Below are 66,081 nucleotides of genomic sequence, written 5' to 3' on the forward strand. Positions count from 1 at the left end.
CGAATTCACTTGAGGCACGCTTTCGGCGGTTCGGCCGAAATGTTTGGCGGTCTCTCAGTCTAGCTGCTATCCGAGTCGTTTTGTCCTGGCCACATGGACACAGATTTATTACTGGACTCCTCTGGTTGTTCAAGCTCGAAATTCTACCTGATATCGCCTGACATCTACTATTGCAAGATGGTGCTCACGGATCCGTGATAACACCAAGATCGAATAGTCATTCATTAATTGTAAGTAATAAAATACCACATGCTGCGCCTTGGAACTAAAGCCCGATGGAGCTAGAGTTGATTTGAACCGTGCTCAACACTGTTACTACGCAATCCAAGTCGGTTCAACTTGTATTTTAGCCTTCGGTTCGTATTTTCTCTCTTTCTCCCGCTCGTCTTCATATTCTGCTTGCCTTCGCAACTTCACACTTTGATGGACTTTGACTCCATGTGTGCTTTGCCTAGGTATGAAACGTGGCCGAGCGAAATTTGGTCTGTTGTGTCATTTACTTCAATAATTATGAGTACAGTATGATGGATCAGATGCTTACCGAAAGCGCGTCACCCGTTTGCCATCGCTTTGGTGGTACTTTAATTGTAGCGGAATAATCTCCAAAATCCACCAACGCTTCTTAAGCTTCAGCTGGTCATAGGTCGGTGATAGCACATCCTGCAGCTCCTCTGCCTCCTCTGAGCCTAGGAAAGGCGATGGATGGAAGGTAGGGTGAGCTTGTATCTCCGCTGGACGTTTCTTAGAAAAAGTTGCACGCGGCGGTCGTACACGAATGGGGACTTTGGGCGGGTTTCTAATTTTGTGCTCAGCTTTAATTTCATGATGTGCTGGACGGTCCAGAACGTCAGGATAGAGGGTAGCGGGATCTAATCCTATTTCTCGGAGACCCTCCGACTCGAACATGATACCGGTTTTGGCTTTGAAGCATTCGCGGACCATCCAACGAAGGGGTATACGAGCGAGAGCATGACGAGTCTTGTTGCTCACAGCCCCGCCACCCACGTCGCAGTGGCAACCCTATAATTGGTCAATGACGCGTAAAGATTATGAAGAAAGATCATATAACGTACTGCAAACCAAACTTCTTCAGCGTCGGTTGGAGCTTCCAACTCATTTCGCGATGGAGCCGAATGTGTTTCCTCCTTCGTATCTAGTTTACCATCGTGCTTTGAATCGCTGTTCCGAGTCCCAAATCTTCGAAGCTCATCATCTTTCGGTGGCGGCATGCCCCCCATGTTTCCATTGGCAGGTCTTTCCTCTGAAAACGATGGAGAAATAGGTGTAGACGGAGTTTTCTCATTGACAGGACTGGTCGGAGACATATAGGGCTGCGCCGGGTGCGACGGACTTGCCTGTATGCCAAGTCGCTCTTTATGATGCGTTGATCGGTCCCAAAAGCTAGCTTTGAACTTGGATCGACGTTCATCAAGCGCGACGGCATGTCTGAAGACGCGAACAATACTGTTCGACATCGTGTAAGGGAGCTTCCTGGGGAATATCCCAACAGAGTCAACTGTATCCCTGTATACAGATGTAGGTCAGCAGCGAACTTGAATACGAAGAGTTCATATACCAAACACCGAGAAAGTCAATGACGACATCACTACAAAATGCTTTCTTGAAACCATATGATTGCTCCCAGCCGAAATCATCGATGCGGGTATACATTTTGTATGCAAAGGGAATTTGTTGGAGGTTATCAGCAGGGAGGAGTCCGACTTTGTGTAACATGCCCGCGAGACTTCGAGCAGTATATGCACCCCGTGAAAACCCGAAAATGCATATCTTGTCTCCCTCAGAGTCTGCATAGGCCTGAATCAGCGAACTTCAATGAAGGATAGGTTAAAACCATACGGTTCTGCATAAGAAACTCATAGCCGCTCATAACGTGAGAATGCAAATTCCACGCAAACATTTCGTCCAAAGTCTTTGCACGCGTCAGTAGGTCAATAGACCAGGCAGCAAAAGTTAAGCACCTTTTGAAAGGCTGACCACAAGCCCGTCGCAGCTCTAGAAGGGGTGTAGGTTCCGATTCCAGACTTGTCGTATCGATCAGCGAGAACGGGTATTTCTCAAGCCCTCGACAAACCTACCTGGTAATAAACCATCTGTTTATTCTTGTCATTCTTCTTCATGAGAGAGACAAGCCGCACAACGTTGGAGTTATCAGCATCAAACTGATCTCCCGTTCCGTCGAAGCACAACACAAGTGTCTTGCGATCGTGTTCTGGCGGAATGACTCTGGGGACAGAGACAGAGACTTCCCTGGTAGGATGCGGCATATGAGGTGGTTCGGAACCCGCGGTCCGTGTTCGAGAAGAGGTCAGGGTGGGCACAGTCGCTTTATAGTCTTTAGCTCGCTCATTATTGACTGTGTCCTTCGTCGATGCCATCGCAGGTCGTCCAACGTTAAGGCTCAATATGTATGATACGGAGATAGTGGAAAGTGGGGAGAGTTTACTGGGCAGAAACCAATGGTAGCCTCAGGATGGGTTCAAATACCAAGTTCACGAGGGAATCAGAGGCTCCAAATTAACGAAAGAAAAGTCGCCAGCTGGGGCCAGATACGTCATGCAGGGGATTCCAGGGCGCGCCGATGGCATTGAGAATGTCCCATGTTCTCGAATGATATGATATGACACCGCCGATGATTCTGATAATGGAAGTGGCCCCGCCTTCCTGAGTATCCCATACTGTACCCGGAAAATTAAGCCGATTAGAGGCGTGGGTTCGAGTGGCTTAATGTCTTCTTCGCTTCAATCTAGCGGAGCTGACGACAAATTGACGACGACAGACGGTCCCACCACGTTGGCAGATGGAATGGTTAATGAATCCAGGTTTGTCACATGCGTGATGATGCAGGACGACTGACTAATAATAACGTAGCTAAAATTATCACGCTCCATATTACGACAGGAAACCCGACTAATTCGTCTGTCCAGAACACAGGTATTCAATTATAATACGACTATGTACCATACTGCTAGTAGCATAGTCACTCAAATTTTACTCTGCTTCAAAAAAAGCACAGGCTTCTATCATGCGCTCGGACACCCTTTTTATCTAGAAAAAATACATAAGCTTTTTACTATCTCAATACATAAATGTACCCACATTTGCTGGTTTGAATGGTATGAAATGATGCCCGGGGATATCCAAAACCTTTATAGGACCACATGCAAGATTCTCCCAACCAAAAGTTGCGGTCTTTGCGTCACTACGGTCTGCCAGCCATTGCGGTACGTCAGAGACACCAGGAGGGTCGAAACCTTCCGAAGAACGCAGAAGCACAAGGGGAGGACAAGTTCCCCCGGTTTGTCTGGGATCATACTGGCTGAGCATTTGAGCACTTAGGGTAAATTGGGCCTTCACGAGATTTCCAAGGTCAGATTTAGCGCTTCGAGCATCGAGGTTAACAATGGAATTAATGAGATCTTCCGAGAGAGGAACATGGTTGATTGGATTGGGTGAATCAACGAGGAGGACGCCGCGAGTTTTGATCCCTTTCTTGGCTAGCTGGAGCGATGTCTCGTATGCGACCACTCCTCCAAAAGACCAACCTGTATGGGTTGTTAATCAACGACCACTGACTGAATATTTAGGATCACTGACCTCCTATGATAATGGGACCAGTAGCAACTCTCGCGATATGGTTGGCGTAAAATGTGGACATATCGACAACACCCTGCCAAGGTTCCGACGAAATAAAGTGAGGATTATTGATACCCCACACCTGACGACCCAGAGAAGGGATTCCATTATAATAACTAATCAAACCACTACCATCATGTATAAGGAACAGCGGGAGGGACGCTGAAGTGGATCTTTGAAGAGGGAGTGGAATCTCATCAAGCTTGAGGGCTTTAGTGAGTCGAGCAGCAGTGATCGAGGAAAACGGGACCTTGGGTTTTGGTTCATCGTTCGAAACCAGACGCTTCACAGTAGTTTTGGGAGAAGCGACTTTGGCGGGAGGTTGAGGCCCTTGGAAGGAGCGATGGGACGCGGGATAGGATTGAACATTCTTTAATGTTGGACGATCTTTGAGAAATTGCTCGGGGACCTTGATGCCAAATTTGGTCCTCAATGCCGTAAGAATTTCAAGCGATGTTGGCATACGCAAACACAGCTTTTCGAGGTTGTCATCTTCCCCTATATCCTCAACGCAATCATTCAAGAAGGCAGCAAGGGTATTGGCTTGCACGTCCTCATTTGATACCGGTGATATCGATTCCTTTGCGCCCTCTTCTAAAGCGCAAATTCGAGCACAGCAAACATCACTCGCAGGCCGGCTATCGAGAGGAAAAGCCGGTGCAGGGAATCCAGTGTTTTGGAAATTTGTAGTAGCCTTGACAGACGAGAAAAACCGAATAGGGGTAGATGGCGGGAGTCCCGGGTCAGGTTGCACTTCAGGGTGAACGGAGTGCAGGCGCAGATGACTTGTAGGCCCCTCAACGGCGTGAACAAGGCCCCTCTGCAAGCTGTTGAGTCGCACCTTGCGGAAGTGGATACCCTTCAGCCGAGCAACCAGTATCTGAGGATCGCCGAGCTTCACAGCATATGCCTCGGCGAGCATGGTACCTTGATCACCAAACCAACATTGACTACAGTAGACACCATAAGTCGCGTCGTCCTCGATTTGGGCTGGAATCATTCTAATCGAATCTACTCGGCTGCATATGTACGCATCATTTGCTCCGCCTTGCAGATTTGCCAGAAAGCCTGGGACGTGTAGGAGTGTATCAATGAACACGTGATGAATCGCCGACTTTCGTCTTCGCTCATCTAAAGCAGGTAGTTTGACGCAAGCGTAGCCTTCCAATCCAGTCGGATCAACGGTAAGTGACTGTATCGTCTGGTATTCTTTGCTATACTGAACGACACGCGAAAATATAATTTCATAAACTGTACGAGTGGAGAACAGCTGTGACGTCTTCTCAATCGGCGGCTTCAAAATGGAAGAGATACGGCGGTTGATAATAGGGAGCGTGCGTTGGAATTTGGTGACGGTTCTGGAAATGCGATCTGTTCTGTACTCACCACGAACGTGAATAGACCTTCGATTGGTTCCACCACCCTCAGAAGCCACGAAAAAGGTTCCATGGCTATCGTCCTGGAGAGTATGTTGGGTGAGAACGATGCGAGAGTCTGGTTCACTATAAACCAGGGGTCGTAGGAATTCAACGGCGCGTAGTACCACAAGTTTATCTTCGGTTGGAATACAGAGATGCCTGCAAGCACTTTCAAGCCCTGCAAACACCTGTTCAAGGTAGATATACGCAGGACAAAGGGGAATTCCGCCTACACAATGACCACGAATTGCACTGGCCAAATGGCTAATTGGCGTCTCGAATACGGCAATATAAGCGTTGTCTTGAGTGGGGTACTGCGAAAAGACCGGAAACATCTGAGAATGGGTGTCAGGGGTAAGAGCCAAAAGTTTTGAGGTTGTCGAGTTTTGTAATGATCCTATTGATACTACATTCGCCTCAAAAGGGAGTCCAGAGGAGGCGGGGATGTAGGTGGAGTTGAGAGGTAGATGCAAGTTCAGGCATGCATTGGAAACTGTGGACCGATCGAACGCCGAAATGTCTTCGGATAGGACGATGCTTCCGCACTCATCTGAGGCGACAGGTGTAATGGGCTTGAAGAAAACGCTAGAATTCTCGGGGAACCGTTTGATCGGGGAACCAATGATGGTCCGAGAATTTAGCAGTCCTCGAACTTTGTCGAGATGACGAAGGCCGTCGAAAGTCTTTATATTAATTTTGCAAACTCCAGAGCCATTTATTGTCGTTCCAGACACCTCATCCTCAAGGTCCTGATGTTTCTGGTGGAAGGGGGAAGCGTCGAGCATGGCACCGAAATCCTCCAGCACGCCTGTGCCGAACTTCCCTACTTTGGGGGGAGCGCTAAATACCTGGATGGTGTCCATGGCAGTGTTCAAAAATCTAAGATCCAGAGCGTCGAGGTCCTTGTATGAGCGAGACGAACTGCCGCGTCGTAAAACAAGAAGTTTGGGTAGGCCAGTCACGTCAGAAACAGCTTTCGGATGGTTTCTTTTGGATCCCCCGGGCCGGACATAGGAGCGATCTATGTAGGCATCTTTCCGAGTGGAGATCTTCATGATACATTCTAGCCTGTTGAGCTCATGAGGTTCGACGAGACTAAAAGTGTGAGCCCCAATCTGTGACATCTCCGAATCGTACTGGAAAGCAGTGATTTGTACTGTAGTATGGAGGATAGCGAGCACATGGAACAGTTTCTTTGGATAAACTTTACCACCACGGATGATAATAATGAGCCACAGCATCGTGGAAATGTTTTAATCTGAACATACCAACATTTCCGAGCGAGAAAACCTCATTTGCTTTGTATAGGTTGGAAAGCGGCACACTGCTGAAGGCTACACATACCTAGATAGAGCATAGCTAATTAGAAAGATCAGGAAAATGATATCCCGATTCACGCACATTAGGGTTTCTATTGATGTTGACACAGTGCACGAAAACTTCATCATCGTCGACACGAGTGATCGCCCGAAAAGAGAAGCCAACGCTCTCAGCTGCGGTTAAAGATCCACGCGACAATATTGCCTCGGATATCCGACTATTCGGACGGGCTTTCTCAGTATCTGAAACAGGAAAATGTTAGATGATAATCAACTACGATTTGAACATGCGCACTTGTACCGATGTCACTTCGGTGATTCCGCATGTGATGATGAAGCGCGATCTGAACACAGCAATCAAGGGCCTTCGGACTCGATGCCGTGACAAAATCGGGGTTATCTTCTAGGGTCGCATTTAAGTGGTTACCTTGATGCAGTCGCATATTCTCCATTTCGATTTGATTGATGTTGAGAACTCTATTGATATTATTCAAACTGCCATTTGATGAGGTGAATCCTCACTTGTCAATATTGAATGGGCGATCCCCAATTGATCGAATGGAAAGATTTTGAAAACCTGGAAAAGCAACCTGGGGATGGTGGCCCAAACGTCAGACATTCAGCGCCCGTCAATCATGAGGCGGATACGCTCACCTCTAGGCCTCGCCCAAGGAATCTCCGAAATTCTTTAGCGCTTGAAGCACCCCACGCTTTAATGGCCAAATATTCAGCAATAATGGCATCGTGCATCGTAACATCTGCAGTCAATGCTGAGAAAGTGGGCACCTGTATGTTGGAAAGAACGTAAACGCCTATGTTTCGGGCGAGGGTATCGAGAATCGATGCTACACAGAGTCGTGCATGATATAGGATATCCGATTTGATTTGATGGACAACCAACAGCGCGTGGACATCGAGAGAGGTAGTTAACACACTATCCGGATTCACCAACTCGGTAATACGTGTGGCGTCGGCGATTACTGTAAATGGAGTAAAATGCCAAAATAGCTAGAAAGATATATTCCTTGTTAGTCTTGCCGAGCAGAAGTCTGAATGTGTCGGTCACATACGGTGATGAAGGGCCTCGTGACGATGACTTGAATCGAACCCATAGATACGAGACCCCAGGGGACCGAAGAGTCATGATTCGGAGTCGTGATGTCGAGCGGCCTTCGATGGCGAACTCGTATGGGGCTACCAAGCCAGATGATGATACAGAATGTTTTCACCAATTGCGCTCGCGATATAGATACAAAAAAGGTGAGAGAATCGGCATCCAATGCAGTAGGAATGATTGCGAATATGCCTGCACGGTTGGCGGCATCAGGCGCCAAAACGATACTGGGGAGTGTATAAGACGCGCTGATTTCAGAATCATCAATGATGGAAGCAAAGTAATGGAGAAGTTGGGAAACGAAGCGAGCTGGGCCACAGGTGACGGTGTGATGGTTGCAATGGGTGATGAGGGGCGCCGAGGAATCCGAAGAAGCAGCTATATCAGAACCAGCCACTGTAAGCTTGGTCGAGTTTATAATTGGAAGCTGAGTGATGAAAGGCTCGTGGCACGCGAACGAGAAGATGGAGGCTGAAGCTAAAACGCTAAGAAAAGGCTGTCTACGTGCTTTCCACGTGCTCGAGGATGATGTGCCCTCAATGGCATAATTGAGCACGCGCGAGTCGATCGTTATGACAGACGCCACCATTGAGAATGCGAAATGTTGTTGCAATTGGGAACATCCCACAAATACGCTCACGCTCCTATGAAAAGTAGAGTTCTCAGTGCCAAGTGGGAAACGTTAATACCCAGTTCGAGCGGAGCGATTGCATCTGAAAATGTAAAGACGGGTATAACTCGCGTTATCAGATTGAGCGAATTGTACCAATCGTTGTCTAGCAATACAACTTAGAAAAATCCATTATAAAACCTTCAATAGAACCTACTGATTTCAATATACGAAGTAGGGCCTAGGCGTTGCAAATTGAATCGCACCCGCCAAAATCTCCGCGGTCCTAAACTTGCTCATATGAGGGAATGAAGTGCGGTGATAGACCTAAACTCACCGAGAAATCCAGTCGTGAATCGATAGTCTGATGTTTTCCTTCCGAAGCCAGTAACCACGCGTTGTGTGGTCTTGTTAGGCTATCTCCCCACGGTCCCTCGGATCAGACATCATTGAGTTCCCGTACGAAGCTTTTGAGATTTTACCGGAACGAGACCTGTGGCTCACCATGGAGGAATGTTAGAGCTTGAGCTATTCGTGGATTTCCTACTGGAGAGTTAACGAGCATGATCATGCTTCTGCCGGGTTCACGCCGAGGGTCGTCACATCATCTTTCGTTGCCCCTTTATATTTACCTCCAGCTACGATGTCACAGAGGTCTGGAGAATGTATGTATTCATTAGAATTTTCATTGATTTTCGGAGTCAAGCAAGACTATGATCTGCTACTCAAGATGTGCGAATTTTCTGATTCCGGGAACGAACACCAGTATCTGACGGCGGTTCCTCTGAATATGAAAGGTCTCCGTAATGCCTGGCAGATGGAAGGTTCTTATCGCCAAGAATTACGATACGCGTCCGAGTCCTAGTGTTCATCTCAAGGTTCACCTTTGACATAACACATAATATAGGTGCTATGTGTAAGAACATAATCATTACAGGCCAACTGTTCTGTTGAAAGGTACGCATCATCCAGATGGGATTTTTGGGCAAATATTAGGGAGAGCTATTGCTGGTTATTGTGTCAAATTCCTTGGAGGAGGTCACGAAGTAGGGAAATGGAATGAATGTTCGTGTAGCGGCGTAGAAAAACATGAAAGGAAACTCTGACGCACTCCCATCTACATTTGGTCCCTCCCGGGGATTTGTAGGGCTGCCCAAGTTGCGGTTACTATACCAAAGATTCCTCCGTAGAAAATTCGCTGAGTAGTTGACTTGCGGGTATCCGTCCCTGGGTGGGATAGACATGTTGGCAATTTTATGCCATGCTTTATCGCAATTTTAAGGGAACTGCCTCGCTTCTGGATAAGGACGAGTTTATCGAGAGGCTTCCACTGCAAGACTTAGGTGATCAACTTTACGGTTCCATAAAATAATACAACTCCGGAAGAAGAGTTATTCTTTGGGTCATGAAATCCAGGAGGTGGGTCAATACATTGTTATCCGTCAAAGGTGTGGATCACCATAGAGTGAGAAAAACGTAGATGCGAGGTTGTCAATCAGTCGTGGGTGGAAAAGATACATGTTCAGGTGACAGCGTGGGTTCTAACAATGCAGTCCGCCTTCGTCCTTTGGTGACGTGAGTGCACGCTGCAAAGGTGCTGAATTACAAAAGATTACAAACTGCAGTACTGGTTCTCTATAATTTGGACAAAAGCCGTGCAATTGAAACGAATAGTAGTTGTTCCTGGTTTTGAAGTGCCCAACAAGTCGCTTACGCTCACGCACGGATTCACGAGGCGCACTGCCATGGGTAAAGGTGGACTACCTTCTTAATACTATCGAACCCCAGCCAAAGCAGTTCTGACTCTTCAACTCACCTCCGTGTGAATCTCATGGCAAAGTACTCTTTAACCATATTTCAGTCATTCGCAGTCCCAGTGTCAGACTCATGAGAGCTGTGGCGCTTCGCGATTTTTATATTTATCACTTGTGCCACTGCCTGTGGATCGGTCCATTGATAGCGATCAAACGCTTAAGCTGTACCTCTTTTTTTCTGATCATTGGAGCATCACCGAACAATACTATCGTCGGCTATCCAGATAATATAGTGTGAGACTTGAGTCGTAGATCAATAAAGGGAAGTACTCCGGTTGCATCGTATCAGCAATGCTGGGCATTCGGTGAAATCATGTGAGTTTTCCATTTAGGCTGCAACAGCGCAAACGCCGACCTTGACTGGGCGCTTCGCGACTTGGGCTGACCGAGACCATCATCAGCTTAAGACTTTATTGTACCTAGCCGATCGAAACGCGCCTACCTCAGGGTGTGGATGCCGATAATCTAAGGCCTTCCACCTTCGATATCAATAATGACATCGGCTGTTGTCGGGATGCCATTTTTTTGAGTGAATAATCGGTGATGGGCTGTTCCAGGCATCTTATCTTGGGTCATTAGTAAACGCATTATATAGATCCCGTGACTCCGGTAGAGGAACCAGGGGCAGTGGAAGGATCCGGCCGAGTGGAAACATACTTAATTAGCTGCGGTGCATCTTTCGCCTCGACGCCTCTAGCCGATTGACGAGTACTGATAACTAATTTAGTGGATGATACATTGGGAAGCCCGCCGCCAAGTTAACATCGATGTTCTTTCAACCGGATGATCGTCAGGGTCGTCACGATCAGAGAGCACACAAATGGAAAAAAAAAGATCGAAATTGATCAAGATAATAATCAGTTGCAATGCTGCTGTATGAATGTAGTCATTCGCGACAGGCCTTCCAGATATCCAAGATATACGACGGAGCCGGTTGGATAAGTGGGTCGGGCTTCGTCCGGTCATTATAACAATGGTAATCTTGGTACTCGCCAATGACGATGATAAGAAGTAGCTACCGAAATGATGGAGATGTGATCCGGCCAGGATGAGCAAGCGAATGTAGTATTGATGAAGTATTGATGTGCCTCCTCCCTCGTTTTGCTTATGGATGAGTGGTCCAAATTTGGCGACATTGCCTTACCAATTTCTGCCACGGAACGACTAGGGTTGTACCAGTATAGCTTGGTCTTATTTTGTCCAACTGAGTTGAGCAGAGCAGTGAGCAAGGAATCACCCGGCAGGCCGGCCGGGTCGCTCCATTTGTCCAAGCCTACCTCTACACCCAAGAAGGCGCAGTTGCTGTCGTGAAGCTTCCAGATGTGCCGCTTTCGAGCAATTGAGTCATCCGTAATCTAAAGGAGACCAAAAAACGAGCTGCACCATTGGCTTTCGCCGTTTGTCTTTGTAGTATTAGATAAACAAAATTATAGCTGCGGGTCTCAGTGACATTCTAGTACAGGAATCAGGTCACTCTTGCAGTAGTTGAATATCTGAAATGAATCAAAGTGACCCGCCCAGGGCCAGGAGCAATCTTGAGTTCGAGAATATCTAGATTCTGATCACAGAGTCACTGCTCGCTTGTGCTTACACGATAGTTTCCCATGATAGCCGAGCTCTTCTCAGTCAGCATCCAGTTCCTTGCTACATATTCGTTCTTCATGACTTCAGCCCGGAATCTGGAATGTCCGCACTGTGGCAGTTGTCCTGCGTCATCCTTGCATACTACCTAGGAAATTCGTTTCCCCCCGCTACCCCGAGACATGATGCTTCATAAGATTTCTCCATCGGAATGTAAACTCTACGAGTACTCAAGCTCCAGAGGATTAAGCTCGTACACCGCTTTGCAACCGGGGCTGCTTTGATCCAGGATCAGCCGTCACTTACGCTTATGGTATGAGCCCAAATTCAGCTCTCATCTCGAATATCTGCGCCGCTTAGCCACTTCTGCAGATTTATGCAGATAGATCTGCTGCTTACTCTCTCAAATGCTTTTCCTTGGCATGTAATATATAAGTCTCTCATGAAGTTCCATCCTCGAACTTCTTCTCCCTCTTCATGACTGAGCCCATACTCTCAACAATGCCCGCTGTAAGGCATTCGATAGACCTTAAAGCTAACGGAGAGGTTAGCCGTATGCGCCACCATAAGGGTAAGTTGTCCTCAACTGGCCATTGAAGTACGCTAAAAAATCACTCATAGGTAACATGCCCTCCCTGCCACAGACAAAATTTTGTTCTCTATGTCCTGCCAAATTCACTCGCACCACACATCTCAATCGCCACCTACGTTCACGTGTGTCTTCTTTTCCCACAAGAGTTGAACAGCCACTGATCAACTTCTTTTCCAGATACAAACGAACGGTTGCATCGATGTAACGTATGTTGTCCGACTTTGCGAGAACAATATTGGTATTGACGACCCTTGTAGACATGTAATGCAGAATTCACACGGAGCGATTTGCTTACACGACATAAGCGAACATGCGGCGACTCGTGAGCATCAACTATTCTAGTTCATCTGTTTGCGGCAGCAACTCATTGATCCAATTCTTAGCCGAAATGCTAACCGGTCGCGGCGCAAGTCCTGTCAGGTATGACTCCTTTGTCTCAAAGCTGTTCAACTAACTGATGTTGTCTTACCTGTAGGCGTGCGCAGAATCGAAGGTCAAATGCAATTTGCAATATCCCTGTTCCAAGTGCTCGTCGAGAGGAAGAGAATGCGTATTCATTAACGATCCGGAGGCGTCAAGGAACAAACGTAATGCAGCAAAGAGAGCAATGCAGCAAGCTGCTGCCGCCAAAGCTGCAGGTGATCCTACAATGTCGGAAACACCTTCGTCAATGTCATCGAAATCTTCACCTCCGTACACCTCGCTTTTGATGCATACCCCGTCGCCGACACTTTCGTTGGATAGTCAGCTATTATCCCTCGCTCCCTTCGAACTTCCGGGTCTCTCGACCTCTTCGAGCTCTTCCATTGCCTCAAGCGGGTCATCTCCTCGGTCAGATCTCCTTGAACCTCGCGGAGACTTTGCGCCATCCTTCCAGGTTTCGGCTTTTGATACTTTAAGCTTGGATAACCAGCTGAACAGACTTTTCCCCAACTCTACGTCGTGCTTTGACAATTTCGGCATACAATCATCATTCTCTCCACCTTCTGGACCGTTCCAAGAACTATCGACATGGCTGGATGGCGGTGAACAGCTACAGAAGTATGGAGATAACGATATGATCTCTTATGCCCATGCTTCCCATGAAATCAAGGTAGAGGGCCAGGATAACCTTCAAGAATATGGCCCACCGGGACTGCCTTTTTCCTTAAACACTATCATCAACCCAGTAGGAGGTCTCTCCGATCCCTCGGCTCTCTCCAGTGCTCCCGAACCCACGCCCGAGGAGTTAGAACACTATCGTGTGTTTAATTTTCTTGCACACAAAAGCATACATTGATTTGATCGTTTTCGTATAGTATACCTCTTTTTCTCTGCGTTTGGCACTCAAATACCTCTTGTCCACCCTTCTACGTGGAAGCCGGAAGGCAAACCTCCGGTCCTCATTCGTGCCATGCAAGCATGCGGAGCGCTATTTGTCAAAACGAAGACAGCAACAAATTTTGTCAATGATACTCTAGCAGAAACGCGGGATGTTCTAATCGCGGAATTCGTACGTGCTTTTGTGGTTCCCTTTCTTGGAACTTGAGATCTTACATATCGGTTTGACAGACCAACTCTGGCTCAGATTTGAGTCAGCAAGTGAACATTATCATCGCCGTCGTCCTTTTGCAAACAATCGCTCTTTACTACCAGCGACCAGAACAAAGGTCGTTTTCTAACACTTATCACGCGATCCTTGTTACGGTATGAGCACTTACTTTCGTACGATTATATCGGCTAATGAATGGCTATGATCCAGATGATTCGCCGTATCAGGCTCATTGATCGGGTCTCGGCATGGAGCCCTCCAGACCTTACCGATGTTAGTGGACTGGACAAAGCCTGGAAATCCTGGGCGCAGTATGAAACAATCAAACGGTCAGCCAAATACCTTGATTCTATTCATCTAGACTTTTACTTATACATCAACAGGGCACTCTTCGTTTCGTACCTGCACGACTGCTGTCACTGCTTATATTTCTCCTTGCCGCCGTCGTTTCAGCCAAGTGAATTGGATATCAACCTGCCATGTGATGACGGGATATGGGCAGCGGGTAGTGCAGCACAATGGCTACAAGCTATCAAGTCGCCCTCTCAATATGGAGTTGGAATGGCAAGGCTCTCTGGTTTCAGCATGCAACGTGCATTAGCGACATTAAGCGGAGCGCAGTCACCGGCAACTCTCCCTGCACTCAATCCCTTCGCCCATTTTATCCTCATTCACACCATTATTCGGGACCTATATGTCTCGAGTGCTCGAGATCGTCCCGATGGCTCACCTACGGACACGACGAGAGACAGCGGGATAACTACCTCTACACAACGTGCTCTCCAAACCTGGACTCAGATGTGGGTCAATAGTCCCGATGCGACGCGCTACGATAACAACCGGGAGGAAGCACCTTTTGTCTACAATGCCCTCCCTTTCTTTTGGCTGGCTCAAGTGTCGCTGATGGTCCTTCAGGAGGATTCTGGTGTGGACACTAAACTGATCGAACCTCAGAATGAGGCCGGATTTCGTTTCTTGAAGGAATGGCTTGCGAGACTCCGGTACCATCTCCGAAATGGAACACAGATCCCTCCTCAGCTTTGGGACGAGTTGATGAAAATTCGTACGCAACTTCAACTGCAGCAGGCAGACCGGAGTAATTGTGAGCAAGCCTGCGGCTTGGTCGACATCTATCAGAAGAGTTAAGGAGCTGGTCTTTTCGAATATGACGACTAAATTATTCTCTGCATTGCTCTGACGTATGACGTTATGACGTTTTTCTTCCTTCCATGTCGTGTACTTTACATTTCTTATTTTTTCACACTCTCCGCGCGCATAATTGCATTGTGTTGTTTTCATTGTAACCTTATACTCCGCTCGCAATTTGATAGACATATTTCATACATTTTACTTTTTTGGGTTTTTGGTTGATAGTTAAATTGGGCATATACATTTTTTTTTCTTAGCTATTTGGTTGACAATCGAGAGATATGGATCGAGAAGTACTATATTATATGTCATGTAAACGTGTGGTACGATGATGAATGGCACCTGCTCATAGATTAGCAAAATTTCATTCCAACGGAGCAGAAGAGTCTCAGCAAAAAGAGAGTCGTCACTCCCGCCGCAGCGAGTCGTACTCATTAAAATCAGTTTAATTTTTGGAATCATGGACCCTTGAAGCGAAAATACAAAATTGACAAAGAGCAGCTCACCAAGTACTCCACAGATCTATCACCATACTCCGCATCGGCAAATGTACCAGCTTAAATTCGACATACCACGATATCTAAGTTGAGTCGCGATATTTCCTAGTTCTGGGTTTGTCTTGAAGGAAGAAAGACTCATGGAGTCATGGCACTGTGCCGATGGTTGAATCCCCAAAACGGCCAGCGTGGCAAACCTTCGTGAGGTTGAAAATTTTTGAGTTTGAGTATATATAGATATATTTAATCGGAGTTCCGATATTCGGAAATAACCGTATTCAAAACCTTTTCTAACACGTTCGATTGCTCTCTCTGTCAATATTCTTAACGGGGTAGAATTCGAAGATGCACATCGTTGACAGAAAATCGTCGACTCACATAAGTGCCCTTTTCTCCTTGGCAAAGACGTAGAATGGACACGCCAAAGAGTTCTTCGGAGACTAACTGAGTTGCCACTGCGCCGTTAATCTCTTCACCAAATTAGAAAAGGAATAGCCGGCGCTTGATGGAGTGGCACTCCCTAGGTATTGACTGATTCATTACTAAATCTGAAACTTATGAACATAGATCCCTTAGTCGTCCGCCGATAGCCCATATTCCATTGAAGCTTTCACTAAAATAATTTATCCGTATACTACACAGAGTAAATGGGTTCGTAAATAGTGGCACTTGAATCGGCGGCGGTGACTTTGTCTCGAGCATGGCACATCAGGTCACCGGTTACTGTGACTCGGAGGCGTGTGGTGCTAATGAGTGTCCGCCTTAGTCGACTCGAAAGTCTGAGAGTTTGTGTAAACCATATCTTAGAACTGTTTATGCTGAAGATGTCAAGGTCGTCGAAGCTTAGCAATATCCAGATCGTTTGCATAAGACCTTTCGTCTGCTATTAGTTTATCTTTCAGCATGTTATATATAGTGATCAGCAATGTAGTTCGGTCGGTCCCTGAGGACCCCATTGCCTCGTCCGTCACTGGATAACAGGGAATATGACATAGATAGGCTTAAAGAACTGTATTTTGTTTGAAGAGGGAAGTGTGGTAGAAAGGAGAGATGCTCGGAGAACAGGCGTGAATTAAATCAAACTACCATCTACTGATCACTGGTAGTATCAGCAGACCCTTTTGATTATCGCGACCGCAAAATAATAAAGGCACCATCAACAAGAAAAGCGTCAAATATCGCGAAATTGAGGCTGGAAATTAATGAACTGAGTAGGCACGTTGGTGAGTTACATGGGGATATAGAACGTCATAATCGTCATAACTTACATATGTACATGGGAAAATGGCTACACAGCCACTTCATTTAATATCCGACCACGAGGCTTTCCCCATTTTCCTTTTGACGTCACTATGCCTGTTGAGCTGAAAGGAAGCTGCCATTGCGGCGCGGTCAAATACAATGTCCTCTCTAGTACGCCAGTTCCTTATCAAGTTTCGTATGCTCTTAGTCTATTCATAATATCAACTAATTACATCTTGGAAGCTTTGTTTTTGCTCTATATGCCGCAAGACGGGTGGTGTTGGTGGAAGTATCAATGTGGGAGCGCATTCCGAATCTCTTAAAATCGAAGGGAAAGAAAACCTCAGGTCAGCACGACATTTGAACTTTCTCTAATTTCCAAATTTATATCATTATACAGCGTGTATCATGCAGTCCTCAATAGGGGCACTCCGGAAGAAAAACGTGCTTCATCTGAGCGTAATTTTTGCAAGCTTTGTGGTAGCATGCTTTGGCTTTATGATAAACACTGGTATGTTACATTCCACCAAGAAGACTTCCAGTTCATGTATTATATTAGGCCCGAGCTTATCCATCCTTTCGCCTCCTCCGTTGATTCTCCCGACCTTGTTCCTCCTAAGCAAATGGTAAGCACAAGCAAGAACTGGCCGTATCATTTCTCCATGATTGTGATTTATAGGTATGCATCAAGCTGGATTCCAAGCCCAATTATGTGCGCCTCCCGGAGGGAGAAAAGGAACAATATGATGATTATGGCGAACTTTCATTGGAAGAATGGCACAGAAAAGAGGGACTTTACATGGAGTAATTTATAACTTACTCCACGACGATCTTGCGACAACTCGGATTACCACTTTTTCGAAATAAATGATTTCTGTTTATCAATTTTTCTGCGGGACAGCTGCACTATGAAGTTGGGAATTATGATATCAAGGGATCGCAGACGGTGAATTTGGATCATGTATAAATTATTCAAACTGAGGAACGAACCGGTTATGGCGTAATGGATGACCCGCATAGGTCGCTCATCGGAGAATAGAAAAGGGTGTTTGCCCCGAATATGTTAACTGCGACGGGTCGAGTGAAGATGGTGAGGTCGAGATTTTGATAAATCTCATTTTCGATAATATAAGGCGGTACATACTAACTACTAAGCAGATATCCGTATTACGACTGACAGTACTACATGAAAGAGCAAGTTCAGGATCTAGCATGCAGGTCCTCTTCCGGATTAACCTCCGTAACTGACTCGTCAATCCTCTCGATCTCACGTGGTGATAAGGAACCTGAAGAAGCTACAACCGACATATTGGTTGCTCGCTGCCATCGAGCCCGATTTCTCTCGTTCGTTGCAAACTTGGGACTAAAGCGATTAAGAGATTCGAGGCTGGCTGGCGTTTTTGGAAGTAGTAACTCTTCACCTCGCCATACCCATAATGTGTGACCTTGAATTCCAGCAGTCGCAAACGTCGCAGTCTCATCATCGGACCTTCGCCAGCTAAAGCAATGTACACCTTCACCTTCTTCTTGCAGTTTTGGTGACTGGAAACGTAGGTATGGCATCCCAGATTCCCTTCGCCATATGTCGATATCGCCGGCTTCAGGTAAGCATCATGCATCAGTATAGTCATATCTAAGAAAGCGGTGGCTTACATGTCGTTACATTGAAGACAAATTGATTGTAGTTCCCGCCTATACGAGTAGGCCCAATGTAATCTCCCGGGTCACGATGCGGCGTAACAATTCGTTTCTTGAGTTTAGCTGTAATTTGTGCACCTCTAACCCCGGCGTCTAACGTCCAAAGCTGGAAAGCTTTCTAATCACTCATCCAGTTAACGATAGAGCATAAGAACAGAGAGGACTAACTCGCCTGGTCCTTGTGGGTAATCAGGATATCAAGTTCATCCGGAATCGGATAAATGTAAGAAATGTCTTCAAGGACCGGGACTTGGCTATAAGTGGAATTGTAATTTAGCAAGTAGATATTTTGAGATGAAAAACGCACTATATTTCTTCTTGTTTGCCCATATCATATACTTTGACGCTCGGATCAGAAACACCAAGTACTTCGACCGTAACGGGAGGTGTACTCACTGATGATTCGCTTCTCCGATCGCCCACATGCGGGTTCGAACTCTTCCGGCGACTTGGCTACACGCGTAATTAATACTAGATAGTTATTTTTCATCTCAACTCCAATCGATCGGATGTGATTACGTTCAAAGCGATATACTGCCATCTAAAAGTGAAGGGGATGAAAGTTGGCACACGTTTGTCAAGAAGAAACTCCTACTACTAGTCGGGTCAAATCCTTCGAGAAGGGTGTAAGCGTGATTCAGAAACAAATAATTGGAAAAAAGGCACCATTTTGAAGACACAGCTGTGCTCTGCTACTAGAAAAGCTGATACCCATATGAGTAATGAGTCGCCGTGAACAACATAATGATTTACTGTCTTCGTCAAACCACGCAACGTCTTGCACCATGTGGTGTCTTTCAATGATATGAAGCACTTTCGCATCCTATGGCAAATAAGAACAGTATAATCATTGAAATGTAAGTATGGGACCCACAAGATCCCAAACATCGAAGCGATGTTCAAATTTCACAATGAGCTTTTTCCCTGAAGGCGACCTAGAGCTCGGTCAACTTTATGATCGTAACAAGAGTATAGGGTAGTACCATTTGAGACACTCGGCGATTACCCTCCCTTCATGCCACGTGTCCAGAAGGACTGTTAGAGTCTAATTCGCTAATTAAGTAAACGCAGAAAGATAAGATAACAATGCCTGCCTCTGCGTCATATACAGCTGTCCAAGATTGGGCAGCGTGTTCCTTCGTGCTACAGATGGTTGAATAACCAACCATCGTTTTCATAAGGAAGTAGCTCACCAGGTAACTGCAAGCCATTTACCATCATCGGAATAAGCCACGTCACGAATTATTCCATAACGTGCAAGCTCGAGGTATGAAACCGGCTTGTCCGATAAGGTCAGTTCGGTAAGCGGAACGGCAGCAGAGCTATTGTCAATCCGAAGCTTAGGTTTTAATTGTCGTCGCCTCTCGTGGCGACCACGTTTCTTCTTTCGACCTGCTGTTGCAAAGGCGCCCAATGCGGAGTTGATGATGCTGACACTTTTGACTCCGCCCTGTAGCTTCATCTTCAGTTGATCCTGCAAGTTATGCTTTTGAGTCGGTGATTCTTCGGATTCATCGTCTTTATCCTCCACTTGCTCAACGTCTTCCCGGGGCTGATCCTGTTGGAATCTGAGAAACGGTAAAGCGTTGGTGATAGCAGACGCGATGCCGCCGTGAACCAAGGAAATATTGCTGAATTCTGAATGAACAGAGTCACCGCTGGATTTGATAATGTCAGCTTGCTGCCTTAAGACCGGTGAGACCACCATCTCGTATAACATCCATAGCAGAATGGCCACCAGACCAATGAAGGTTACCGCTGTAGAAGCAACAGCAAGGTAAGGGGTGTATGAAGCCTGTTGTGTGCTTGTTAGTTCGATAAGGACGCTGCCTGTCGGCTTCAATAAATCATACCTGGCTGGAAGCGAAAGCAAAAACGATCAATCCCGCTGAGAATGTCAAAATGGAGATCCCAAGGAAGAGGAGTTGTGATCCATCTATCCACATTGTGACCCAAAAGGGCAGCTTGCTACCGCGAGAACCCCTGAGAGGCGTAAGCAATACTAACATCACCACCCCGATTAGAAATTCCAGCTTACGATCGCGTGGCTTTCCAAGCCATGGCTAAGAGGCTGTTCAACGCCGCTCCGACACTGAAAATCATGGACATAAACCAAAGCAGGTTGGCAAGAAGAATGGTATCATCTTTATCGTCAGAGGCACTCGTGGACATCTGGAGTGTGCTTGCAGTAACGCCCGAGAAGAACGTTGATACTGTCAAGATGTTTGTCAAGTTTAAAGAAGATCGTGCTTGCTCGTGGCTAATTGCAGATACACCTTTGAAACAACACTAAGGTACTTCTCGATCATTGAGAATCCGAACTCACCAACTGCTGCAAACTCGTCCACCGCGGCTGTTACCTTCTCAAAGTCCACCTGGAGTTCATTTATAAACTGATGAACATAACGCTGGATCAGCGGAGTGTTCAATCTGCCTAAAACGATAATGAGAAGATTTTCGTAAACAGGTGAGAGATACGTACCTGAATAAAATCCGGCACAAGATGCGCGATACTACAAGTCTTGATCAACCGTAGAGCTTTAGAGGTAGATAAAAGGCCTACCTTGAGATCACGATCAAGTGTCATTAATAAAGACTTCAGCAGTTTTCCCTCATCCTTTCAGGAATTTGAGTTCTAGTTGTAGACCAGGTTGAAGCGAAGGCGTACCGTAAATTCTCGGAATTCATCGATCCTAACATAAAGTAGGTAAAACGATGTAGCGAGTTCTTCTAAATTAGTTGGTAACATTTCGAAGGGTGGCAAATGTTGATCGAAGTACTGCGACGAGATATGAAATCGCTCAGAGTTCGAAGCACCAGATTTGGAGTTACAATCCTCGCGGGCTAGTTCAAACAGTTCTGGAACAAGAGCAGTAGCGTTGTGAAAGAAAACTTCGCGAGTACGCCTCAGCATTTCTCGGGTTCTCTTGATCGCCAATAACAGACCCGCGACTCGGCCAAGTCTCAGGCAGCCGTTTGCTAATTGCCCCAGCTGATAAGAACACACAATGAACACAGCACGTGAAAATTTCGTAGTGCTAGCTTACCTGTTTATCCAATTCATAAGCCTTCCTGGAGAAGAGGTAAATAACGAAACAAAAAACCAGAACTCAATCTCGACTTACGACGAAAAAACAAGAAATGACTCTTTGATACCGTCGTCATCCGAGTATGTATAATCGAAAGACCTTCCCCATGGAAGTTGGGGTGGTCCATAGCGAGGTGCCCTTGCTAAACACAAGGTTACAGTTAATCCGATTCTGCGAGCGGAACTGACGTGTAGTACGAACGAGGTACAGCGGGAATCTCTGTGGACATTGGAATATGAAAGGGAATTGAAAGAGGTTGGTTCGAAGCACGCAGAACCGGAAGGGATACTAAACGAATCCTTCAACCGTAGGAAGGTAATATGAGGCGGAATAACATGAGGCCGGGTGTATGCCTGCGGATCGAGAGATAGAGGAAGAGCGGGAAAATCGGAACTTTTGAGCCCGACATTAAATTATTTTTGACGCTGTACTGCCCTCGGAGTCTAGCACGGGCTATTCAGAGTTGTGAAGAACCACAGGCGTCATGAGGAACTCAGCATGTTTAGTCCAGTGATGAACTGAAGAAGCATTTTTTAGCCGCTATGAAGGGAAGGATGTTGAGAGAAACATCCGCGATCTCCACGTTCCTATGATTTCCAATTCAAAATCCGCTGTGTAATTCCTCGTTCGAGCACGTTGGAGATCGCCATCACAGGAAGTCCGACCACCTCAAGACCACGCCAAAGCCTTGTGTATGGGTCCCATGGTCAGCACGGTCAGCGCCTAGGAGTAACATGCTTGAAAGTTGAGGACCGTAGAAGAATCAGAGAAGAATGATGCTGAACCATCAGGGCGATCAATTGAAGGTCAGTCGAGAATATGAATGGGTCGGAGCTTAAATGTGGGGCCGCTCGAAATGATTACCTCCGCAAAATTTCTCTGCCATTTAACTTACGGCTGCCTCGAACAAAACATTTTCCAGCGATTCACATAAGTGCGCTTTTCTGGCTGAAGATGACGCATTTTGAGGTGCACAGGGGCGGAGATATGGATCGCAACTCTCACCAAACCAGCCTGGTCAAGTGGGAGCTTGCTGATTTAATATTGATTATCTGGACATTATTCTATCATTCAGGTTACGATGTCTTTCAAGTACTTGTGTTTTAAGGTGTTCCAATCTCCTAGTTATCAAAGATGTAAAGCCCTCAATGTGATTGGCTTCGCCAGGCTATGTATGACCTGCCGGCCTAATTGAAGACAAGTCCCTGACGGGGTAGTCAATACTAGACGCATGGTGCGATCAAGGGCACAGGGGAACGTATAGAAATGGTCGGAAATTCTATCCTGTATTTGTTAATATTTTATTCTACCTATCAATAATAGAGAGATACACAATAACTGCGAGGCTTGTATCCGTGCCGCGATTACGAGTGCGACGTCGTAGGCCCAACTTCAAGGCTATCCGGGCGATCCACGTTCGCGCTACTTTCCGTAGAAATCTCTTCGGCCTGGTCAATCCCACGTGGCGCTGAAGAACCTGAAGAAGGTGCAACTGCCATATCTACTGCTCGCTGCCAACGATTGCGACTGTTCTCATTCATTGCGAACTTGGGACTAAAGCTATCGAGAGACTCGAGGCTGTCTGGTGTTTCGGGAAGTCGTGGCTCTTCACCTCTCCACACCAGTAAAGTGCGACCATGAATTCCAGTAGTCGCAAAGATCGCGGTCTTATCGTCGGACCTTCGCCAACTAAAGCAATGCACACCCTCATCTCGCAGCCTTGACGATTGGAAACGGAGGTATGGCATCCCTGATTCCCTTCGCCATATGTCGATGTTGCCGGCTAAGTATCATGAATAACAATGTAATCATATCCAAGAAGCAGCAGCTTACATTTCGTCACACTGAAGATAAATTGATGGTGGTTTCCGCCCATGCAAGTGGGTCCTACATAGTTCTCCGGGTCAAGATGGGGCGTAATGGTCCGTTTCTTGAGTCTAGCTGTAATTTCTGCACCTCTGATTCCAGCGTCTAGCGACCAAATCTGGAAAGCTTTCTAATCATCTTCTCAGTCAACGACGCAGAATAAGGATAGAGAAGAACAACTTGCCTGGTCTTTGTGGGTAATCAATATATCAAGTGCACCCGAAATCGGACAAACGCAGGCAATGTCTTCAAGGACCGGAACTTGGCTATAAATTGAATTTGCATGAATTTAGCAATTACCTTTCGAATTAAAACACACTATATCTCTTCTTGCTTGTCCATATCATATACTTCAATGTTTAGATCAGAAACATCGCGTAATTTGGGAAAGAGCGTGCACTCACTGACGATTCGCCGCTCCGATCGCCCACTTGCTGGTTCACCCTGTACTAGCGACTTGGTAATTAAGACTAAATAGTTATTCTCTCTCTCAATCCCGATCGATCGGATGTGAGTATGTTCAAAGTGATATTCCGCCATCTAAAAATGACGGAAATGAAAGCTGGCACGCATTTGTCAAGGAAGGATTCCTACTAGTTGGGCCAAATCCTTCGGGAATGGTGTAAGTGTGGTTCAAATAAATCGTTGAAAGAAATTAGTACCATTTTGAAGACACAGCTGTGCTCTGCCACTAGAAAAGCTGATACCCATATTATTAACGAGTCATAGTGAACGACAGATGGACTCACCGTCGTCGTCAAACCACGTAACGTCTTTTACCGCGTTATTTCGTACAATAACATGAACTAGCCCCGTGTTCTAGGCAGATAAGAACATTATAATCAGTGAGATAAAAAAAGGGACCCACAAGATCCCAGACGTCAAAGCGCTGTTCAAATTTCACGATGAGCTTTTTTCCCGATGGCGACCTAAAGCTCAATTAACTTTATGATCCGTAGCAAGAGTAGAAGGCAATACCATTTGAGACGTTCGGCGATTACCTTCCCTTCGTGCCACTTATCCATAGAAACCGTTAGAGTCTAGTCCACGATTGAGTAATTTCCGAAAGATGAAGAGATGACGGGCCACCTCCGCGTCAAAAACAGCCGTCCAAGATTTGGCCGTGTTTTCTTTCGTGCTGCACATTCTTGAGTAATCACCATCGTTTTCCTGCGGAAACAGCCCACCAGGTAACCCCAAGCCATTTACCATCATCAGAGTATGATACGTCGCGTATTGTTCCATAACGACCAAGCTCGATTTTTGAAATTGGTTCATCCGGTAAAATGAGTTCGGTAAGAGGAACAGCAGCAGCGCTATTGTCAGACTGAAGTTTAGGTTTCAATTGTCGTTCAGTCTTGTAACCGTGACTACGCTTTCGACTAGCTGCTGCGACGGCGTCCAATGCAGAGTTGACGATGCCGACATTTTTGAACCCTTCCTGTAGCTTTGCCTTTGGTCGATCCGGCAAGTCATGCTCCTGACTCGGTGACTCTTCGAGTTCATCGTTTTTCTCGTCCGCTTGCTCAACATCATCCCGAGGGTGGTCCACTTTTCGAGAAAACGACCAAGGCAAAGCATTTTTGATGGAAACAGCAATTCTGCCGGGAAACAAGGAAATTTCGTTGGATCCTGAATGAATAGAATCACCACTGGATCTGATTGCGTCTGCTTGCTCCTTCGGCGCCATCAAAAATTTGTATAATATCCAAATCAGAATGGCGCCTAAACCGGCGGACGCTAACACCATGGAGGCAATAATGATGTACGGCGTATAGCTGGCCTTTTACGCATTTCATTAATACTATGACGTTATTCCCTTTCATGAAATCATACCTGGTTGGAAGAGAAAGTAAAGACACTTAATCCTGCCGAGAATGTCAAGATAGAAGCCCCAAGTAAGAAACTGTGGGATCCATCCATCCACATTCTGATCCATAACGGAAGCTTGCCAGAATTTGACTGTCTGTGGGCAAGCATTCAGTTCGACTATCATGGATAGTAAGCAGTCCAACCAACGAGCTGATTAACGGCTTAGTCACATCCAATAAGTGGACAAAGGCGCTGTTCAGTACACAGTTCAATGCCGCACCAACGCTGAGGATTAACGACGTGAACCAGAGGGTGTTTACCACGAGAATGATCTTATTTTGGTCGGGTTGCCCCATAGAAATCTGAAGAGTGCTGGCAGTGACTCCGGAAAAGAGAGTGGCTGCTGCTAGGATGTTCGCCAACGTTGTAGATATCCGTGCTTGCTCATTACGAATAGCAGGTACACCTTCAACGACATCAACAACCTCCTCAGTTCAAGACGATTTAAACCCACCAATCGCTGTGAAATCACTCAGTGCCCCTGCTATCTTGTCGAAGTCGGTCTGAAGGTCATAAATAAATTGATGAATATAACGTTGTATCACGGTAGTGTTCAATCGGTCTGCTAACTGAGTGAGTCGCTGCAATAATCACGGATGATACGTACCTGAATAGAATTTGGCGCAAGATGCGCGATACTGGAAATTTTTCGTCAGTAGAATCAATGAGGGCAAGCTCAATAACTCACAGATAAATTATTTTCCAATGTAGAAAACAGAGTTTTCAAACGTGATCCTTGTTCCTATCCGCAGCTCGAGTTTTGACCTGTATCGCGGAGCAGTATATAGGTAAGGGACACACCGTAAACTCTTGGAATTCATCAGTCCTGACGTGGAGTAGGCTGAATGACGCAGCAAGGTTTTGTAAAACTGTTGGTAGCGCATCGAATAAGGGCAGATGTTCCTTGAAATACCGTGACGGGATGTAAAAGCGCTCAGAGCTCGAACCACGAGCTTCGGGTGTACACTCTCTATAAGCCAGTTCATGAAGTTCTGGAACAAGAGCAGTTGCATTACGAAAGAAAATTTCTCGAGTACGCTGTAACATTTCTCGAACCTCCTTGATCGCCGATAAAAGTCCTGTGACATGCCCCAGCCGCAGGGATCCGTTCGCAAACTTGTCCAACTAAGAAATCCGAGTCGTGAGCCTGACTCATGGCGATTAAAAGAACCATGACGTACCTGTATATCGAGATCCTGAATCGTCCTGGAGTCGGGTTAACCAGTGAAGCAAAGGCAATAATTTAAAGCTTACTTACTGCGAGAACAGAAGAAAAGATTCCTTGACGCCATCATCATCGGAGTTCATGGATTCGAAGTATGTTGTCTCTGATTCTTGTGAATGCATATTAAGTACTAAGGCACTGCTTTAGAGCGCAGGATTAGCGGAAACCCGAAAAGCTCACAAAAAAAGAGACTTACGATCACACGAAGAAAAGAGTATTTCCAAGTGAATAACTAAAAAAAGGGATATGCGTATTGCAAAGGAGATATGCGTGTCGAGGAGGAAAAGAGAAAGGAAGTTCAATCCAGAAATCACGACAGGTTCAATTATATCTGTCTATTATTAGTGGTTGGTATTGTAAGCAGCATACTCGACGGAATATCGATCTTTATTACTGACATGGTTGAAACATGAATATTTGATTCGTCCGGTAACCTGTGGAATTCGAGCTTCGGGTGCGTCGAATTTCCACATCCGGGGGAAAGCTGAAGCAGGACGAAACGTAGTAGTAGCCAGGTCAGCAACGAAAAGACTAGAAAGGTCTTCTCCGGTCATAAATTATGGGAGTCAGAAGCACGCTCCAGGCCATCATTCGTAGTGTTGGAGATGCACAGGGTAAGATGGGAGGAGCTTGGAGTATTTGGCTGAATCATAATATACCGAATGACAGTCTGACAGCCTGAGCCAGAATGGCATGACGTAAGTCGATAAATATCTGCTGACCGAATGAACGGGTAAGTCGGATCCTTGAGCTCTAAGCTGCCAGTGTACCATCGTTACCCTCAAATGTGGACCACTAAAAGGCGTGAAGAGCGCATCAATGAGAGGCTCAGGAGAAGTCATTCCGACGACGAATCGAACCCGGACGTTGAGAGAGGTATTCGCGATCTCCACGTCCATCATTGATTTTGGATACCATAGAATTCCTCGTTGGAGAGTGTCACCACGAGACGCTGATTTTGCCAAGCCAGACCATGCCAAAACCGATCGCTCGGCGCCTAAGCAGATAGACCACACCGGAACCACACCGGAACGCGCATAAAGACAGTCAGGAAGAAACCGTGAAGCATGTGAAGGGTGCGCTCGGGGATTTTTTTTCACATGCGCCCTCAACTCGGAAAACTCCGTGCTTGCTGCTTTACTGTCATGACTTTATTTTCTTGACAAGTATACCTCTAACAGCTTCAATACTTAGATTTGCTAGTGCCGCAGTCCTACAAGACCTTAGCACTGGCTTGTTTGTAGTGGTATAAGGATAGATGCAGCTTTTTTTTTTTTTTTTGAAAATAATAAGAAATAAAAAATAAAAATGATCGATTGATCACATAAGTAGCGCCTGCCAGAGTTCGATTCTCGCGGGGGTCATTACTATAAGTCCCAAAAAACTATTTATGCACGACAACAATTCTATCAAAGCACAGCAAACTACAAAATTACGACAACTAGCAAGACAAAAAAACACAGAAAACCAGAAAGCTATGACGACAACAATGCAAAAAGACAGCAACAATATTCACCGACCAATTAGGGGGTATAGGGGGGGAAAGCATTATCGAGCCGTAGTACCAGCGGCTGGGGGTACAATATTCTCCTTATCACTCAACACCTCTCTCGCCACTCCAATTACAGCAACACCCTTTCCCTTCTTCGACACTCCTCCAGTTCCAAATTCAAACACTCTCCTCTTCACAGGACTATCATCAAAGTCGAGACCATCATCTTCCCATTGTTCCTGCGGCATCACTTGATCAAGAAGACTTGGCTGCAACTGGAGTTTATGTGTTTCCAAACGTAGAGGAGTTTCAAAGACATTCTTCCCAGAATCAAGTTCGGATACTATATTTTGTGGTTTCTCTGCGAAAATTGATGATACACCTCCAGATGACGGTCTTGGTGATCTGACTTTTGATGGCGTAAGACCCAACGAATCGAATTTACTGACGAATGCAGCAAGAGCTCGACGTTCTTCTTCGAGTTTCTTCCGTACTCGCTTCTCCTTATCAAGTTGCTTGACCAACTCCTCCCCCCATCTCTCTTTCTCCTCCCTCTTCCTGACTTCCTCATCGAACTTGTCTTTCCACTCCTTCTCTACATCCTCCTTCACAGCTCGCAAAGGTTCACCCAAATTCCCCTCATATCCCTTCACCACAATCTCCAATTCCTTAATCGTCTTCGTTTGTTCAGCGATAAGTCTATCCTTTTCGTTTTCAGATGCACCCGCATCAAGAGGTGGACGTGAAAGAAGACTAGCTTCAAGTGAAAGAATTTGATTAGCTTGCGATTCCAACTGCGTACGTGCAGCAAGAAGCTCTTGCTGCAACTGGTATGGTGACATATCGAAATCGATTTTGGTTGGACTAGCAGGGCGTGATTCCTCGCCTTTGGCCTCGTCGACAGCTTGAGATTCGGATGTCAGGATGAGGTTGGTGAGTTGTTGAATACGGTTATTGAGATCCCGCATGGCTTTAGTTTCGGCGAGTTGCTATAGGCGCGATCATTAGTTGTTTAACGTTGGTTAAGGCAGTTCAACGAACCTCTTGGGCGGATAGGCGACGCGCTCTGACCGGAGCCTCTGCCTCTCGCTCAGCGAGACGTCTCTTGAGGTCTTCGATCTCCTTCCTATAACGCTCAATCAGAGCTTCAGTATCGATAACCTCTTTCTTCTGGGCATGAAGCTGTAAGAAGACATTAAATAAATAAAAAAGTCAAGTATACAATGGTTGAACCACATACATGGACGTTCTTGATACGTTTAGCAAATTGTAGAGTACTCATACTCTCCCCAATTGCACCAGGATCGGGATTCAAAGTGCAAACTACGCTGATCCGAGCATTACCAGACAACGACGGTTGTAGCATACGAGTCAACTTGGAATTGCGGAATGGGACATGATCACTTTTGGTGGAATAAGCTCATGGAACTATCAGAGGCCGTCAGTTTACTCACCTTTTGCGCTTGCTTGCATTATCTGACAGCGTCCCAATCACAGTACCGAGGGTAAGTAAACTACGGTGTTTATATTAGATAAGTGTCACCTTCATTTTGGAAAAACGGTTACACACCTCGTATTGATGTATCTACCCTCCCGAGTCCGCTCCTTATCAGAAGTCGCCTTCTCGGAACCCGCAAGATCGATCAAACTCTAAAGAAGCGATCAGGGCGGTAACTTCAACACAAAAGTTATACTCACCAAGACCGAGGTCTGAACACTACGACCACCCCGCGCTTGTAGCTTAGAACCACCTGACCCAGGTGTCTGTCTTCCATTCAAGCCGGGAGTTTGGCGGCCACCAGCAGCTGGAGTTTGTCGGCCGGTGGAAATAGAGTCGCCATCGTCTTCACCGGTCCCACGTTCTCGACTCTCGATCACAAGTCGAAAGACGCTGTGACTGCGGCTACTGCGATCATTCCAATCCGTACATGCCGTCCTCCGATTTCCTTCTCCACGTTTTAACACTTCTTTTACCCCTTTCAGACTTGTCACGACTTCCTCACGTAAGGGCGTCAAGATAATATCGCTACCACCACCGCCTTGGATCTGCACAGGACTGGCAGCGGCCATGGAAGGAGGGGCAAGGAGATCGTGGATGTTTTCGTTGTAGATCTCCAAATATGAACATCGGAGGAGATATTCCCGAGTGGGAGTTTGACGAATGAAACCAAATACATCGCGCATAGCTCTTGGTATAATACCAGGCTCGTCATCGCCTCCACTTAGAGTATAGGTTTTGCCAGACGCAGTCTGACCGTAGGCAAATACAACAGCATTATAGCCGTCCATGGCTGCATGGACATGAGACCTGGCGACAGTGGTATAAACAGGCTTGTTGGGTGAGCCAGTAAGAACGGCATCGAAGTTGAAGGAAACAGGATTACTATTTGAAGCAGGGTTCTTGGTGTAGTTTGGATCGAGCTTGATGTTATTTGTCGAAGGGGACATATTCCATGCCGTCTGGCCCTCTGAAGAACGAACACTTAGAAAGAATGTTCAGTCGTTTGAACACATATATGGACTGTAAGGTAGTCTCACCGAACTGAAACCATGACTTTATCGTGTTTGCCATGATCCTGCATGGCAGCGTCAAGCCAAGCTTGGTCGATTTCTCCAGATACTTCAGCGTCCTCGATCATCTGGTAATCCACTAGTACCTGCTCTGGATCGACATTGCTTACGTCCATTTCACTGGTCGCGGGCATGAGGGAGGGACTTTCAGCCCCTTTTCGCGGCGTGCGCGGAGATGCAGGAGTCTGAGGACGACTAGCGGATCCATTCCTCCTCGATGGAGATGCTGGTACAGAGGAAAGTACAGACTTAGTCTTGGAGAAATTCTTGCTTCGCGTTTCGACTGAAAGTGGTGTTTTGTATCGTTTGTGAGTCGATGCGAGCAGACTATTAGGTGTCACGGATTTCAACAGCCGGTTAGAGAGGTCAGACGCCGTCGACGCTGTCGACGATGACGACAGCGACGGACGGTGCGGCATGCCTGAGCCTGACCTTGAGATGTGTGCGGGTTAGAGACCAACTGGGACAAACCGTGCGAAAGAGGCGCGACGCGGCCATGTGATGCGACTTAATTCATCTCGTGATCATGACCGACAGATCTGAGATTGTCATCACCCTATGTTCCAAGTGTTATCTGAAACGGGCGCCTGTTGACACACACATCGCTGGGATCTGGATAGTTTACATATAGGAGGGACAAGGCGTACAACAAATTGCTATAATAGATACAGGACTCCATACTTGATGATAGCTATTCCACAAACTCAATGTAGAGACAAGAAGATATACTACGAAAACCACCGATAAGCGTGAAGTAGGAAGTTTGAAACGAGTATACGCATATGAAAGCAGACACTTCTAGCGTCAGCTTTGAATCGACCGAGATCTACTAGACGTACGATGGACACTCGAGAGTAACTGCGACAAATTAATGGCGGGGGAACCATACTGGATACGCCAAAACGGCAAGAACTATGCCCACAACACCAAACAGGACTGTATGAAGAACAGCAAATGGGAAACTCGTCCAAAGCGCAAGCCTCCTGCTCGTAAATTCTCCATTGACACTTCGAGCGAACACACCACGTTTCGAGCGAAGACCAGGTATTGGTCCACGGTAACCGCCGCTGAAGGCTTTCAGCGCGGAGAGCGTGAATTTGTCCACGTTCTCATTAATGGCTTTTCGGTCAAGCGGAGGATATGATACTCTCGTTTCATCATCAATTTTATCCAAAAGCATCGAGGTAGAGATCCAATTTGTATTCATTGAACCACGGGTCAGATTGATTGGGTCGTCAGACATGATCGTTGTGTTGAGAATGATAGAAAATAAGGTACGAGCGGCTTCTAGGTTAATGTTACCGGGGGATGGAACATTTGCATCAGAATGAATTGTGATGTCGGGTTCTGTATGATTGGCAGTAGGGCGGAGGAGGACTCTTCGAGACAAGAGGTTGAGGTTGGGATCGCAAACAAGGAGAGTGGCAAGCGGAGCTCGAAGGGATCTGAGAGCGGTGAAGCGACTTGTGAATCCGTCAGGGTTGTAGATAGCCGGAAGGTCACTGAGGTCAATCCAGGAGTTGTTCGATGTCGAGTTTAATGTAGGTGAGATAGTGGCATTCGCTCCTAAGAAGAGGTAGACAGAGTCGCCAGTGAAATTATCATCCTCGGGTATCAAGAATACGATACTCGAACCGCGCCCTAATTGGAGTTGCCATTAGACCTGATAAACGAAAGTAGAGGTCTGAGTACTTACGCACAATGCGTGAATCCAAGATGTCGGTAGCATTTGAACCAACCCTTGCACTCCAAGTCATATTTCCAATTGTCACAGTGTCACCGGAGTAGTCGTCAGGTGCTTGCCACTGGCAGTCATGGTGGAAAGAGAGGACATCCGACTCGTATACGACTTTGTTCGTCACATTGAGTTCTTCGGTTGGAAGTGGAATAAGGAGATTAGGTGGTGCAACGAAGCTCCAAGGGGAATTATACAGCTGCTCGAGCCTCACAATCATATTGGACTGCAGACGACGGTCAAGGAACGCTTGGCTTCTGGTGTCCGTCGCGTCTGCATTGAGGTCGAAAGTGGATATTAAACCAATTGGCAACGAACGCTCGGAACCCACTCCATCAGACACTGTAATGGCTGAGTTTCCGACTATGCGAAGAACAATCAGGGCCGGATAGGCCAGTAATGTAACTTTAAACATCATTCCAGAATGAAAAAAGTCAGACACAGGCTTCGTGATAACGGAGAATAAGTCAGTTTTCTCCAAGTCCTGCCATGTGGCCTTCTCCCTGCTAAACTCAACAGAGCAGATGTGGAGAGCTAGCGCAACTGCGGCGCTCTGCCACAGTGAGAAGAGGGCAGTGAAACCACTCCTAATCGTCGTGTCTTCACCGGCCAAATTAAGCCAAGGCAGGGGGCGTGGATGGACGTAGCAATACCACGATAGCGCCGTGAATATGGCTTGCATAAAGAAAAAAATCAAATAACGGGCCAGATGATTCGACTGAGATCCATGGGCAGTTTGTAATGTGCTGGCGTGATCGGGACGGTTGATATCAGGTACCGATTGATACTGAGGCATTTGAGGGGAGGAGGAGGGAGGAGAGGATCGAAAATGCTGCTTGAACGGTATCATTGAGCCTTCATATGTAAGTTTGCAAGCCCGAAGCACGCCCAAAGAACGTTTCCAATTAACAGCATTTAGCTGTACAGTGTAGCTCCACAAAAAAACCCAACACCAGTTCCTGACGCAGATCGCCGGTGATAGTAATCAAGTAAGTGCCAAAAGTAGGAAACATTACGCTTTACAGGTGCCATTTCTATTAGGGAGTTGATGCTGTGGATATATAAGTTAATTTCAAAGAATAATGCGCTTAAAATTTCAGACGTTGCCGAGTTCCATCGGGAGCGCTGATAAAAATAACATGCTTTTAGCGTTAATCGCCTTCTTGATCTACTGAATTAGCATGAGGGTTGACTATCGCTATTGTTCCAAATAGAGCTTGATGCATGAATTGACCGAATAACGTACCGAGGCCGACCCGCTGACTTCTCGCGACATGATGAATGAGTGATTCATCCCGCTCCATTACCGGAACTAACTTGTGTTACGAAGCAGATAAGGTCGGAATCTCTATTCATATTGAAGTTGTACTGGGACACTGGAGGATTGCCTCAATTGAAGGAAGAAATAATACGAAGAAAAAGGCATGGGACCTGCTACATACCAGGAGTAAGGAGCGGGAAAATCGGAACTGAGCTGAATCTTTGACGCTGTACCGCTACCCTCGGGATCAATTATGGGCTTTAAAGAGACATGAAGAACGCCACGCGCCAATAAGAAGCCCAACACGTTTAATCCAATGATTTCGGCACATATTGAGCAGCTAGAATGTTGACGGATTACATTCCTGTGAAAACCTTTGAATTCAAATCTCACAATAGAATTCCTCGTTCGAGCACGTTGAAGATTATTGTCAAAGGCAGTCCATCCACGCCAAGAGCAAGCCAAAACCTCGCGACGACAGCGACGGCAAGCTCTGGCAAGAGACCAACTGAGACAAACCGTACGAAATTCAAAGGGACGCGACGCGGTCATGTGCTACTGCTTAATTTATCTCGTGATCAAAATCAGTCGTGGGGCTCTTCTAGCTTCGCAGAGTCAGGGACCCGATTGAAGGAATCATTTCAATAGTATTCCTTCCAGCTCTGCGTGCTTCGAACCAACCGCTTGCATTCCATTTCATTGTCGATGTCCACAGAGATTCCCACTGCATTTGGTTCGTACTACACGTCAGTTCTGCTTGCAGAGTCGGATTAACTGTGACCTTGCGTTTAGCAGGGGGAAGGTCATTCGATTATACATACTCGGATGACGGCGGTATCAAAGAGTCATTTCTTGTTTTTTCGTCGTAAGTCGAGATTGAGTTCTGGTTTTTTGTTTCGTTATTTACCTCTTCTCCAGGAAGGCTTATGAATTGGATAAACAGGTAAGCTAGCACTACGAAATTTTCACGTGCTGCGTTCATTGTGTGTTCTTATCAGCTGGGGCAATTAGCAAACGGCTGCCTGAGACTTGGCCGAGTCGCGGGTCTGTTATTGGCAATCAAGAGCACCCGAGAAAGGCTGAGGCGTACTCGCGAAGTTTTCTTTCACAACGCTACTGCTCTTGTTCCAGAACTGTTTGAACTAGCCCGCGAGGATTGTAACTCCAAATCTGGTGTTTCGAACTCTGAGCGATTTCATATCTCGTCGCAGTACTTTCAACATTTGCCACTCTTCGACATGTTACCAACTGTTTTAGAAGAACTCGCTACATCGTTTCACCTACTTCATGTCAGGATTGACGAATTCCGAGAATTTACGGTACGCCTTCGCTTCAACCTGGCCTACAACTAGAACTCAAATTCCTGAAAGGACGAAGGATTATTGCTGAAGTCTTTATTAATGACACTTGATCGTGATCTTATGGTGGGTCTTTGATGTACCTCCAAAAGCACCACGGTTGATCAAGACTTCGTAGTATCGCGCATCTTGTGCCAGATTTTATTCAGGTACGTATCTCTCACCTGTTTACGAAAATCTTCTCATTATCGTTTCAGGCAGATTGAACACTCCGCTGATCCAGCGTTATGTTCATCAGTTTATAAATGAACTCCAGGTGGACTTCGAGAAGGTAACAGCCGCGGTAGGCGAGTTTGCAGCAGTTGGTGAGTTCGGATTCTCAACGATCGAGAAGTACCTTAGTGTTGTTTCAAAGGTGTATCTGCAATTAGCCACGAGCAAGTACGATCTTCTTTAAACTTGACAAACATCTTGACAGTATCAACGTTCTTCTCGGGCGTTACTGCAAGCACACTCCAGATGTCCACGAGTGCCTCTGATGATAAAGATGATACAATTCTTCTTGCCAACCTGCTTTGGTTTTTGTCCATGATTTTCAGTGTCGGAGCGGCGTTGAACAGCCTCTTAGCCATGGCTTGGAAAGCCACGCGATCGTAAGCTGGATTTTTCTACTCGGGGTGGTGATGTTAGTATTGATTACACCTCTCAGGGGTTCTCGCGGTAGCAAGCTGCCCTTTTGGGTCACAATGTGGATAGATGGATCACAACTCCTCTTCCTTGGGATCTCCATTTTGACATTCTCAGCGGGATTGATCGTTTTTGCTTTCGCTTCCAGCCAGGTATGATTTATTGAGGCCGACAGGCAGCATCCTTATCGAATTAACAAGCACACAACAGGCTTCGTACACCCCTTACCTTGTTGTTGTTTCTACTTCGGTGACCTTCATTGGTCTGGTGGCCATTCTGCTTTGGATGTTATACGAGATGGTGGTCTCGCCTGCCTTAAAGCAGCAAGCTGACATTATCAGATCCAGCGGTGACTCAGTCCATTCAGAATCTAGTAAGATATCCTTGGTTCCCGGCGGCATCGCGTCTGCTATTTCCAACGCTTTACCGTTTCTCAGGTTCCAGCGGGATCTGCCCCAGGAAGATGTTGAGCAAGTGGAGGAGAAAGACGATGAATTTGAAGGATCACCGACTCAGAAGCATAACTTGCAGGATCAATTGAAGATGAAGCTGCAGGACAGAGTCAAAAGTGTCAGCATCATCAACTCCACATTGAGTGCCTTTGCAGCAGCAGGTCAAGAGAAGAAACGTGGTCGCCACGAGAGGCGACGACAGTTAAAGCCTAAGCTCCGGATTGGCGATAGCTCTGCCGCTATTCCGCTGACCGAACTAACCTTATCGGACGAACCAATTTCAATACTCGAGTTTCATCGTTATGGAACAATACGCGATGTAGCTTACTCTGACGATGGAAAATGGCTTGCAATCACCTGGTGAGCTGTTTCGACTAGAACGCGATGACGATTACTTAAGAAAGTGAAGTGCGAAAGAACATACACCACAGTCGTGGACAGCTGTGTTTGATGCGGAGGTGGCCCGTCATTATCTCCATCTTTCAGCATTCACTCAATCGTGGAATAGACTCTAACAGTTCTTCTGGACGCATGGCACGAAGGGAGGGTAGTTTCCGAATATCTCAAATGGTATTGCTCCATACTCTTCTACAGACCATGAAGTTAATTGAAATATAGGTCGCCATCGGGGAAAAAGCTCATTGTGAAATTTGAACACCGCTTGGATGTCTGGGATCTTGTGGGTCCCATATTCACGTTTCACCAATTATGTAGTTTTTATTTGCCCTAGGATGCGAAGGTGCTTCATATCATTGAAAGACACCACATGGTGCAAGACGTTGCGTGGTTTGATGAAGACGGTGAGTCCATCTGTTGTTCACTTTGACTCGTTACTAATATGGATATCAGTATTTCTAGTAGCAGAGCACAGCTGTGTCTTCAAAATGGTGCCTTTTCTTCCAATGATTGTTTCTGAATTACGCTTACACCCTTCTCGAAGGATTTAACCCGAGTAGTAGGAATCTTTTTTCACAACGCGCGCCAGCTTTCATCTCCTTCATTTTTTAGATGGCAGTATATCGCTTTGAACGTAATCACATCCGATCGATTGGGGTTGAGATGAAAAATCACTATCTAGTATTAATTACGCGTGTAGCCAAGTCGCCGGAACAGTTCGAACCCGCATGTGGGCGTTCGGAGAAGCGAATCGTCAGTGAGTACCCCTCCCTCTGTCGAATTACTTGACGTTTCTGATCCGAGCATCAAAGTATATGATATGGGCAAACAGGAAGAAATATAGTGCGTTTTTCATCTCAAAATATTTAATTGCTAAATTACAATTCCACTGGTAGCCAAGTCCCGGTCCTTGAAGACATTTCTTGCATTTATCCGATTCCGGATGAACTTGATATATTGATTACCCACAAAAACCAGGCAAGTTAGTCCTCTCTGTCCTTGTGCTCTATCGTTAAACGGATGAATGGTTAGAAAGCTTTCCAGCTTTGGTCGCTAGACGCTGGGGTTAGAGGTGCACAAATTACAGCTAAACTCAAGAAACGAATTGTTACACCGCATCATGACCCGGGTGACTACATTGGGCCCACTTGTATAGGCGGGAACTACAATCAGTTTGTTTTTAATGTGACGACATGTAAGCCACCGCTTTCTTAGTTATGACTATACTAATGCATGATGCTTACTTGAAGCCGGCGATATCGACATATGGCGAAGGGAATCTGGGATGCCATACCTACGTTTCCAGTCACCAATACTGCGAGAAGAAGGTGAAGGTGTACATTGCTTTAGCTGGCGAAGGTCCGACGATGAGACTGCGACGTTCGCGACTGCTGGAATTCAAGGTCACACTTTATTGGTATGGCGAGGTGAAGAGTTGCTACTTCCCAAAACGCCAGCCAGCCTCGAGTCTCTTAATCGCTTTAGTCCCAAGTTTGCAACGAACGAGAGAAATCGGGCTCGATGGCAGCGAGCAGCCAATATGTCGCTTGTACCTTCTTCAGGTTCCTTATCACCGCGTGAAATCGAGAGGATTGACGAGTCAGTTACGGAGGTTAATCCGGAAGAGGACCTGCATGCTAGATCCTGAACTTGCTCCTTCATGTAGTACTGTCACGGATATTTGCTTAGTAGTTAGTGTATGCCGCCTTGCATTATCGAAAATCAGATTTATCGTTTAATAAATCCACCTTCAAGTTCCAAGCAGGTTATCAAAATTCGGGGAAACACCCTTTTCTATTCTCCGATGAGGGCCATCCATTGCGCCATACCTGATCGTTCCTCAGTTTGAATGATCTATATATGATCAAAATTCACCGCCTGCGATTTCTTGATCTCCTAATTCCCAACTTCACAGAGCAGCTGTCCCGCAAACAAGTTAATAAACAGAATACATTCATTTCGAGAAAGTGGTAATCCGAGTTGCTACAAAGCTGAGATCGTGGTGAAGTAAGTTACTCCATATAAAGTCCCTTTTTTCTATGCCATTCTTCCAATGAAAGTTCGCCATAATCATCTTATCGTTCCTTTTCTGCCTCCTTGGAGGTGCACATAATGTTAATGAGGCTTGGAATTCAACTTGATGCATACCTATAAATCACGGAGGAATGATACGATCAGTTCTTGCTGTGGCACCCAAACACAGCACATCATCTCACGCACAGACATTTATACTGTCAGAGGCTCTGGAGGAGTCGTTTGCATTCAACACAACCCTCCTCTAGCTTCGCAAGAGTCGGGGATAGTGTCTCCGAAAACTTCACCCACCAGCCATGTTTATGATTCTCTGTCGAAAACACCCCCTATAATTTACTATTCCGTTCCTATCGCCTCAAGCTATGCAGAGTGTTGTCTGTAACGGGCGCCTTTCAGCACACATACGCCATTCTTGGGATCTAAAGGGTTCAAATATGGGAGTGTAAAATCAACGACTGTTTGAATAGCTACACAATCAATACTTGATAATCGCTATTCCACAGACTCAATGTAGAGACAGGAAGATGTACAAGAAGTGTAAAGGAGGACATTAAAACGATTATACGCATATGAAAGCAGACACGTCGGCTTTGAATCGACCGGGATCTACTTGCCATACAATGGAGAGTGTCCATGTCAGATCAGAGACGGGGGATCCCCATTGGATACGCCAAAACGGCAAGCACTATGCCCACAACACCGAACAAGACCGTATGAAGAACAGCAAATGGGAAACTCGTCCAAAGCGCAAGTCTCCGACTCGTAAATTCTCCATTGACGCTTCGAGCGAACACACCACCTTTCGAACGAAGACCGGGTAATGGTCCCCGATAACCACTGGTGAAGGCTTTCAACGCAGAGAGTGTATACTTGTCCACGTTCTCATTGATGGCTTTTCGGTCAAGCGGAGGATATGATACTCGTGTTTCATCATCAATTTTATCCAAAAGCATCGTAGTAGAGATCCAATTTGTATTCATTGAACCACGGGTGAGATTAATCGGGTCGTCAGACATGATCGTCGTGTTGAGTACGGTAGTGAACAAGGCACGAGCCGCTTGAGGATTTATGTTACCAGGGGAGGGAACATCTACATGAGATAGAATGGTGATGTCGGGTTCTGAGTGATTGGCAGTAGGGCGGAGAAGGACTCTTCGAGACAAGTATTCGAGGTCGGGACGACAAACAAGGAGTGTGGCGAGTGGAGCTCGAAGGGATCTGAGAGTGGTGAAACGACTTGTGAATCCATCAGGGTTGTAGATAGTCGGAAGGTTACTGAGGTCAATCCAGGTGTTGTTCGAGGTCGAGTTCAATGTAGGTGAGATGGTGGCATTTGCTCCCAGGAAAAGATAAACCGAGTCGCCAGTGAAATTATCATCTTCGGGTATCAGGAAGATGATACTTGAACCGCGTTCTAATTGAAGGTGTCACCAGACCCGATAAACGAAAACAGAAGTCTAAGTACTTACCCACGATGCGTGAATCCGAGAGGGCGGTTGCATTTGAACCAATCCTCGCAGCCCAAGTCCTATTTTCGACCGTTACGGCGTTATCGGAGTAGTTGTCGGGTGCTTGCCATTGGCAGTCATGGTGGAAGGAGAGGACGTCCGACTCGTATATAACTTTGCTCGTCAAATTGAGTTCTTCGGTTGGGAGAGGGATAAGGAGATTGGGTGGTGCAACGAATCCCCAGGGGGATTTGTACAGCTGCTCGAGCCTCACAATCATATTGGACTGCAGACGACGCTCAAGGAATGCTTGGCTTCTGATATCCGTAGAGTCTGTAGTGAGGCTGAAAGTGGATATTAAACCGATCGGCAAGGACCGCTCGGAACCCACTCCATCAGACACTGTAATGGCTGAGTTTCCGACGATGCGAAGAATGATCAGCGTCGGATAGGCCAATAACGCAACTTTGAATATGTTTCCAGAATGAATGAAGTCTGACACAGACTTCGTGATGACGGAATGCCAGTTGTCTGTCACTGTGGTCCCCGGATCATTACGCGTGGCTTTCTCCCTGGTAAACACAACGGAACAAATTTCGAGAGCTAGGGCAACTGCGGCGCTCTGCCACAACGAGAAGAGTGCAGTGAAACCACTCCTAATTGTCGTATCCTCAACGGACATATTCAACCAAGGCAGGAGGCGCGGATGAACGTAGCAATACCAGGATAGCGCGGTGAAGATGGCTTGCATGAAGAAAAAGATTAAATAACGCGTCAGATGAGTAGGCCGAGGTTCATGGGAAGTCGAGGATGCGTCAACTTCATCGGAAGGGCTGCTTTCAGCCAACTCTTGAGACTTGCGCATTTGTGGAGAGGAGGAGGAGGAAGAAGAAATGCTTGACCGGTCTTATTTAGCTATAATATATATGTGCACAGTGCGCACGCCATACTATAGTTAGTTAGGCCTAGTGCCTTCTGTGCTGCTGTTCAAGAAGCCGAATAAAAGATAATGAAAAATGCTCAACACTGACACTAGTCCTGATGCAGATTAGCCCGTGATAGTAATCAAAATAAACACCAGAGGGATAAACGCCGCGCTTTGCAGGCAGTGCCGATTCTACCACTTGAGAGTTTGTGCTGTAAAATACATTAGTTTAGTCACTTATAGAGTTACGACGTCTTACTTGGGCTAAAGGGACTGGTTTTTCGAATAGTCACTCCTACTTCCATGCCCTGGATTGCCACAGGCAGTGCTCATGAAAAGAAAACGATTTAGCGTTGATCGCCTATTTAATCTACAAATTAGAGTGGGGTGCTAGAACAGCGCCGTGCTGTTCCATTGCTATTGTTCAACACACTGAAGCTCGACGGATTTAGTTAAATAACTTCATACCGAATAACCGGCCGACTGGCCGATTGCACCTACCCTACCACATATGAACGAGCCATTTATCCCAATCTACGAACGGAACCGACTTGTGTTACAAACTGGCCAGTAGAAGTCGGAATCTCTGTTGATACGGAAGTTGAAAGCGATTTTTGATTTGCGAACCACTGAGTGGGGATACCCGAAGGGTCGCCTCAATTGTAAGAAGTTAAATGAGGTGAAAAGCATGAGGCCTGATACATACCTGCTTGTCAAGAGATGAAGAAGGAACGGAAAAATCGGAACTATGAGCTCAACGTTGAAATTTTCGGCCCTGCATCATTGCCCTCGGAAGTAAGTGTTGGCATGTGGGCCACAATAAGACATGAAGCTATGAAGCACTGCGGGCGCCAATGAGAAACCCAACACGTTGTTGGGTCGGTGGTTTTCCGGCCTCCGCAGGGTCATGATGATACTATTGATCATGAACGGCGGTTCTCGAAATCTGTAATCAATAGTGTAAATAGCTACAAACACCAATGAACCTGTTCTCAAATCGAATGACAAAATTGCCTCTATCTCAAAGTCTGGATCCCCTTCCCCTTCCAAACACAACTAGGTTATGTATGGAGTACCCAACTTCCAGCCAGGCGGAACGGAACACGGGTAGACAGGTTTCCACCCCTCTCACTGCCGTCGCACGCATAATTCCGGTTTTATTAACCGCCCTTTTAAAGAATTCACTCGCATAACGACTAGTTGAACTGAAGGCCACATCACAACATATGCATCACCAGCTACACCTGCCCTGCACCGGCTTCAGCACCACATCTCAAGAACTCATCCCTGTAATGGCACTCCCCGCAGTATGTGGCCACCAAGCCCAATCCCAACCTGTCCCAACCTTCCTTCTGGCAACCGTAACGCGCAGTACAACTTCGGCACCCTGCCAACCGGTCCATAATAACCACCTCCGACTAGCAACACCCTGGCCAGTTCTTGACCGCTTTCCTCTACACCACAGGGGCGTCCCGGTCTCCTGCACCCGTCCTCATCTCGCCCACTACTCCACACAAGCACAACCATACGCTCGTAACAACAGGCCCCAAGATAGACCCGTTCAACCTTGTAAGTCCTTCATCCAACTCATTTGAAACAGGAGGCCCTTCTTTCGTTTGACAGCAATTTTCGTTCGCCGGCAGTAGGCTGTAGTTGGGCAAAGTCATTTGGTACTCATCGACGTCACTGCCGGTAGGCCTCCATCGTCGCCAGACAGAACCAAGTCGAATACTCATCGAGGTCGAACCAAACCACATCCCGCTAGTCGCATATTCATTCCGCATGTCTTGTCTTTGGCTTGCTTACATCGCTCGCTTTGTCTCGTACCGTAGCAATACCTCTGAATTTATCGCATACTTAGAGAAATACCAGCCGCTCCACCCAAAGTCACTGATAGGCGAAAGATTGTAAAACTAGCATGCAAACTGGTCGCCGTATCGACCGCGCATGCACAGTTTTACAGAAGGAGCAAGGCACCCATCGTAACAATACCAGCCGCTGAAGCTCTGAAGGCGGGGTGATAGCTGTCCACTACGACTTGAGCAACCGCCTTAGTAAAAGCGCCACAACATCGAAACGGTACTTAATGAAAAGCACAGCACCAGCCGCGACGGGAAGGCGCAAGGTACAAGGGGCCTCTTCCACTGCAGCAGCAAGGCCACCTACCCTGAGATTTGAGTACTGAGTCTCGGAAGTGGTCGGAAAATCTTCAATCTTCAATAATAATAGAGAGCCTATAGTACACAATAACAGAGAGACATGTATACATGTATCCGTATCACGATTTACGAGTTTGACGTCGAAGGCCCAGCTTCGGGACTATTCGGGCGATCCGCCACATTATCTTCCACGGTGGGAATCTCTTCAGCTTGGCGTCGCACTATCTTCCGCAGGAATCTCTTCAGGCTGGCCAATTCCACCTGGCTACAAAGAAGTTGAAGAAGGCGCAACCGCCATATTTTCTGCTGGCTGCGAGTCACTATTGCCACTGTTCTCGTTTATTGTGAGGGATTTGGGGCTGTTTTGTGATGTGGGAGGTGGTAGCTGTTCACATCGCCATATCCGTAAAGTGTGACTTTCAATACCAGCAGTCGCAAAGGTCGCGGTCTCATCATCAGACTTTCGCCAACTAAAACAATGCACACCCTCGTCTTGCAATATCGATGACCTGAGACGTCGGTATGGCATCCCAGATTCCCTTTCCCATATGTCGATGTCGCCAGCTTCAGTAAACATCATGTATCAATATAGTCATATCCAAGAAAGCGATGACTTACATTTCGTCACATTGAAAACAGACTGATTGTAGTTCCCGCCTATACGAGTGGGCCCAACGTAGTCACCCGGATCACGATGCGACGTAATGGCTCGCTTCGTGAGCATTTCTGTAGTGTTTTTTGGGTCTAGCGACCAAAGCTGGAAAGCTTTCTAATCATCCATTCGGTCAACAATAGAGAGATTAAGGACAGAGAGTAACTAGTAATGACTTGCCTGGTCTTTGTGGGTAATCAATATATCACGTGTACCCGGAATCGGATAAATGCAAGAAATGTCTTCAAGGACCGGAACTTGGCTGAAAGTGGAGTTGGAATTTAGCAATCAGATCTTTGAGCTGAAACACACTATATATCTTCTTGAGTGTCCATATCATATACTTTGATGCTCAGATCAGAAGCGTCCGTCAAGTATCTCGATGAGGGAGTTACTCACCAACGATTAGGTTACCTGGCCGCACATTCGCGTGTTTAAACCCTTCCGGTAAGTTCACTGCACGTTTAACTAAGATTATGTACCCCGTTTCCCCCCCGATGCCAATTGCTCGGATGCGAGTATTTTCAAAGCGACATTCCGTCTAAAAACCAAGGAAATGACTACTGGCATGCAGCTGCCAAGGGAAGGATACTAACGTCATGTCCCGTGAGATCCTTCGAGAATGTGCTGTAAGTACGATATTGCAAAGCATTGAAAGGAAAAATACCGTTTTAACGAAGTTGCTAAGCTCTGCTACTAGAATAGCTGATATCCATTCAGTAATGAGTCAATATGAACAACAGATGGATTAACCGTCTTCGTCAAACCACGCAATGTCTTGCACCGTTTCGACTGGTTCCTCGGTTTCAAAGCCATCAAGCTCCTTTGTATCCTAGGGCAAATAAGAATGATATAATCAGCAAAACATAGATATGGGACTCACAAAATCCCAGATGTCAAAGCGGGTTTGACATTCAAATTTCACAATAAGCTTTTTTCCTGATGGCGACCTAAAGCTCAATTAACATCTTGATCCATATCGAGAGTCTAGGGCGACACCATTTAAGAAATTCGGAGATCACTCTCCCGGGATGGGGTTTGACGTCAATGTTTTGAAGAGTCTACTTCATGGATAAGGAATTCGAAGATCCTGTAAAACGGAGATAATGACGAACGACCTTCGCGTTCCAAACAGTTGTCCAGGATTCGTATGATTTTTCTTTCGCCCTGCACAATACTGAATGTAGTTGCCATCAATTTCTAATGGAGACAGCTCACCAGGCGATTGCAAGCCATTCACCATCATCAGAGTAAGCTACATCGCGTATCGTTCCATAATCTTTAAGCTCAATTTTTGAATTTGGCTCATTCGGTAAGATCAGTTCGGTAGGCGGAACATGTTGAGAAACACGATTCTGTTTCTTCCTGGAGTTTTTTCCTGGCGTTATCAGTCGATCCCCCCGGCGAGTCGGTGACCCCCCGACTTTATCGTCTTTCACCTTCCTTTGCTCCTCATCGTCCTGAGACATTGAATCCCGCCAGAAACGGAAAGACGGTAAATCCTTGGCGATAGCAGATACAAAGTTACCAGGAGACAAGGCCTTGTTGGATTCTGGAGAGATCTTGTTGGAATCTGGAGAAACCAAAGCGCCGCCGGGTATGGTACCACCAGCTTGCACCTTCGCCATCAAAATCTTGTATAGCATCCAAATCAAAATGGCGCCTAGACCGGCGGACGCCAACACCATGGATGCAATAGTGAGGTACGGGGTATAAATGGCCTTTTACGTATTAAGTTCATTAATACTATAAAATTATTCCCTTTTCATTAAATCATACCTGGTTGGAAGAAAAAGTAAAGACACTTAATCCTGTTGAGAATGTCAAGATAGAAGCCCCAAGTAAGAAATTGTGGGATCCATCCATCCACATTCTAATCCATGACGGATGCTTGCCAGTTTTTGACTTTCTGCGGACAAGCAATCAGTTCAACTGTCGTGGATAGCAAACAGTCCAACTAACGAGCTGATGAACCGCTTATTCACATCCAATAGGTAGACAAAGGCGCCGTTCAACACGCAATTCAATGCCGCACCAACGCTGAGGATTAACGACGTGAACCAGAGGGTGTTTACCACGAGAATGGTATCATTTTGGTCGGGTAGTGCTGTCGACATCTGAAGAGCGCTGGCAGTAACTCCGGAAAAGAGAGTGGCTGCTGCTAGGATGTTCGTCAAACTTTTAAATGCCCGTGCTTTCTCGTCACGAATAGTAGGTATACCTTTAAACAATATCAACAGTCTCCTCAGTTCAAGGTGATTTAAGCCTACCAATCGCTGTAAATTCACTTAATGCTGCTGCTACCTTCTCGAAATCGGTCTGTAGGTCATAAATAAATTGATGGATATAACGTTGTATCGCGATTTTTTCCCATCGCTCTGCAGAAGGAGTGAGTCACGTCAATAATCAGGGTGATATTCATACCTAGATAGTCTCTGGCGCAAGATGCGCGATACTGCAATTTTTTCGTAAGTAGAATTTATGAGGGGAAGCTGAATGACTCACAGACAAATTATCTTTCAATATAGGAAACAGAGATTTCAAACGTAATCCTTGTGCCTGATTATCCGAAATTGGAGTTTTTAACCGTGTATTCGCGGAGTAGAGTAGGTAAGGGACGCACCGTAAATTCTTGGAATTCATCAGTCCTGACGTAGAGCAGGTCGATTGACTTAGCAAGTTCATCTAAAACTGTTGGTAGTTCTTCGAAGGAGGGCGGAGCTTTCTTGAAATACTGTCTCCGGATGCAAAATCGCTCAAAATCCTTTTCAGCGAGTTCATGAAGTTCTGGAACAAGAGTGGCAGTGGCATTACGAAAGAAAACTTCTCGAGTTCGTTTTAAGTTTTCTTGTGCCTGCTCGATCGCAAATGAAAGTCCTGCGGCATTCCCCACCCTCAGGGCCCCATTCTTGAACTCGTCCAACTAGTAAATTCAGACTATGAGCCTGGCGCATGACGACTAAATGAATCATGACGCGCCTGTATATCAAGGCCCTTGATCGTCCTGGAGTCGGGTTAACCAGTGAAGCAAAGGAAATCATGTAAAGCTGACTCACTGCGAGAACGAAAGGAAAGAATCTTTGATATCATCGGAGTTCATGCGTTCGAAATATATTTTCTGTGGTGCTTGGCACCTCAGGGACATGTCCAACTAATAAATTCGGACTGTAAGCCTGACACATGACGCGGACGACTGAATGAATCATGACACACCTGTCTGTCAAGCTCCTTGATCGTCCTGGAGTCGGGTTAACCAGTTAAGCATAGAAAACAGTGCAAACTTGAAGGATACTCACTGCGAGATCAGAAGAAAAGATTTCTTGATATCATCGAGGTTCATAGTGTCGAGATGTTTTGTCTCTGGTGCTTGGGGCTTCAGGAATCCATTTGCAACCTTGTCCAACTAATGAGCCCAGACCGTGAGTCTGATGCCTGACAATTCAACGAACCATACTTCACATGTTCATTCAGTTCCTTAATTGTCCCGGAGTCGGATTGGGAAATGAGGCAAAGAAAACGATGAAAAGCTTCCTTGATATCATTGGAGTTCGTGGTATCGAATCGTTTTTCCTCTGGTGCTTTGGGAGGCATGTCAGGAAAGACACTGCATTGAAGCGCAGGGTTAGCGGAAGGCCAAAAGGCTCACTAATAAATTAGAGACTTACAGTCCCAGAGGGAAAGAGTATTCTCAACAATGTATAAGTGAAAGAGGAGATAGGTGTATTGGAGGAGGGATGGGTATCGAGGAGGGAAGAAAGGACGTCCACTGTAGAACTTCATTGAATGCGACAGCTTTTATCTCTCTTTCTATTATTGTTGAATATTGTTGTAAGCCACATGCTTGTGGCAGTCAGCTGCCTCGGAAAACCGACTTCTATTACTGACACGATCAAAACGTAAGGATGCTCTTCGCCTAGTAAATCAGTCTGACAGACAAAAAAAGACTAAAGAGCGATTTATCTGACTCATGGCTTGTACTACGAAATCAGATGCAGTAGTAATCTTGATTGACATTGGATATCAAAAGGAAGTGAGAGCGATTCCTGACTCGAAAACCAGCCTGAGATGGCCCAAACGTCACTTTGAATTGAAGAAAGGAATATCGGATGAAATGATACGGGCCCGATACATATCTACTGATTGAGGGATAGAGGAAAGGACAAATATTGGAACTTCGAACTCAACATGGCATAGTTCGGTGCTTGGGATCGAGTGTGGGTCGTGAAAAAACGTGTAGAACAACGGGCGTCAGCAAGAAGCTTAACATGTTTAGTCCGCTTAGTCTAGTAACAAATGAAAGACGGATATTTCAGCAGCTATGAAGGGTAGAATTTTGAGATTCGCACAGAAAATGGGTGATACATACCAGCTGGTCAAGGGATGGAGAAAGTAGCGGGAAAATCGGGACTTTGATCTCAACTTGACTTATTTTTTTGGCGCTGTATCATTGCCCTCGAGTTCTGCGTGGGCTATAACGAGACGTGAAGAACACCAGGCGCCAACGAGAAGCCCAACACGTTTAGTGCAGTGGTTTGAGGCCCATGTTTCAGCCAGTTCAACGGCTATCAAGGGTGGTTGTTGAGAGAAACGCTCTCCATCTCGTGGCATGTGTTTTAAAATCAAGCGCTCTGCACCTAAGTAGTGGAGCAGTTCGCTTCTTGAGTCTAGCTAGAAATGATAGGGACCTCGATACATATCTGTTGATTGAGATATAGAGGAAAGGACAAGTATTGGAACTTCTCAACATGGAATAATTCGGCGCTTGGAGACGAGTGTGGGTCGTGAAGAAACAACGGGCATTAGCGAGAAGTTCGAAACGTTTAGTCTGTAACAAATCGAAGACGGGTATTTCAGCAGCTATGAAGGATAGATCGTTGAGATTCGCACAGTAAACGGGTGATACATACCTGTTGGTCGAGGGATGGAGAACTAGCGGAAAAATCGGGACTTTGATCTCGACTTGACTTATTTTTTTGGCGCTGTATCATTGCCCTCGAGTTTCGCTTGAGTTATAATGAGACGTGAAGAACGTCGGGCGTCAATGAGAAGCCCAACACGTTCATATGCGGTGGTTTTCGGCCCATGTTTCAGCCCGTTCAGCCACTATCAAGGCGGACAGATCGACGACAGATATTTCAGCGGCCATGAAGGGTAGGATCTTGAAATTCACTCCGCGTCTATGTGAATGTGAATTCCTCATTGAAATCGTCATCACGGGGCATTCCTGCTTCGTTAGTACCATGCCAAAACCTCGATGCAATCATTCTGAAGCTAATCGGTGAGCGCTTGAGGAGAAAGATCACACCGGAAACATCCCAAAGGTGTGGTCAAGACAGGGTCAAGAAGAAACGAGGGAAGAACGAGCATGACCACATGAGCAACACCTCCAGATGACGTCATCTTCGAGCATCGTTCGTACATAGCTTGACCAACCCCTCCGCCCATCTTCCTCTTTCCTCCCTCCTCCTTACTTCCTCATCCAACTTGTCTTTCCACTCCTTCTCCACATCCTCCTTCACAGCTCGTAATGGTTCACCTAAATTCTCTTCATATCCCTTCACAACAATCTCTAACCCTTTGATCGCTTTCGATTGTCCAGCAATAAGCCGATCATTTCATTTTCAGGCGCACCCGCATCAAGAAGTAGACGAGAAAGAAGACTAGCTTCAAATGAAAGGATTTGAATTGGCTTGCGATTCCAACTGTGTGCGTCCAGCAAGTAGCTCTTGTTGCAACTGGTATGGCGACAACTCAAAATCGGTTTTAGTTGGGCTAGCAGAACGTGATTCCTCGCCGTTGGCCTTGTCAACAGCTCAAAATTCGGATGTCTAGATGAGGTTGGTGAATTATTGGATACGTTTATTAGGATCCCGCATGGCCTTAGTTTTGGCGATTTGCTAAAGATGCGATCATCAGTTGGTTGGGGCCGGCTAAGGCAATCCAACGAACCTCTTGGGAAGATAAGCGACGTGCTCTGACTGGCGCCTCTGCCCCTCGCTCAACGGGACGTCCCGAGTTCTTCGATCTCCTTCATGTAAGGCTGAATCAGAGCTTCAATATCAATAACCTCTTCCTTCTGATCATGACACTGTAAAGCAATAAGTAAAGAGCCAAGTATACGACCATTAACCGCGTACTTGGATGTTCTTGATACGTTTAGCAAGTTATAGAGTGTATTTAATGAGAGATAATCACTTTGGCAGATGAGCCAATAAAATTATCAGAGACTGTCAAGCTACTCACTTTTTGCGCTTGCTTGCACTATCTGACAGCGTCCCGATCACAGCACAGAGGGTAAGTAAACTACGGGTTAATGTTGGGGAAGCCTTGCGATTCATTTTGAAAGACGGTCACTCACCTCGTATTGATATATTTACCCTCTCTAGTCCGTTCCTTATCAAAAGTTGCCTTCTCGAAACCCGCGAGGTCGATTAAACTCCAAGGAGACGATGAGAAATGCATACTCAACACAAAAGTCATACTCACCAAGACCGAGATCTGAATACTGCGACCTCCCCGTGCTTATAAACTTAGAACAACCTGGTCCAAGTGTCACCATCCCATTCAAGCCGGAAGTTTGGCAGCTGGTGTTTGTCGGCCAGTGAAATAGATTCGCCATCGTCCTCACCAGTCCCACGTTCTTGACTCTCAATCACTGGTCGAAAGACGCTGTGACTGCGGTTATTTCGATCCTTCCAATCTGTATATGCCGTTCGCCAATTTTTTTCTCCACGTGTTGGCAGCGTCGAACCAGGCTCGGCCGATTTCATCAGATACTTCAGCGCCCTCGATCATCGGGTAATCCAGTTCCGGCTTTTTGCGGGCGTAAGAAAGCAACTTTCAACCCTTTTTCGTGGTGTGCACCGAGATGCAGAAGTCTGAGAATGACTTGTGTTTCCATGCTTCCCCGACGGGCATGTGGGTACTGGAAGGATAGTTTTAGTGTTGGAGAAACCTTTGCTTCACATTTCGGCTGAAAGGGTACCTTGCTTGTGAGACCATGCGAGCAGGTTGCTTGTGGCCGTAGGTTTTAGAGGGCCCAGAAGACGACGACAAAGTACGGTGCTGAACAAGCCTGAGCCCGGCTTTGAGATGTGCTCGGTTGAGGGGCCTGACAAATCGTGCAAAAGAGAGGCGTGATGCTCGTAATACTTGATTCATCTCGTGACTCGATTACAAGTTATACCCCGGAAGTATGCAGCAGCCAAAGATCTTCGTCTGGCTATACCTTCAAATTAAAGCGGCATGCACGGTGTGCCGGTTTCTGCTAGTACGTCAGGCACCTGTCGATATATCAGACATAGAGCAAGCTTTGCAATATAATTCAAACGAAGTTTGGTCCTGAGGACCTGGAGAAAACGAGTCTATCACTGTCTTCGGCACGAATAAATATTCGGTAGTCTGTTACCTCTTCGCACACATATGCTATTGCCAGGTTCAGAACAGTTTAAATACAATGTGGCGAAGAAATCGATACGTAACTCAATGCGTGATAATAATTATATAACGGTCAACTAGCTCAACTAGAGACAGGGATAACCAATTGCCCAGCCACCGGTGAATACCAAGTAGGAAGTTTAAGACGAGTATAGACATGAAAACAAACATTTCCTACATCGACTTTGAATCTACCGGTATCTACAATCATGGAGGACCATATTATAGGACTCGTTTCGGATATGCCAACACAGCAAGCACTATACCCAGAACGCTGAACAAGACTGTATTAAGAATAGCAAACGGTAAACTGGTCTGAAGCGCGAGTCCCTGGCCCGTAAGTACCGCAGTGACATTTCGAGCATACATACGACGTTGCTTGGGTATTTTTCCTTGGTAACCGCTGGTGAAGGGTTTCAGCGCAGAGAGGGTGTATTTGTCCACGTTTTGTCCAATGGTTTTTATGTCAAACGGAGAAAACGATACTTTCGTTTCATCATCAACACCAAATCCATCCAAAAGCATGTTGCCAGAGACCTCATTTATGTTCATTATACCAGGGATGAAATCATCTGCGTCCTCAGACGAGGTCGTCGTATTGAGAATGATAGCAAACAAGTTACGAGCGGCTTGTAGGTCAATGTTGCTGGGAGAGGGAACATTTGCATCAGATTTAATGGTGATGTCGGGTTCTGTGCGATTGGCATTAGGGTGGAGATGGACTCTTCGAGACAAGAGTTTCAGGTCGGGATGGCAAACAAGGAGTGTGGCTAACGGAGCCCGAAGGGATCTTAGAGTGGCGTAGCGGCTTGTGTATCCATCACGGTTGTAGATAGTCGGACGATTACTGAGGTTAATCCAGGTATTGTTAGACGTTGAGTTAAATCCAGATGGAATAGTGGTATTCGCTCCTAGGAAAAGGTAGACCGAGTCACTAGATGAATTATCGTCCTCGGGTAGTAAGAAAATAATGCTGGAACCGAGGCCTGATTTATGTCACCAATTCGATAAACGGAAGTAAAGGTCAAAATACGTACTCACATGGCCAGAGCCCGAGACGTCGGTTGCATTCGAACTAATCCTTGCACTCCAAGTCTTGTTTCCAATTCTCGCAATGTCACCGGAGTAGTCGTCAGGTGCTTGCCACCGGCAGTCATGACGGAAGGAGAGGACGTCCGATTCGTATTCAACTTTGGTCGTCGAATTGAGTTCTTCGATTGGAAGAGGAATAAGGAGATTAGGTGATGCAACGTATCCCCAAGGAACTTTATACAGCTGCTCGAGCCTCACAATCATATCGGATTGCAAACGACGCTCATGGTAAACTTTGCCTCTAGTGTCTGCCGTGTCAGTAGTGAGGCTGACAGTGGATATCAAACCGATTCGCAAGGGATGTTCGGAACTGAGTCCACCAGACACCGTAATAGCTGAATGACCGACTGTGCGAAGAACGATCAGCGCCAGGAACGCAACTTTCAACATCATTCCAAGATGAAAAAAGTCAAACACAGGCTTCATGATGGAGTCAAGACAGTTGAGATCATTTCGTACGACCTTCTCCTCCATGCTAGACACAGCAGAGTAGATATTCTGAGCTGGCAAAGCTGCGGCGCTCTGCCACCCCGAGAAAAGTGAATTGATACCACTCCTAATCGTCGTGTGGTCGTCATCCGTATCAAACCAAGGTAGCTGGCGCGGATGAACGTAGCAATACCATGATAGCACGGTGAGCGCGGCTTGCATAAAGAAAAAGACTAGGTAACTCGTCAAATGAGGCCGTGGTTCATGGGAAGTTTGGGATGCGTTAACTTGATCTGAAGGGCTGCTTTCATCCACCTCCTGCGACTTGGACATTTGAGGGGAGGAGGAAAACGAGGATAGAGAATACTTGACCGGTAAGCTCTATAATATATGTGAACATAGGGCAGGCTTAGAAGTACATTTTCGATTAAAGCACATACCGTAGTTAGCCAGGCCTAGGGCCTGCCCTGTGCTGCCACCGAAAACCGAATAGCATCACAAATGATACTGTAATGAAAAATGCTCAACACTCTGCCAACACTAGTCCTGACGTCTGCCTAACACAAACCAGCCGGTGATAGTAATCGAAATAAGCGCCAGAATGATAAACATTACGCCGTACAGGTGCCGTTTCTACTACTTGGGAGTTTGCACTGTGAGATACATGAGTTCAGTTTCATACAGGGTAACGGCATACTTGTGCTAAATGAACTGGGATTTCGATCAGTCACCTCCTGCCACCTGGAAAACCCTCCACTTAGCGCTGAGCGCCTTTTTAATCTACAAATTTAGAGTCAGGTGCCGTTCTATGGCCATTGTGGAGCTCGACGTGGCTGAATAACATACGGAGAAACTGGCTGGCTGGCCGACTGCACCCACACCGTTCACAACATGTTGAACGGGCGGTTATCTTACGACTTTTATGCACCAGGCGAAGTTGGAGTCTCTGTTGAGTTGAAGCTGAAAGAGATTTTTGACTTGCAAACACATAGTGGGGCAGTGATCGCCGCAGTTGTGGGAAGGCGAGAAAGGATGGAATGTGGTAATAAACGTTCACCTCCTGTGATTCTGGATAAAAATTCTTTGGTTGGAGGTTTGCCTGACATCATAGTAATAACCAGGACCACGCCGAAGCGTCGTGGGCGTATCCCAAAGTCAAGCGCTCTCTGCCCAAGCAGTGAGGAAGGACAGTCAGAGGATGTATCGGGGTGATCATGATCGAGGTTGGTCAACAGTGAGAGTGCGAAAGAGTCGGAGCTTGAATGGGGCCAGTGCTGGAGGTGATCAAAGCTAAGCCGTTAATTAAGTCATTCATCAGTTTTCCATACTCTTTCCGAAGTAACATTCATAGGGCTCATGTTGCAGTGTAATCTCGCGTATGTCGCTGGTAAACCATCTTCCCTTCTCCCGGAGAGTTGTCTCTTCGGCGCTTGGTGGACTTCGGGTATATAATGTAAAAAGCACAGCTCATCGACAAGCAGGTCGTCGCTACATGGTCCTCTCCTTGCGTCTTTATTTGAGCATTCGTTTACTTCTCACTCTAACACGCTCTTAGCTATTCTCCCAGATCACCATCTTTTGTCTGTCTTTCTTTCTCCTCTTCTTGGCGGCTGGTAACGTTGGGTAGAGGTCAAATATCAGAGTAATTAAGATGCCGAATCGGAGAGACTATTATATCACCAATGATATCACCATTCTGGCTACTAACGACGAGACCACTCTACAGCCTGAACAAAACCGTGGTTCGTAAGTTCAATCTTAAACACTCAAACCTCGAGCTTATTTTATTAATGACGTCCCGCTGCCCTTTCTTTTTAAGCACCCGGATAACTAGAGGAAACGCATATATGTGAAATATTCCTCCTTGACATCATTATTAGAACACCATTGTTCCGTCTCCAAACCTTTGCCTTTCTCTCGACTGACTTCGCTAAGAGCATCATCATACGTCGCTTCACGCAGAACATTTCGTCCTATTCGTCCTGTCTTAAAAGGCCAGCTCATAAGGCTGATTGATATGCGACATTCATTTTATGCGCTCACCCTCGATATCGAGATCAAATGTGGCAGCGATAAGGGCGGGGGTTCGAGCCTTCGAGGGGTATGAAAAATAACAGGAAAAAACCCACGAAATTTTTCATCCGTGCTGACAAAATATGACATACCGCACAGGGCGGAAGAGATACTACACCTCTTTTAATACGCTGAAGATAATGAGATAAGAGCCAGCAACTTTCCATTCATCGTACCGATTAACTGGACTCGACCCTACCTGACCTGCCGAAATTATTGTGTTGACACCTGACCACATGGTAGTTAGCAGGACGAACTTGATTAATACTGATTGCCTTAAAACTGCAAGGCGAGGTGAAGTATTCACTGTCTTACGCGGCGGAAATGAGTCCGCAATCGCCACATACTTTCAAGATGACAGCTGCCGGCAACCTGCTTTGCCGGTTTGAAACAAAGGGTCGGTGCCTCATGATCAGCGGCAGCGTTAAGGACTTATAGCCACTACATACATATTAGGGACCTAGGGTACTGAGGGAGAGTGAAAACATCACACGACCGAAATCATCGGATACCAAAGGTACAACGTACTAGTTCTCACAAGGTCAGATACTAGTTTTACCAGTATTCTCCTATGTCCATCAGATCAACATCACTCTCAAATTGCGAGAGATCCACCCCCTATCTTTTGAAACTATGATTCTTTGAAAATCAATTACGGATGATCGTCCCCTCATCCTACCAAACGGCGAACGCCATTCAGCGTGATCGCATCTCCATCGCTGAAATGCAGTTTATATTAGCTCTTCCTCCCTTGGCCTTGGCCTTGGCACCATTACCATCAGTGGTCAATAGTTTAACCACGCTCGTTCCTCTTCGAATCTCTCCTATCTACTTATGTACCACACTCCATCCTAGAACAGATAGTTCGAAATACTCATATATATATATATATATCCAGTTTTTTCGAGTGAGCACGGTTACAATACAACGTCAATACAACGTCATCGAGAATACACTCTCCTTCCCTTCCGTCTCAAACGGCAAAACGATTAGGTCCATACACTGCAACATTCCTTTCTCGGTTAAACGACTATCAAAAAGACAATTTCATATTTGGATGAGGGACTTATTTCACATCAGGCCCAGCTACGCGAACACGGTCTCACAAGGCATAAAAATGATTAGCGAGGCCCTACATGCTCGGTTGTAATTACGAGATGTACGAAACAGTATGTGTGAAAATGCACTTACGGCTCCCCCGAAAGTTATATTCAAGAGGGAATGGAGAATGAATATCTTAACTTCCCTATCGATCACAAAGATAATTTAAATTAACAAACAATATATTATCGATATCCTTTCAAAACCTAAGTCTCGTACAGCACTGCAGATGGTATAGTAATATCCCTGGGAAAAGGGTATTTTGAAGGGCGATAATGTCGGCCAAGTGAACCCTCTATCCATGAAGCTCAGCTCCAAAGTAGAAAGAATCGAGTAAAGGCCCTAATCTCTACACGTCAATTCCCCACCAATCATAATAAACGTTGCACCAAGACACCACCCCAATTCCGTATCATCTACCTTCTTCCCAATCATCAATTCTCTCTTATCACCAAACTCATAACCCATCTTCAACAACTCATGCATAAACGTCAAATCAAGGCACCACTCTGGCCTACCTTCAAGCTCATCCAAAACTTCTTTAGAACTCCAATGTTTGACCCATTCGGCATGTCCACTACATACTCGTTCTGCCATCTCTGCGATAGTGTCGACATTGAGCTTCAGTTCTAATGGAGATGTTGACTCTGGCTTTGGGGGTGAGGAAAGGAGAGGGAAGGCACGGTCGTAGAAATAGGAGAGTAAGAGAACGTCTCCTGAAGGAAATACGTCAAGGAGGGAGGGTTGGTATACACCGTTGAAGGAACAAGGTTTGAGTTCACATATCCTGCATTAACGGGCGTTAAATCAGCTGGAACACTTATTATTAGACACGAGAAAACAATACTGACGCATTTTTGGCCAAGACGAGCTGGACCACTCGCCTACAACCTTCAAAAGAACCAATCTCATCACCGCCCATGGTGACATTGCGTTTTTTCTGACTTGTCTCATCCTCGATCTCAACAACCCTTTGAGTACCTTTCGCAAGACATGGGTTTCCGATAAAGTTTTTCTCGTTTTCCCTTTGGGAAGCAGCGATCCTAAGCGACGCCATGAAATCCACGAGTTGATGTATATGCATGCGTGCTTGCATGAGACCATAACCGAGGTAAGAGTGTTGGTATAGGGTGTGATTTCTACCGGCGAATAGCAGATCGTACTTGTGTTCGCCTTCTTCTAAGCGCCCATGGGAAGCAAGGGCGGGTTCAAAAACGATTTGTGTTGAGGCTCCTCCCAAGTCGAGGACGGCATACGATGGTATATCAGTGGGGGAAGTTGCGCGAATGGTATCAAGGAGGTAGTTGGATGTTATCCAGGCATAGACACCCTCGTCCTTGCCATCCATGATGACTACGGCATCCTTCGGTGGAAGTGGGAAGGGATAATGACGGCGTAGTCGATCCTCTACCGCGTGGAGAATGTCAGTACTCTGTGAACCCGGAAGCAAGCGTAAACCCGCAGTGGCTTTTACAGCCACAGGCGTGCAGCTCCTCAAAGGTTTTGGTACGACACGAAGAGCCTCGTCAAGGAGGATATCCAAACTCTGGGCTGCATCTTCCGGTCTCCCCGCATAGTCGCTTAAACCTGGTCGAGTCATCTTGAAAACTTCATATTCGTATTCAGCGGACGGTCCGCAGTTGTTAAATTTGTAAACGTGGATACGAGAACCAGTAGAGCCGGCATCAATCATGAGAGCGTATTGAACAAGAGGTACATCCGGTGAGTGTGGGTGGATGCAATACGTTGTGCGGGAAGGATCTGGATCGGTATCCCATGATGTAGGATGGACGTCACCGCTAGTGGGTTTGTGACTAGCGTGGTCTTCATCCGCCTTTGGCGGAACTACTTCAATTTCGTCGTCATAGGTAGGAAGCGGTGGTGTATCTCGAAGACGTCAATAGGTGGAACAGTGGATACCATGAAGACAACCTACCATTGTTCTTGTACCACGGGTAATTCTCGCTACGGGGCGCCATAAACCATACGACTCCAACGACCAAAACAGCGATAATAGCATATTTCTTCCAATTTCTGCGACCAGCAGTGCCGCGTTGCGCTCCCATACCGCCTTCGAGACGGTCATAGGGACTTGAGCCTGCCATACTCTGAGACTTGGCTCTCAATACCGTTGAGTTTGTTCTGGTGCGAGTCCCTTGGGCGTGTGTGGTGTCTACCGAGGTAGAGTATGTCCTGTGGTGGTGGTTAGTGTCTGTGGTCTGGTCGTCGTGGGCGCCGGTGGAGGCGGTGTTCAGGGAGCCATCCAGCATGAATATAGGAACACAACGGGAACAAACAAGTGCTCATCAGCTTTCTGTCAGTCCATCATGATCACTAAGTAACATCATCCCACTGGAGATAACACTTGGTATCCAACCTCGAATACTCAACCATCGACGTTTCGAATTCGTTGAATCTTCAAACAATTGAGCTTGGGTAAGCATCGTGACGTCGTCCATTTGGTCAGTTCGCCTTGCTCATTCTTTGTACACCCAACGTAAATGTAGTGAGCATTGCCTTGAAATCAACCCGTCTCTGTTTTCTGTTTTCGGGATAGATACGGGCGCGATATGAAACCTCGAGCTTCATTCTTCTGCTCTGTCGCTCCGCTACTGCCATCTCTTTGCTTGGCCTCCATCTTTTTTTTTTATTTTAAAAAATTCTCTCAGCCCGGACCCTACGAACAAGCACAGCCTCAGTGCTATATCGCCCTCTACTCGAATCTCGGCCTGGGGTCATTCCTTACTTCCGTTGGAATGAATTGGCGAGCAATACCTGGACCCTGTACCAGATGTAAAAATGGAACACGGAGGATATCCACGAAGTTTTTCTCCATTTCTCTCAATCACTCTCAACATTGTCCGTCTAATTTCGGCTTGTCCCATAGTTGCATTCATCGTTGACCAACTTCACTATGCTGCCAACGTCGGACTATTCCTCACCAATATATTCTCCATTCTATAATGGGTTTTCTCAGAGAAGCTTCCAACTATCCTCGCTTGTTCCATCATTGCTCAATCAACCATGGTCGTTCAACCGGCGACCCTGAATTTCTTCCTATACCTATGTCATGATCATCGCTGCTATATCAATAATAGATTCTATATCACTTGCGGCAAAGTCCAATTTCTTGCAGAGCTTTCGCGACAACTTCTGACTGCGCGGTTGACGTTGATCTCAATGACGTCCATAGTTTCTAATAAGGCAACTGGACAAAGGCTATTCTCATGCTAGGCATACGAGGATCGACTCAATAGGATCAAGACGGCGAACTCGTGGACAGCTAGAGGCTCTTAGTTTTCTTATGGCGGTTCCCTTCTTCTCGGACCCCTTCTCGGTTCCTTTGACGTCATTGTAAACAACTTCAGCGTCTAACCATACATGGGGTAATCATGGGGCAATCAAGCAATCAAGCCCTTTTTACCCACCAGTCCAAATTAAACCATCATACATTTCCGGCGTACACGTTGGCTCAGGGTGGACGGGGCGTCACCAGAATTAAGGTCCATCTATTGCCGCCATTAAAGGCCTGCGGATACAACAGTAGTACGACACCCAGCACTCTGCCCTCTGCCGATCACTTTGACTCACCAAAGAGTCCAGAATGAATCAGTGTTATCCGCGATCTTGTCTAGACTAGACTTGACTTTAGACGACAGTCTCCATGATCGTTTGTTTTCGATCAACGATGCCCCAAAGAAAGTGTAGACAGAAACAGGTACGGAATGGATCGTGCTCTAGACACATTATCTATCAATGGTATACATGCGTCGCTTGTATACAATGAGAACGGGTTCCAACCTTGGCATAGGGTGGATGACAAATCTTTGGAATGGATTATCAATTAAATGATCCTGCATTTTTATAATTATAATTACTAAAGTAACATTGCGGCATTTGCGGAAGATAAACAAACAGGCAGCACCGAAACGACATCTCGACATCTGTTCAAAATAAACAAGCAAAGGCATCATCAGAGCAGTATCCATTCTACTTTAGAACGGTTGTATTTATGACTGGATATAAGAACGGAGAATAACGCTATTAATTCCTCCGACGTCGAGCGCTTGATGGATTCCTTAATCTGGCCTGCAACTCAATAAATATGTCAAGTAAACATGAGTAATCAAGTCACGCATCGCTTGTCGTTGAGCAATTATATTGTTTTATGTACTATCAGTGCCGCCTTGATCGGCAGGACACTACGGGTCTCACTACACACTCATGCCGCCATCTGGACAATTTTTCCTTGCGAACTTGGTAAGTAACATACCCTACGCTAAGATTCCATTGCCTAGCCTAAGTTCCAACAGTGATCGAGTACGTTTGAACACGGTGAACAACGCCTTGAAAACATGAGGCCCAAAACTCGTATCATACGTGAATTATCACACACAATACAGCAACACTTCGCGTATCACTGCTTAGTGCCATATATGCTGTATTTTACTTGGAGATGGCAGTCGTATAAATTTACTTACCCGTGTCCGGCATATAGTGCTCGCAACCGACCCAAATCCGATAACCGAGTAGAATGCTTCCTGAATGCTTCTGTAAGTTAGCTATGTGTGCATTATCGATGATCGTACTTGGCAAAACTTCGACCGGAAAATTTATCTGCAGGTCTTGAAAATAGGATTGAGACCTAGAAGTCCCGCAGTTTATTTTGAACATGCTAGAAGATTTGAGATATGTATCTATCTATACTTGCATGAGGACCAGATTAACATCAAAGTCATCAGATAACGGTCACTCCCGGCATTTATTGACCTTTTTTCCGGGAGCAAGCTGGCCCATTGAACGTAGTAAGTCAGAGAGAGCTCAATGACGGAGCGACGTATATTTGGCCCATTTAGGTATCATTCCAACAAGTTATGTATGAGGAGGAGTGATAGTACTCGATCGACAGACATTGAGGACGGATATATGCCTATAATGGATGGGCGTTCTTATCTTGAATGTCAAGTAGCTGTCTCATCGATGAGATCGATGACTTGAAGTAGTAAACCATGATCATCACTTGGACCTGGCCAGGGCCTGAACAACAGGGTCACGAGACTGATTCTATAGAGAAAAAAACACACGATTGGTAAACCTCCAAGTATAGAATCAAGGTTAAACGCATCCAAGCTCTCCCATGCGAATATGATCTCTGAGTAGTGTGCCACCTCGACGTCATAGTATCAACTCGACTACAAGCTGGCTCTTAACGCACCATGATCCGTCTCCAACTTAATACACTGTTTGTTGCTTACGAATTTCTTACCGCGTTCTATCGCCGGCGACCGATATGTGCTGGTGTGCTAATTGCTATAACAGGGAGTCGCCACCAATATACTTATGTTCGCTTAGGACTCTCTGCGTCCTGTCCGGAAATCTCGCTTAGCAGCTGCATGGGAATAAGAATGTTCACCTTAATTGGATAGCAACCCCTAATTTGCTCAGTTTTGCCTTGTATTTCCCTCAGAATTGGGGATCCAAATTCATGATATTCGAGCCTTCCCAGTGGTTAGATGATCGTTATCAAGCACTCTGATTATGAACGTGCAGTAAAACGACGAATAACATCCCTCACACGATCACTTTTGTGTGTTAGTTACAATTACAAACATGTGCAGACACTGAATCGTTTGCTTTTCTCTGACAACGTCGATCACAGAGCGAACCCGACGGGATGAATCGAAATTTTCATCAACTGCACAGGGTAAGCAGAAGCGTTGCGTCACCCCTGAACAGGACATTCTTAATGTGGACATTTAAGCGACGAGATGACAGCTAAGCGAGATCTAAAGCACATGTACCCTGTTGTTCCACGAACTACGCCCGGTCTCTCCAGATATATCGCAGCACTTTAGCGAAGAATTGACTGATCCCGTAATGCACGAAGGTTACAGCAGGACATATGATGCAATAGTGCTGAATTCGAACTCTTCAAATAGCGGGAACGCCAGGAGCAACACCGTCTTCTCCCCTCCCACCTTGAGCAATGCATTCGATCCACAAAGACGCAAGCATCGACAGTCTCCGGCGAAATGCCACTGATGGAGCCTATCATTGCCCTCGCTGCGATGCTCCCTTCACAAGGCGATCAAACCTAAGGCGGCACTACCACATTCGTGAGCATGTCCCACTCTTGCCCTCCGAGTACCTTACCGAATGCCTCCCCTAGACACTCGTAACATGGTACATAAGTGCCAGCACTGTAATCAGAGTTTCGCAAAGAGGTGAGTTTCGCTGGTTCCTCGTTGCTGTCATCCCCTCATTCCGTATCCAGCGAAGAACTACATTCTCATTCTGTGCAATGTGGGGCTACGACTTGGGACCAATCAACAGACCGCATGATCCAAGCCATGACCCAATATACGCCCGATACTGGCCTTTCACATAACATTGAATTCGCGGGAGGTTTAGGCATAGTCGGTACTCCCATCCACGAACATCCACCAGGCTTGTCGGATGACTTCATTAATGTCGACCTCTTCCAACAAACCGACCCATTGAAGGCCGATCAAGCGACGCACGAATTCCAAGACTTCTTCTCCTCCATCTCATCAGCTCTGTCTGAAAGTGCGTCTTCGCCTTCAACTTCGTCGGAGATACTGTCGGCGTCTGCAGTATCTTTCCCATTCCCATACCCCTCGCACACACCCGGGACAGCAAGCACCAATTCGTCGAATGTAAGTAGCACAAACTCCGTTCTATTGAACTTGTGTGCTGACTCCATTCTCCAGAAATCGTCACCATCTCCTCCGTCGACGATATTCTCCAGTGGCTCCTATTCCTTTGGTGTCTCTCCAGAAGAGAGGGCGAATTCCATTTCACGATGGAACTCATATAACATGATGATGTCATTGAATGAAGCCAATGCTGGCGAGAAACCAATGTACACGCAAAAACAAGTAGAGGATATGTTGGATATGGTTGGGAACTGTTTTCTCGACACTATAGTGAGTTATCTCTTCTAGCAGGCACGAACACTTGTTGATGTATTTGCGCAGGATGCCGTTCTACAGCGAGCACAGGCCGTTGATCTGCCCTTGGTAGGGCAAGAAATCAGTGAATTGCAAACCCTGGTAGAACCACAGCAGAATTCCCTGAGTGTCGAAGCTCGAAGAATGATTCTCGTGGAAACGATCCCGCGCTTGATGTCGTGTCTCAGGGACGATAGATACGGCGCAAACCGGCCTGTTATTTCCCCATGACTTGTTCCCCTATGACTTTGCTATAGAACTTATATTTATTTTTTCCTTGTTCTCTCTTCTCCTTTTCACTTTTTTTTTCACTTTTTTTCACTTTTGTATCGTATCTATGCCTTTTCCATATGAACCTATGATACTACGGAGATGTACTACTAGTATGTAATGGAATTTCCCGAGTTGAAATTCGTAGCCAGATCTTGTTCGATCTAAAGACAATAATGAAAAAAAAGGATATTTGGAAAAAGCGCTGCTCATGAAATGTTCAAAGTCAATTCCAATGCTTCGGCTGGCCAGCCGAAACCCGCAATGTTGACCAAGATAGAAATCAAATAACTTTGCTCATTGGCAACACCCTGTATAGATTTCTGTATGAGATCTAAAGCTGCTTAAGATCTAAATAATTGTACTTTACTTGGCGGCGATTGATGACAGTCAGGGACCCGCGAATATGATATGACACTGGCGGCGGTAAAGATCAGGAACATGCATTTCACTTTATCTGTAACGTGCTGTGGAATTTCTTCGCCTTCGGATAATCAAGAAACCAAGCTGTCTGTACATGGAGTAATTATCGATGCAACGGGCCAAATGACTGGCACAAAGAATTGAAAAACGAAAAATCCAACAATCCGGCGTGTACGGGAGTGAACTGAAGTAATGACGCTGTTGCTTGCTTAAAGCGGTTGAGGGGGCCGAAAACACAAAATCACAACAGTCTCGCTTGCATGTAAGCGAAGGGGTAGAAGACGTCATATATACATTTTCGAACCTGTAGTGCCTTCTAATAAGCGGGCTAATCGGAATATGACCGGGCCTTCGTCGTCACATTGACTTAGTGGCATGAGACTTTTGTGATAGGCGATGAACAAAGAGGTTGATGAGAAAACTTGTGTAGAAAAGAATCAGAACACACCGGCGATGGAGCGTCTAGACCGGTGGTGCCTCCACGACCCCATTTCTATGACTTCTTCTATGATATGCCCCCTGACGTAGAGATTGTAGACAGGAACTTCTTCCTTTAGCTGTTTTGGGCTTCATGCAAATTCAAATACTCTCACCCTTGGCGCCGGGAGTCCATCCATTCAGCAGAATTTGTCAGGTCGTACATAGCCCTACACATTGATTTGTTTGATTCGTGATTATCAAGACGGTATTGAGATTTGTATTCGGAATGACGGAACCATCGAGAGCCGATACTGAGGGCTATCATGACGTGTACTTCTTGCTCTTGTAAGAGTAAAACTTGATTTGCTGTGTACGAGTAATAAGAGCAAATGTTTGAAGGTTCGAGTTAGATGAGTTGCCCGAAGTAAAACAGCATTTTCAAAAATAAAGAGTTCGAATCCCGTACTGAACGGCGGTGGTATAGCAACAAAAGCCAAAAAGAAATGGACGCTACGAGGATCGAACTCGTGATCTTATACAGATTTATAAGCAATGGCTTATTGTTACACATTTCGGTGCAAAGCATACGCCATACCACTAGGCCAAGCGCCCTATGTTTACATGGTCAAGATGTCTCTCACATAGGTTCCACCCGGACAAATTCCGGCCGCTTGATGAATGTCGACTAAACACCGTCGGGCCCTCGAGCGGGCCGCACTTTCAAACCCGCTTCAGCATGACTTTCACCATAGACACATGATGAATGTGAATTTCTGCGAACCAAACCGTCCGGAAAAACCACTGCTTCTCGTCTTTCTTCAGGAAACATAAAATGTGGACGCCAGCTGTGAATATACCTCTGCAAAAGGACATGGCTCACCTATCCATCTGCTTGGCTTTCTGTCTATTGCTTCTTGAAGTTGTTCTTGCGGCTTCCCGCACTTCACCTCCTGCAGGAGCCCTTGTTGTCAGAGCTCGAACGAGTAACTCTGGGGAATTCTCAACTGTGTCTGCAGCAGTTGCCTCTCTTCCGAACGATAGCAGCTCTCGGACCATTTTCATATACCCTGGAACTTATAACGAGCAAGTTTTTATTACTCGTTCTGGACCTTTGACGGTGGGTGCCTTTACTCAACGACAATGCTGACGCTCGCTCAATGTTAAACATGACTTAGATCTACGGATATACGACCGATACCTCCACTTATCGCAACAACCAAGTCAACATCCAAGCAGGTGTTCCTGCCAGCCAAGCCGGATCAAACGATGCGAGTGGGACACTTCGCGTTCACAAGGATAACTTCAAGCTCTACAATGTCAATGTGAAGAACACCTTCGGACAGGGCAGTCAGGCTATTGCCATCAGTCAATATGGAAGTCGTGTTGGTCTATACGCTTGTGGATTCTACGGTTATCAGGATACTCTTTATGCAAACGAGGGAACCCAAGTTTATCTTCGAGGATACATTGAGGTAAAGAAAAAGCTGTCAATCGCCAAGTATAACTTTCCACTGATCTTTTTTTGACCAGGGGGCAGTCGATTTTATCTTCGGAAGACACGGTTCTGCATACTACGGCGGAAATACTATTGCAATCAAAGGTGCCGGATGGGTGACCGCAAGTGGTCGCGAGTCAGATGACGGAGGAAGTTGTCAGTAAACGGTGGTTCTATCTTCTCCACATCGTCACTGACTGACATGTGAGCATCGCTACCTATAAGATGTCTTCAACCAGAACACGATTACAATCGCGTCAGGCGCTTCTGGTGAATCAGGGAAATGCTATTTCGGAAGACCATGGGGCAGTAAGCCACGCCACATTTTTCTCATGCACTTACAACTTCTTACGAAAACCTACTTCCTTGTAGACTACGCCAAGTGACTTTTCCTTCTAAAAATAATCATTCAAAGCATAAGTGACATGTTTTATCACAGGGTCATCTTCAAGAACACAATTGTGGAAGCTCCATTCAATAAAGCCCTCTGGTCAGAATGGAACGATGGAGACGCTCGAACTGATCACGTCTTCGTGGCCGATTACAACAGTTCTGGGAGTGGCGTCAGTGGCGCAAGTCGCCCAAGCTGGGTTGCCCAACTCTCGTCCTCTCAAGCGAATCAGTATTCCATCTCCAGTGCCGTTGGAAGTGATTATGCTAGTTGGGTAGATATGAATTACTTCGTCTAAGATACAAGTCAAAGGGCAGAAAATGTTTGCTTACAGTGAAAATCATGTATGGAGATGAATATACGCCGAACCTTGGGAAAGGATGATAAATCGCTTTAAATTTTCGATTTCAGCGGCCTTCACGGCCAGGCTGCCGCTGCTTCTGAATTCTGAGATAAGAACAATTTCAGCCAGTTTTTCCCTTGCGTCGTCGTAACATCATTCAATTGTCATCATCGCGTGGGCTACCATATCGGACACAGTAATCTCCCTCGCCTACAATAAAGTTTGAACCCTAGTCAGGCACTTGGTTGACATTCG

General features: G+C 46.1%; 17 protein-coding genes and 1 non-coding gene across 18 annotated transcripts; 6 read left to right on the forward strand and 12 right to left on the reverse strand.

The window, feature by feature from the left end:
- Window positions 1-315: 315 nt before the first annotated feature.
- On the reverse strand, window positions 316-2,396 carry AGABI2DRAFT_119741 (hypothetical protein; the record flags this gene model as incomplete). The annotated part of the gene is made up of 7 exons (XM_006462844.1): window positions 316-484; window positions 542-1,020; window positions 1,074-1,524; window positions 1,577-1,805; window positions 1,858-1,930; window positions 1,980-2,042; window positions 2,097-2,396. 7 exons carry the CDS (start codon window positions 2,394-2,396, stop codon window positions 316-318), a joined length of 1,764 nt encoding a protein of 587 aa, XP_006462907.1.
- A 700-nt stretch (window positions 2,397-3,096) lies between these two features.
- Window positions 3,097-4,117, reverse strand: AGABI2DRAFT_207558 (hypothetical protein; the record flags this gene model as incomplete). Its single annotated transcript, XM_006462845.1, has 2 exons — window positions 3,097-3,563; window positions 3,616-4,117. The coding sequence occupies 2 exons, from the start codon at window positions 4,115-4,117 to the stop codon at window positions 3,097-3,099; spliced, it is 969 nt and encodes a 322-aa protein (XP_006462908.1).
- Window positions 4,118-11,988: 7,871 nt separating this feature from the next.
- Window positions 11,989-14,852, forward strand: AGABI2DRAFT_224564 (hypothetical protein). Its single transcript, XM_006462846.1, has 10 exons — window positions 11,989-12,081; window positions 12,132-12,224; window positions 12,280-12,308; window positions 12,360-12,424; window positions 12,486-12,522; window positions 12,578-13,343; window positions 13,401-13,594; window positions 13,654-13,788; window positions 13,844-13,962; window positions 14,017-14,852. The coding sequence occupies exons 1-10, from the start codon at window positions 12,012-12,014 to the stop codon at window positions 14,777-14,779; spliced, it is 2,271 nt and encodes a 756-aa protein (XP_006462909.1). The 5' UTR covers window positions 11,989-12,011; the 3' UTR covers window positions 14,780-14,852.
- Window positions 14,853-16,609: 1,757 nt separating this feature from the next.
- Window positions 16,610-17,329, forward strand: AGABI2DRAFT_207564 (hypothetical protein; the record flags this gene model as incomplete). Its single annotated transcript, XM_006462847.1, has 5 exons — window positions 16,610-16,712; window positions 16,765-16,868; window positions 16,922-17,032; window positions 17,081-17,147; window positions 17,201-17,329. The coding sequence occupies exons 1-5, from the start codon at window positions 16,632-16,634 to the stop codon at window positions 17,327-17,329; spliced, it is 492 nt and encodes a 163-aa protein (XP_006462910.1). The 5' UTR covers window positions 16,610-16,631.
- Window positions 17,330-17,721: 392 nt separating this feature from the next.
- On the reverse strand, window positions 17,722-21,537 carry AGABI2DRAFT_119744 (hypothetical protein; the record flags this gene model as incomplete). Its single annotated transcript, XM_006462848.1, has 21 exons — window positions 17,722-18,119; window positions 18,175-18,333; window positions 18,388-18,473; window positions 18,527-18,557; window positions 18,616-18,760; window positions 18,815-18,832; window positions 18,886-18,923; window positions 18,973-19,042; window positions 19,094-19,154; window positions 19,203-19,264; window positions 19,329-19,362; window positions 19,413-20,014; window positions 20,073-20,202; window positions 20,258-20,495; window positions 20,546-20,653; window positions 20,702-20,732; window positions 20,783-20,836; window positions 20,888-21,211; window positions 21,267-21,291; window positions 21,345-21,450; window positions 21,510-21,537. 21 exons carry the CDS (start codon window positions 21,535-21,537, stop codon window positions 17,722-17,724), a joined length of 2,748 nt encoding a protein of 915 aa, XP_006462911.1.
- A 1,135-nt stretch (window positions 21,538-22,672) lies between these two features.
- Window positions 22,673-26,393, reverse strand: AGABI2DRAFT_179494 (hypothetical protein; the record flags this gene model as incomplete). The annotated part of the gene is made up of 16 exons (XM_006462849.1): window positions 22,673-23,091; window positions 23,142-23,292; window positions 23,410-23,440; window positions 23,494-23,524; window positions 23,579-23,714; window positions 23,837-23,874; window positions 23,924-23,993; window positions 24,043-24,103; window positions 24,335-24,957; window positions 25,011-25,042; window positions 25,267-25,452; window positions 25,501-25,608; window positions 25,654-25,684; window positions 25,848-26,171; window positions 26,228-26,252; window positions 26,305-26,393. 16 exons carry the CDS (start codon window positions 26,391-26,393, stop codon window positions 22,673-22,675), a joined length of 2,355 nt encoding a protein of 784 aa, XP_006462912.1.
- Window positions 26,394-27,819: 1,426 nt separating this feature from the next.
- On the reverse strand, window positions 27,820-30,783 carry AGABI2DRAFT_72311 (hypothetical protein; the record flags this gene model as incomplete). Its single annotated transcript, XM_006462850.1, has 6 exons — window positions 27,820-28,752; window positions 28,805-28,945; window positions 29,004-29,166; window positions 29,334-29,413; window positions 29,462-30,245; window positions 30,302-30,783. Coding segments are annotated over 6 exons (2,583 nt in total), but the record flags the coding sequence as incomplete, so codon positions are not given.
- Window positions 30,784-31,202: 419 nt separating this feature from the next.
- AGABI2DRAFT_119747 (hypothetical protein) lies at window positions 31,203-32,751 on the reverse strand (the record flags this gene model as incomplete). The annotated part of the gene is made up of 2 exons (XM_006462851.1): window positions 31,203-31,975; window positions 32,031-32,751. The coding sequence occupies 2 exons, from the start codon at window positions 32,749-32,751 to the stop codon at window positions 31,203-31,205; spliced, it is 1,494 nt and encodes a 497-aa protein (XP_006462914.1).
- A 1,284-nt stretch (window positions 32,752-34,035) lies between these two features.
- AGABI2DRAFT_119748 (hypothetical protein) lies at window positions 34,036-37,811 on the forward strand (the record flags this gene model as incomplete). Its single annotated transcript, XM_006462852.1, has 21 exons — window positions 34,036-34,063; window positions 34,123-34,195; window positions 34,249-34,273; window positions 34,329-34,649; window positions 34,701-34,754; window positions 34,807-34,837; window positions 34,886-34,993; window positions 35,107-35,281; window positions 35,338-35,467; window positions 35,526-36,127; window positions 36,177-36,225; window positions 36,276-36,337; window positions 36,386-36,446; window positions 36,498-36,567; window positions 36,617-36,654; window positions 36,708-36,722; window positions 36,776-36,920; window positions 36,976-37,006; window positions 37,060-37,145; window positions 37,200-37,358; window positions 37,414-37,811. 21 exons carry the CDS (start codon window positions 34,036-34,038, stop codon window positions 37,809-37,811), a joined length of 2,661 nt encoding a protein of 886 aa, XP_006462915.1.
- An 822-nt stretch (window positions 37,812-38,633) lies between these two features.
- On the reverse strand, window positions 38,634-40,714 carry AGABI2DRAFT_193977 (hypothetical protein). Its single transcript, XM_006462853.1, has 3 exons — window positions 40,677-40,714; window positions 39,667-40,620; window positions 38,634-39,611 (listed from the first exon to the last, which is right to left on the reverse strand). Exons 2-3 carry the CDS (start codon window positions 40,508-40,510, stop codon window positions 38,839-38,841), a joined length of 1,617 nt encoding a protein of 538 aa, XP_006462916.1. The 5' UTR covers window positions 40,511-40,620; window positions 40,677-40,714; the 3' UTR covers window positions 38,634-38,838.
- An 896-nt stretch (window positions 40,715-41,610) lies between these two features.
- AGABI2DRAFT_137537 (hypothetical protein) lies at window positions 41,611-42,413 on the reverse strand (the record flags this gene model as incomplete). The annotated part of the gene is made up of 3 exons (XM_006462854.1): window positions 42,194-42,413; window positions 41,749-42,139; window positions 41,611-41,685 (listed from the first exon to the last, which is right to left on the reverse strand). A coding segment is annotated over exon 1 (159 nt), but the record flags the coding sequence as incomplete, so codon positions are not given.
- A 360-nt stretch (window positions 42,414-42,773) lies between these two features.
- Window positions 42,774-43,025, forward strand: AGABI2DRAFT_193979 (hypothetical protein; the record flags this gene model as incomplete). Its single annotated transcript, XM_006462855.1, has 1 exon — window positions 42,774-43,025. A coding segment is annotated over one exon (252 nt), but the record flags the coding sequence as incomplete, so codon positions are not given.
- Window positions 43,026-49,379: 6,354 nt separating this feature from the next.
- On the reverse strand, window positions 49,380-49,861 carry AGABI2DRAFT_144363 (hypothetical protein; the record flags this gene model as incomplete). Its single annotated transcript, XM_006462856.1, has 3 exons — window positions 49,380-49,527; window positions 49,625-49,684; window positions 49,740-49,861. The coding sequence occupies 3 exons, from the start codon at window positions 49,859-49,861 to the stop codon at window positions 49,380-49,382; spliced, it is 330 nt and encodes a 109-aa protein (XP_006462919.1).
- Window positions 49,862-51,040: 1,179 nt separating this feature from the next.
- On the reverse strand, window positions 51,041-53,155 carry AGABI2DRAFT_179499 (hypothetical protein; the record flags this gene model as incomplete). The annotated part of the gene is made up of 4 exons (XM_006462857.1): window positions 51,041-51,804; window positions 51,856-52,720; window positions 52,908-52,992; window positions 53,124-53,155. 4 exons carry the CDS (start codon window positions 53,153-53,155, stop codon window positions 51,041-51,043), a joined length of 1,746 nt encoding a protein of 581 aa, XP_006462920.1.
- A 2,700-nt stretch (window positions 53,156-55,855) lies between these two features.
- On the reverse strand, window positions 55,856-57,618 carry AGABI2DRAFT_72811 (hypothetical protein; the record flags this gene model as incomplete). Its single annotated transcript, XM_006462858.1, has 3 exons — window positions 55,856-56,300; window positions 56,365-57,400; window positions 57,450-57,618. The coding sequence occupies 3 exons, from the start codon at window positions 57,616-57,618 to the stop codon at window positions 55,856-55,858; spliced, it is 1,650 nt and encodes a 549-aa protein (XP_006462921.1).
- A 3,656-nt stretch (window positions 57,619-61,274) lies between these two features.
- AGABI2DRAFT_193980 (hypothetical protein) lies at window positions 61,275-62,898 on the forward strand. Its single transcript, XM_006462859.1, has 6 exons — window positions 61,275-61,400; window positions 61,453-61,629; window positions 61,683-61,737; window positions 61,788-62,190; window positions 62,245-62,460; window positions 62,512-62,898. The coding sequence occupies exons 2-6, from the start codon at window positions 61,500-61,502 to the stop codon at window positions 62,713-62,715; spliced, it is 1,008 nt and encodes a 335-aa protein (XP_006462922.1). The 5' UTR covers window positions 61,275-61,400; window positions 61,453-61,499; the 3' UTR covers window positions 62,716-62,898.
- Window positions 62,899-64,101: 1,203 nt separating this feature from the next.
- AGABI2DRAFT_t70 lies at window positions 64,102-64,209 on the reverse strand. The gene has a single exon. It is a non-coding gene; the product is annotated as a tRNA-Ala (tRNA).
- Window positions 64,210-64,468: 259 nt separating this feature from the next.
- Window positions 64,469-65,875, forward strand: AGABI2DRAFT_179502 (hypothetical protein; the record flags this gene model as incomplete). Its single annotated transcript, XM_006462860.1, has 6 exons — window positions 64,469-64,714; window positions 64,773-65,069; window positions 65,128-65,248; window positions 65,318-65,401; window positions 65,465-65,474; window positions 65,532-65,875. 6 exons carry the CDS (start codon window positions 64,469-64,471, stop codon window positions 65,779-65,781), a joined length of 1,008 nt encoding a protein of 335 aa, XP_006462923.1. The 3' UTR covers window positions 65,782-65,875.
- Window positions 65,876-66,081: the final 206 nt, after the last annotated feature.

The sequence above is a fragment of the Agaricus bisporus genome, assembly GCF_000300575.1.
Source record: "Agaricus bisporus var. bisporus H97 unplaced genomic scaffold AGABI2scaffold_7, whole genome shotgun sequence".
Classification (NCBI taxonomy): domain Eukaryota; kingdom Fungi; phylum Basidiomycota; class Agaricomycetes; order Agaricales; family Agaricaceae; genus Agaricus; species Agaricus bisporus.

What these genes read in the sequence shown, in the direction of transcription:
- AGABI2DRAFT_224564 (XM_006462846.1), top strand. Translation starts at nt 12,012, where the DNA reads ATGCCCGCTGTAAGGCATTCGATAGACCTTAAAGCTAACGGAGAGGTT. An exon ending in AACGGTTGCATCGATGTAAC is followed by an intron (nt 12,309 to 12,359) that starts GTATGTTGTCCG and finishes CGACCCTTGTAG; the next exon opens with ACATGTAATGCAGAATTCAC. An exon ending in ATGTTCTAATCGCGGAATTC is followed by an intron (nt 13,595 to 13,653) that starts GTACGTGCTTTT and finishes TCGGTTTGACAG; the next exon opens with ACCAACTCTGGCTCAGATTT.
- AGABI2DRAFT_193977 (XM_006462853.1), bottom strand. Translation starts at nt 40,510, where the DNA reads ATGCGCAAGTCTCAAGAGTTGGCTGAAAGCAGCCCTTCCGATGAAGTT. An exon ending in CTCGGATTCACGCATCGTGG is followed by an intron (nt 39,612 to 39,666) that starts GTAAGTACTTAG and finishes ACCTTCAATTAG; the next exon opens with AACGCGGTTCAAGTATCATC.
- AGABI2DRAFT_193980 (XM_006462859.1), top strand. Translation starts at nt 61,500, where the DNA reads ATGCATTCGATCCACAAAGACGCAAGCATCGACAGTCTCCGGCGAAAT. An exon ending in AATCAGAGTTTCGCAAAGAG is followed by an intron (nt 61,738 to 61,787) that starts GTGAGTTTCGCT and finishes TTCCGTATCCAG; the next exon opens with CGAAGAACTACATTCTCATT. An exon ending in CAAGCACCAATTCGTCGAAT is followed by an intron (nt 62,191 to 62,244) that starts GTAAGTAGCACA and finishes TCCATTCTCCAG; the next exon opens with AAATCGTCACCATCTCCTCC.